This window comes from Macrobrachium rosenbergii, chromosome 41, assembly GCF_040412425.1.
Source record: "Macrobrachium rosenbergii isolate ZJJX-2024 chromosome 41, ASM4041242v1, whole genome shotgun sequence".
Lineage (NCBI taxonomy): Eukaryota > Metazoa > Arthropoda > Malacostraca > Decapoda > Palaemonidae > Macrobrachium > Macrobrachium rosenbergii.
In genome coordinates this window covers 88,495,916-88,568,004 of record NC_089781.1, presented here as the reverse complement: position 1 = coordinate 88,568,004, position 72,089 = coordinate 88,495,916, and the positions used below count along the sequence as shown (strand labels likewise).

At 37.1% G+C, this 72,089-nt stretch overlaps 1 protein-coding gene across 1 annotated transcript; it reads right to left on the bottom strand.

The window, feature by feature from the left end:
• Positions 1–33,949: 33,949 nt before the first annotated feature.
• LOC136826971 (membrane progestin receptor gamma-like) lies at positions 33,950–39,541 on the bottom strand. The gene has a single exon (XM_067084583.1). The coding sequence runs from the start codon at positions 39,403–39,405 to the stop codon at positions 38,263–38,265; it is 1,143 nt and encodes a 380-aa protein (XP_066940684.1). The 5' UTR covers positions 39,406–39,541; the 3' UTR covers positions 33,950–38,262.
• Positions 39,542–72,089: the final 32,548 nt, after the last annotated feature.

Below are 72,089 nucleotides of genomic sequence, written 5' to 3'. Positions count from 1 at the left end.
TAATTGTAATCATTTCTTATCCTCATTCTTACATCACCTCCCACCCAGTCATCTAACCATACTCATCTGTGTCCTAGCACCTTCGATGTCATATATTCAATCTTTGTTCAACATGTCTTCATCCCTCTACTCTCTAGCACATGTCTCTACCTGTCTAGCTTTCTATCCAGCACACAACTCCACCAGTCTAGCTTTCTCTCCAGCTCATATCTCCACCTGTCTAGCTTTCTCTCCATCACATAATTCCACCAGTCTAGCTTTCTCTCCAGCACATATCTCCAACTATCTGGCTTGCTGTTGAGCTCCTTTCTAGTTTCTGCAATCAAAACAATGTCCTTAGCATAGATTATTCACCAGTGGGGCTCCCCCCTTAGGTCTTTGGTGAGTTCATCCAGCATGATATTGAACAAGAATGGGTTCAGCACTTATCAATCCTACAGCACTCTTCATGGATGATGGTTAAATGTCTATACGTTTCATTAATTACTTATATTTTTCTGGTGCTACCTGCTCATTTCAACTCTTCCACACATCCTGTTTGAGTACTCTATTGATAATAAGCCATTTCTGAGCCAGTAAAGTTCATATGATGAGCCTTTGCCTTATCTCTGTACTTCTCCATTACCAGCATATGGAACTTAATCCCTAGTTTCTGTCCAACAGCTCATTTCATTATTTATTTCCCCAAATGGTTTCCCAACAGGTGGCCATACTGAATCCAACCACACCCTAAAATTTTTACTTGGGCTTGAGAGTTGGGCTGGCATGTACCCATGCATTGGCTAGCTGAGTACTGATAGCTGACAGTTTAAGCATAAAGCAAACATCATGGACACCCTCAGTTTTCTGGAAGTCTCAAAGTTTTAGTAGATTTTAGTGTGCTGTAGATATCTTAGAAGAAAATTCAGGGATAAGCTACCATGCCACTGTTATGTGCATTTTGTTATTTCATTTAATCAACAACAATTCTGGATTTTTGTTGATAAGGCTGGTTTCATTAACATGTCAGCGTCACCAACGGCATATCTCTGTCACCCATCTTACATCACACCGCCTTCAATGTAGTGTATCGTTATCCCTCTTTCAAAGGCTGGTTGAGATTATGAAAGTTTCTAAAATGCAGTTTCTTTTATTTATGCTTCATGTAAAAAAGTCAGTTAAAACACAAAAGTGAATGGTTTTTTTTTTATTCATTGGAAGATGTTTTGCAAATCAAATGTTTGTCATTCATTAAAAATAGAAATTGGTGCTGTTCAGTTCAAGTGTTTGCACCATGGATTTATTATCCCAAGAAACATGTAGTTGTATTCTTTACACCAGAACTCATTTCTATTGGGTGAGTATCCTTTTGTAAATATGAATTTATTTTGTAAAAAGTAGCTCTGTAATTCCCTTTAATGAATATTTTTGGTATACATTTCCAGGTTTGCAAGTTTAAATTCCATTTATTTGTTCTCACATCCAATGGCACCCAAGAAAGGAAATAAAACATCCAAAACATCAAGTAGACCAGTGTTGCAGACTAAAAACATCTACAAGAATCCTAGTCAGACAAAAGAAAGAAAAGGTTCTTCAGAAAAGATATTGAAGGAGAATTAAACCCTAAGCCTTTGTAATTCAGTTAGGTATTACGGTATATAGGCGATAGATGGAGAATGCGAAAACATTCTTTTTGGTGGATAAGATTATTTATTCATATTGAATTAGTATTTAGCATACACATACAGTATAATGAAGCCCTTTTGTAAACCTCATTTGTTTGACAAAATATGTGAAGTAATGAAATTCACTTTGCACTATTGCTTGACTACCTCTACCAAAAATCTGTTGAATAAAAAAGCAGTTAAATTTCTTTAAGTCCTTTAAACATACGATCAGAACCTTGACCTCTCATCTTATATTGGACCGGGTAATTGGAATTACTTTATCTCAGTTTTTCTGAATATAAATTTGGTTCTGAATTACTTCATTTGAATAATTTTACTATAGGTTTTGCATGAAGCGATGCAGCAAGAAAGAGTATTGATATTTGGCAGTGTTGTAACACCGTAACTGTGTGTAATTGTATGCCATTTTCATCTATATAGGTATGCTTATGATTATATTCTGTTCAGTTGTTTTAAGTATTCTAAGTTTGTGCTGTACAATATTTATTTTACAGGGTTTGTCAAAAAGGAAAGTTCCTATTGGTAGCATGGCCCTTGAAAAAGGCAATGCTGCTTCATTTCAGAAGAAGAACAAATCAGTCAAGAAGAGATTAAAGAAGGTAAGTTTTGGGAATGCTTACAGTATATCTATACCATTGATAATTCCTCATTGAAAATAGTTTACAAAATGCTTCTGGTTTCCTATTTTTGCTATTTTAATCTTTATTTTTTTGTTATTTGCTGGTGAAATTCATTTACATTCATTCTTTTTAGCGAAAGAAAAGCAGTGTATCAATCAGGACCAGGAATCGTTTGTCTTACCAACTTACCACATGGTTTTTATGAAAAAGAGTTGATGATGTACTTCGGTCAGTTTGGCGACGTCAGTCATTCAAGATTGTTCAAGTAAATTGGTAAGGTTTTCTTTTACTTATTACTGAGACTCTATATGCTATAAACTGTATTCGATATCAGTTTTTTTTTTATCATAATATGTCTTGTGTTATTGACAATTAATTTTACTAACTGTGATCTGCAGAAATCCTGTGTTAGATGATTTGTGTCCCAAATTACATACCTTTTTATCTTCATCATTGCTTTATAAATTTCATTGCTGCACTAACCTCTGTGTCATGTAGACATTGTGGTTACCTCTCTACCTTTCATATCATTTCTACATACCCGAGTTAAGTCAGCATGACTAGGTTTTCTTCTTGACAGTTAGATGTAAACCAGGGATAATTCAGGATACATTTCCATACTTGAGCTTCCATGTAGCTCGTATTGTTATGTACAGCATTAGCTACCTCAACATTACACGCAAAAACTGATCTGTACAATGATTTGGAATGAGGCGTGAAACAAGCTCGTCTAAAATTTAGGTTCTTTATTAGGTAGGTTACAGTATAACAAGGAAAGTACATGAGAACAACCAAACTCAGAAAGGAAATAGCTTTACTGTTGAGTGTGTTCTGTTGCCAATTATCAATATACATACATGAGGCAAGATTATAGTTGCCACTTATCAATATACAATATTATATACATGGGAGTTTAGAGTATGTTATGTAATGAAAAATACCTGTTACATATGGATTATAGTATCTCGAGTGTAGTGCTTTTATGTTTTACAGCATTGAATTATAGATAGTGTGTAGTGCATTGGGAGATGCAATATAGAATATTAATAAATAGTTTAACCAGACTGCTGAGTTAACAGTCGTAACTGTCTCAGAACTGCAGTACCTGTACTGTATATGCTGCTGACCTTTAACCAGACTGCTGAGTTAACAGTCGTAACTGTCTTAGAACTGCAGTACCTGTACTGTATATGCTGCTGAAGATCAAGTACCCCATCATCTTAAAAAATACTCATTGTCAGTTTATATTATGAATTTATGTGTAGAATATTTCGGTCATTATTGAAATGATAAATGATGCATTGTATTCAGAGATACATGCTGAGGTTTTTTCCTTGTTCCTAAGTTTAAGGAATTTATAGTAATTTATAGTTGTCTCATTTTGTTTTACTGTCTGGATCATGCTGGGCATTTACTGTGAGAATTATACATATATATATCTAATTTTTTTTTTTTCCTGTAGACTTTGTTATAGTTACTTGTTTTTAGCCAGGGCAAATCATTAAGTTTGGTAACCAGTAACATAAATAATTTTTTTATCCTTACCAAATTTAAAATGTTAATCTTTTGTGAAATTAGATGTCCCAAATTTTACAAAACAAATCACACTATTGAATATTCTAAACTTGCTTAATAGTTTTCTTTTATTCCTGATTGTATAATGTAGTTATGGTATTATTTTGAAGCTGCATACTTGTACTTCACTGTACTGTAGTGTGTCCCAACTAGTGAGTTGAAGTTAGCTGGAAATGTTGTGGATGATATCATTTTCATTTTAGCTCATCGGCAACTAATATCATCAGAATTGAAAAGGGATAAGATGGAAAATCATCTTGATGTATGTTTTACCCCATCAATTTTCTCTTCTGGGGGTTAAGACATAAAATGAGTGATCCACTCTCTTTTGTCCTCTTCTTTTACTGTTTGAATTCATATAATGTCTAGGTCTTCATCTATCTCCTTTTTCCAATGAGCCTAGGGCTTTACTATGAAACCGTGTCCTTCTACTTCTTTATCTACTGTTTTTCTCATCGACTGTTCATTATCTTTAATTATTAAAATGTCCAAACTATTTGTCAATGAGATCTCTGTCTTTCTCCAATCTCGCCCGTTCCTGATTTGCCAATACAGTCTTCCTAAAGAATCTTAACATTTAACACTTTACAAAGGGATCATAAGTTATTTATCCAGATGAATCTGTCCTGTTTGCAACAAATGGGAGATCTTACTTTCATAGGTGGAGTCCACCCCATTTGCTGCCAACTCTTTCATTAGGTGTCAGTAAAAACTGATTGGAAGTTATTACTTTCTCTCTCAGTTTCCCAAATCATTATCTCATTAACATGTAACCTGTTTTATTTATTTTCTCAATTAAATTATTCCATGCTCCTCTTTTACTTTTACATCCTTTCTGGAAGGCTTCTAAAGCAATGGCTTGTATCTTGGGAACATTAAAATTAAAGAATGTTTATTTATTAAATTGTAGAACTCTTGCATATTTATATTAGTTTTTATTCTTGCCAAAAAATAACACATTAATCTGTAAATTATAGTTTTCTAGGAAGTTTTCACCACAGTACTCATAGTCAGTGGTCTTTTTTACTGATAAAGCAGTAAAATAAAAGCAAGAAAAATGTAAATATTTGATATGATGTAAATTTAGTTTTGAAGGTCAGGATTTTCTATAGCATTTGTATTGTGAAAGAATTTACAGTAAACCCCCCATATTCGCATTCTCATGGTTCGCGGACTCGCTCATTCAGCGGTTTTCTCTGTGAACATATCTAGCCATCATGTACATAGAAAGGTTGCCCATTCACGGTATTTTTCACTGAGAAATATTCAACAATTACTGTATTTTCATATAATTTTCTGAACAAATGCATTTTTGTGATACAACTATTAAAATACTCAGGTTCAGGTATAAGCATTTTACAGGGTTTTCTCGGTTTAAGCTATCAAAATGGGCAGTTCTAAGTGTTTTTATAGGGGTTTAAGCATTCGCAAATTTGACCTAATGGCGGGGGTGCGGGAGCGTATCCTCATGGCGAATACGGGGTTTCACTGTACCTTAGATAATGGATTCAGACATAAATTTATGAGTAACTCATGCGTGATTGCTTTTCAAGGCCTTGTTTCTAGTTTTAGTGCAGTGCTAGTTTTCTGACACTTTTATTCATATTCCAGACTGAAGAAGCTGTGGCTATGCATATGTGGAGTTCAAGGATGGAGTCGTTGCAATTGCAACTGAGACTATGAACAATTACCTAACATATGGGAAGTTAATCAAAGTAAGAGTTTGGCTGTTTTGCAGAAAGTTTATCTTTAAAAGGTAAAACATTTTAGATTATATGAGTTAGACCAGCTGTTCTCTGATACAGAATTGATTTTCAAATCAAATTATCCATCAAAAAATTACCTACCAGCTTTGTTAGATGTGCATGCTCATTCCAGGTTTGCCATTGCATTACAGAAATTATTTGTTAGTATGGAAGTGAATGAATTCACTTACAGTTTTAGGTTCTGTTGTATATGTAGATGTCTGTGAGGGAAGATACAAATGCATTTATGAAGCTCAAGCAAGCAAAGAAATGTTAAGTGTGGAAATGATATAATAAGCCAGGAAAACAAACAGTGCTTCAAATTCATATTCTGTGGCTGGAATGGACACACACACCCAGATAATGGGTTTCTAATATTGATGTAAGCTGGGAGGAGTCTATTAGAAAGGTTTATTCCCCATAGTTGAGCAACATACTAATTGACTACAGTGTGCAATTAATTGTAAATAACTTTTTTGCCAACTCTCACTAATTGTTTTAATATATATCTTTTTGAGAAAATCATAAAGTGGGAAAAGAATATTGACATGGTAATATGTTAAGGGGATGCACTACCAAGTGGAAAGTGCAAAAGGATAATTGTGCAGGGTTTGTCATAGAAGTATTGGAGGTGGTGATGGAGAAAAAATCTTCAAGATCAACAATAGTCAGTTTAGTTAGCATCATGCCTGGAAAACAGCACAACGGCTGGTCTTTATAATAAGGTAACTAAATATGACTGTACTTAGCTTTTTATTGGATTCTGGTAAGTAGGTCGACGAGTTCCTCTGCTGTCCCAGCTTCCCGTCTGGCTAGATACACGTCATCGAAGGGATGTTATTGTGGATGCTGAACTTCTTATGTTGATGAATGTTGATTGCAGGAAACCCTCAGGAACAACGTGGAGTGTTGATGTGCAATGTTGCATGGAGTTGTGTAGGTCTCTCTCTCTCTGCCATGCGTTGGGGTGAATGTGTTGTGAAGATCAGATGTTTTCCTCCTTTTTCGTTTGGCTGTTTCTTTCCGTCTGCTTGTAACCATGTTTGCGAAGATTGGCAGTGTCTGTATGGTTTTTGGGCATCTCGCCGTATCAGGGCTCCCGTTTAATATAGACGCCATGTAGAAGGTGCTGCCAGAAAGCTCCTGTTGTGACCGCTGTTGTGTGTGCCACCTGACGTATGAAGTGCTGCATCCCAGAGAAATTCCTCCAGGTGTTTAGTTATAAGGACTGTGTTTGGAACTCAGTCAGAGTTTGAGTTATGACATCTTAGATGTTGTCATGGCTGTAAATAAGACTGTTTGGAAGATCAGATAATGTTCTGCAGTTTCAGACAACCTATAGTGGTTTTTGCATTTCGTATAAAGACTTATTTACAAAAGAATACAATTGTGATGGAGAAAAAGTAGTGGTACTACAGTATTAAGAGGTAGAATATTTTACCCTGGAAAGCTTGGTTGAAAACGAACAAAAATATCAGCTGTGTCCCAAGAACTGGAAACGTCATGGTCTGCCTGGGTAAAGGAGTAGATCAGTTTGATAGAGTAAACCATGATAGATAATGTCTCTACTTCTCTGTATAAAAGAAATTCACTTACAAAACAAATTGATGATATTTCACTGTCGACCAAACGTTTTGAGAAGGGGAGCCTCATGTAATGATCGATACAGATGATATATGCTGGGAATTATTGTAGAATTACTTAAAAAACGTAGTTTGCTTTGAACGCTGGATAAATGAAATATGACACAACCATGAGCAAAATTGAAGAGGATGATAACTTGTAGACAAATGTCATAAGACCCTTAACCCCTGACTAAAACCTATGGAACAAGTATGAATATATAATGTTTTTGATAAACACAAAGTCTCTCCCAAACATTAATCATCAATAATGAGAAGTTTTGGCCAGTTGTAAATGTTGCAATGATAGGATGCAGCTGCCTTGCCTAACCCATTGTACAGTTTCCATGAACCTCGTACTGTTGCCTCTACTGAAAGATTTGCTGAAAAGATAAGATGGAAAGGGGCCACTAAAATTATGACCAATGGCTTTGTATAATCATTTATTTTAAGTGTACAGACATTGTAATTACAGATTTTTACCTCAGTCACTGATTTCACAAATTTATTGTTTGGCAGGACAAAGCAGATGAGCTGAATGAGGAGAATATACTAGCAAAAGTCCAGTTCAAAAAAAAAACAATTGTGGACTAGACCAAGTTCTCAATAAATAATGGGAGTATTATCGGAAGGTGAATCTTAGAAAGTTAGTTCAGCTATCTATCAGATTCAGTATGTCAATTCAATTCAAATGAATCTTGACAAAAGTGAGGACATGCTCTCCCTCTCTGCAGAAAGTACATTGTTAGTACACAGCCAGAACTTTAGGAATGACATTATGAAGGGTAAAACTTAGCAATCTTTTGCTAATGTCAACAGATGCTCACTCTAGAAAAGCTAAAGGCAAGAGTCCCTTCACAATTGGATGAGCAATGGCAGTTATTACTGTAACAGGAAACTTCAATCAAAATCTGAAATGCTGAAGAGCAAAAGACTCTGCAGGCTCTCTAACTTCCCAAAAGGATGATTAGAAATTACAAGGTTGAGAAGCAGAACATTGCTGATGCAGTGTTGTAGACTTAGGTCCCTGGGACCATTGGAATTACTCAATGCGCCATAATGTATACTCTTATCAGTCCACTATTTTTTAATTTCTTTGTCTTAATAATAAGTTTGCAGCCTCTTCCTTGGGCCTTTCTGTTTTTATGTTAATGGTCATGAAGGTTTTAGGAAAGAGACATTCAACTGTGCCACAGGTTTTTAGACTCCCTTAAGCCCTTAATGGCAGTTGTATGCTTTGCTGTTCTTTCTCTTGTTTTACTTCATTGATAAAAGAAGCCTTAGGGCCAGCCATAACAGTCGAAACATGACTCAGCGATTATAACATATTCATTGTCCCATTTCTGAACTCAATCTTTGAAGATGTCAGTGCATTTCATATGTAATATTTGTAAAGCTTTGTCACTAATGAATTCATTTGAACCAGATTAGTATTCTGTTTAATTAAGTCTAGATACCATTGGAAGGGAAGAATGGTGTCTCTTCTTTTATATAGCTTTTCAAAACATTCAAGGCCTGATTCCTGAATGTAAATGGAGTTCAGCTCTTCTCTCCCCAGATGATTATGAGCTACTAAGTCAGTCTTTGATTGTAAGTCTAACAAACAGAAAATTCCCATCAATGTGCACTCTCATCCGCTGTATCTTATCTTCATAAGCTCTGTAAAACCTTAAGACCATGTGCAATCAGGAGGCCTTAGTTTATTAAGCATAAAGAGAGACATTTTTACCTATTTCCTATTCAAATTTCATCTTATATGACTGACTAAAGGGAGAATTTACAAAATTCTGTATTTGTGCAGTTAGGGTTTTCTTTACATTGCCTGAAAAAGTTGCTGCACTGTTGATATGATTGTTGCCTGTTAAAAGTGCTGCACTGTTGACTATTTGATTTTACAACTCACTTCACAATTGTTCAGCAAATTTCAGGTAGCATTTTTGTATATGTTTATTAGTGTGCACAGGAAAGCTGTCCCTAAATTATGAACCATCCATCTATGTGGCTGAAAAAAATTATGATATAAATGCAGTAAAAACTAGATGGCAAGGTGAAAGCCAGAATAAAATTTCAAGGTATTAAAAATTTAATATTAGCTTAGGTCATTTGAAGTGTTAAGGAAAAACAGAAGTAAGGATAAAAAACACGTAGATGAAAATAGCTAGCTAGCTAAAAAGCACTTTGCTACAAACATTGAAATGTTTGTTTATAACTATGGATTACTATACATTTATGTATTTATGTATTACCTATTCATATGAGATACAAGAGAAATTGTTAGTACAGAATTCGGTAGAAATGGATCATGCTCAGGAAAGACGTAAGCAATCACTTTTCTCTGAATTTTTATTACCTTGAATTAAATTGTGCTTTATTACGTGTATCATTATTTTATTGTTATTGTTATTTATTTTTATTTAGGTAACCAGACAATATTTTTTAGATTCTTTTAGTCAGTCAGATTTTTTTTTTATTATTTTGGAGAAAGATTTCCCTAATTTGTTCTTATTTCTTTAGGTAGACTCCTAACATACACCAAAAAAATTTAGAGAAATCTATTTGGTATTTTTATTTATTTTTTTTTTTACTGCCCAAAAGTTTTAAATAGAGGAAAAGCCATTAAAAGTTGTAAGTATTCTTACTGTATTTAATTTTCCTTTTACACTTTTACTTACTTTTCTTTTATTTTTATTTCATAAGTTTATCAAAATTTTATGTAAGATTTACATGTACAATTGAACATTGAAGACATTAAGGCCTTTATTACACAGTTCATACTTTTAGCTGCAAATAAACATCTTGTTGCAGTATTAGTTTTTACTCATATAATGAAACAATTTTTTTTGCTTGACCCAGTAGTGTTCAGTTGTTTCATTTAAGTCCATCGGTCCTAATTTGCCTGATTAGTTTAGTATTAAATTCCAAAATGATACAGCTTTAAGTCTTGAAAGATATAAGAATAGCTGCAAAACCAGCAGATAGAGTTTTTTTTGTGTAGACAAGTTTTTTTTGTTATCATTTCATTCTGTTTTTCATACACTATGTAGCATTTTTATTTATTTTTACTATTCTGTTATTTAATTCAGCCTTTCCTTTTTTTAATTGTTCTTTTTTTATTTTTTTTTCAGTTTCTTTTTAGCAGGGTTAGCCTTTTTACTTTGTTCTGGACAGTTACCTTTTTTTATCCTTTAACTACCATTAAGTTAAGAGGTTTATTTTTTAATTTTTGTTCAAGGTTATTTCGCTTTTATTTTGTTTGAGTACTGGTGATATGTTTTGTAAAGAAGCTATACTGTGAATTTTTGCTTGTGTATTTTTGTGACTAATAGCTAATTTAGGGCTGATTTATGCCTTAGTATTTAATAATTGTTTTTACCCTTCAAATTAAGTTTATTTATTTGATCAGACCCATTTGTTCCTCATAATTTGTACATTAACTTTAAATATGTTTGATTCTTCATCATTACTGAGCTTCTGCCATATAAAGTCCAATTGTATGTTTAATGTACTAGGTATTTGTTTACCATTGTTGAAAATGAAAGTTTACAAACAGGAGTATCTCAAAAGAAAAGTATCAAAGGAACTGAAAACTATTTAGTTATGAATTAAATTTTTTATACTTAAAAGGCTTTAAGCTATGCCATTAAGTGAATAGAAATGTCATCTCAAAAATGTTCCTATACTTTTCATTATTATTTATTTCATATCAGAATCTGTAGAATGTGAAAGATTTAAAGATGTTTTAATAAATAACTAAGCTTCTGTTATTATACTGAAATCCCAACAAAAAAGTAATTTTTCATTTGCAAAGAGTATGTGACTTATTAATACTTGCTAATTGCTCATAAATCTGTATTTTATAATCATGAAGTTTACTAAATACAAATAAATATGTAATTACAGTAATGATATTTGATTTATTTTTTATTTTTGTTGAATTTTAGGCAACTATGAAACAAGTAAACTTTAAGGGCAGTGAGAGTTATGCAGAATTTCAATTTAAGAAAAGATATCCAGAAACAACAATTTATTTGGACCTTGATTTAGTAAGTGTTTTTTTTTTTTTTTTTTTTTTTTTTTTTTTTTTTTTTTATTTAGTTCCCCATTTATTTTTTAGTGGTGTGAGTTGGTTTTGGTTGTTTTTAAGAACAGTGGCCTTTGCTGTTGTTGTTGAATGACCATCTCATAATGTAGATTAAGTTACTTGGTTCCATCTGTAAATTTGTTCATGATGAACCCATTAATCATAAATACCCTTATTTCCATACAACCTCATCCCAGTCTCATTAACTTGTTAGATTTGAAATAAAAAGACCTATTTATTTAAGGTGTTGCCTTCATTGGTTTTACTTATTTTTATGTTTTTCAGTTTTTATTTTCCAGATTCAAGCTTTCATGGAGCTTTGTGTTTTTAAGTTCCATCTTTTTATTAACTTTATAATCTTATTTTTTGGGATGAATCTCACCTACTGTTAAAGTTAGCTTTTATCTTATTTTATTTATAAAAATTTTTCAAACAAAAGATCGACTGGTTGCCATTTAACTTGTCTGGTGCACCTGTTCTCCACCAGGTATGTTTTAAAATGTTTTATCTTTTATTGGCAGAATTCTTTTTGCCATTGTTAACAGGTGCTTGATGGTATTCCATGGCTGTTTTTGCTGCTATCACAGTACTGTACATTTATTTTCCCTAATGATGCCTCCGCCGGAATCAATAAGATCAATATTTTTATTCTGTCAATACAAAATTTATCGGTGCTAAATTATTTCAGTAGAAGATTTATTTTTCTTTCCTGTGAAGAGACAAACTAGAGACTGACAAGTGCTGTGGACATGCTGAAAGAGTCTGAGTTTAGATTCTTGAAGTTTTATCTGTTATTGAACTTTTGCTCAGTATATTGCCTCTTCTTGTTTACTTAGAGAGGTTTAGGCGCCAGCTTAGTGTGATTTTGCAAAGCTTAGGAGTTTGTAATTTAGCTTTAAGGGTTTTTGGCACCAGCATTTTATTTATCAAGAGTGTTGGTTTTAACTCGTTTTTGAGCTGCAGGCCAATGTTCTCGTGCTTATACTAAGTTGGTTTAGAAGAAGTGAGAACATTTATTTTTATCTGTAGTAAAATTTTTTTGCTTTATTTAAAAGGCGATTTACTAATATATTGGTACAAGTCTTGTTTTATACCTTTTTTAAGTTCAGCCCCTCAGGTTCTGGGAAATACACCATTTTTTTATTTACTTTGGCATTTATGTGTAACGGTCCTTTCCTCCGTTACTAAAAATTAAATAACTTTATCAAACTCTGTTCACAACCACAAGCTAAGTCCACAGTCAGTGGAATAGCTCTCAAATAATATTAATAGTGCAAAAATCAATTCATGGGGGAAAACGAAACACCACAAAAAACACTTAAATTTAATACAAAAAATATGCAGATAGAAGTTATTCCTGAACCTCAGAATACAATTATTAATGAACACCAATCAACCTGAAAGATTTGTAAACCAACACACTTACCCAATTAAGACAGAAAAAAGCAAAGATACATCCACAAAGATAAGGGGGTTCAGATAGGAGAAGGTATTCGGAAAGTAAGAACAACCTATCAATTACAAACTAATTAATCTAATGATAATTTCCCTCCTCCGAAACAGTGGAGCAGTAGCCGTGATCTCCTTAATCATATATTGCTGTCCTCCTCTGTAACACTGGAGTTATAACCGTGATCTTTTAGATACTTATATGTCTCTGCGTCCAGAGACAAAAGTGAGGGGGCGAAGTGGTGAAAGCAAATGAATATAATTAGGTACTCGATAGGACCCATCCAACAGCGATCCTACGTCCACAAGGATGATCCTCCAGGAAACCAGGGACGTCCAAATGAGACCAATCAAAGATTGCCTGACTATTCAAAAAAATATCATTCACTTATACCTTGGCAGCGAGAGCCCCTCGACATTTACTGAGCCGAGGGTGAGGCTGGATGAAGTGTAATCCTTTAAGTAATAGTACATCCAAGCAGGCGTTACGTAGCAAAATCAGCAGTCACCAGGAGTAATAAGGCTCAGAGATCAACTGACTCCTTCAGTCTAAAAATCTCCGACACAGCCATGGTGACAGCACAACTCGCTCACAAATATATGAAAAGACAGAATGGTCATTAGTGACAATTACTAAACAGACAAACCACCGGGAGGAGGAAAACAAACTAAATGGATAATAATACAGTTCATATGCTTTACAAAAACTAGAATAAAATGACTAATTATAAAATAACACAACAAAGTGACACCTCCTCTCCCAAAAAGAAAAAAATAATACATATATATATATATTTTTTTACAGTAAATAACTTGGAATATTTAAAAAAACTAAATAGTCATTGAAAAAGACCGATAAATAAACACAAGGTTTTATGCAACCCTGTAAGGAAAAACAAAGGTATGAATTTGCAAAAAAAAAAAAAACTTACAAAACCCGATATCCAACAGGAGGGGTGGCAAAGGAACAAGGATGCAGCTCACAAAGGTATCTAAGTTAAAATATCATTAATACAATGGAAAATCTATAACACAGAAAACCTCAAAACCATTGCTAAATATATTATTTTAAACCCAAGAGCTTCAAAACTCTCACATAAGTATACGCATAATTAAGAGCTACAATGCTCTAATCCGGATTCCATATAACTGTTCATAGGTCATAATTTACACACTCAACGTTGTTTCACTTTGTTTCACATCGCTCATTGCAACAATGTTCAGCGAACAATCGTCCTTATAACACAGTGACAACACTATATCACTATAAAAGTGTCCCACCGAATACATACACTAACACTGGACAACACAGAAAAAACCAACACAGTTTTCCCCCTGCGCAATCCTAACACACAAAATTTCGTGAAGTGTAATTATGCCTGAAAACCAAGAATGCCCGGATTAGTAGCGGTCCGCTAACAATGTAAATTCTCCGATTAATATCCTAATCACCAAATTAATCACCTCAGCGTATTATACCATGTGCCAAAGACCAACAAGTACCAACATCATTGTATACCAACATCATTATATAATACTTTTCAGTAACAATTTTACGATATTACCCATTTGTGTCTTACAACACTCATTCCATAACGCATTAGAAGTACTTCACCAACCTTCATTACAATAAACATTGTCACAAAATATAAACACCGAGTAGCACCTTCTACCTTTACCTAAGACCTCAATATTAAACTAATCTTAATTTTATAGCCCAAGGCATTTAGAGAACTCCTGTAAAGGGAAAATTATAATTAATACATATTTGTTATACACTCATCTACTCTTACAATACAAACCTAAGCACCTACTTCAACAGTACACACACACCGTAACTAGAACGATACAGATACTACCTTAATATCCGCATAGCCCTCTGCAAGAATCCTTCCCTACTCAACGCTGCGAGAGAGAACATCGGCCACAACGTTGTCTTTTCCCCGACATGAGTGAACTCTAGATTCCACTCCTGTAACATGAGGCTCCAACGCATCAGACGTTGGTTTTTATTTTTGTATCTATTGATGAAGGTCAAGGGGTTATGGTCAGTCATAATCTTTATTGGAGTTCCTGTGGAAGAAAGATAAATGGAAAAATTATTAATAGCCAGAATGAGTGCGAGTGTCTCCTTCTCGACCGTCGAATATTTTCGTTGAGCGGAATTCAATTTCTTTGAGAAGAACGCGACCGGGTGAGAAACGCCTTGCTCGTCGTTCTGTAATAAGACACGCTCCGACACCGACATCACTTGCGTCAGTGGCAAGCGAAAAAGGCAGGTCGAAATCCGGAGCCCTTAAAACGGGGAAACTAAGAAGCACACCTTTTAAACACTCAAATGCCCTTTGCGTTTCAGGAGTCCAATTAAAAGGAACAGTTTTCTTCAACAAATTAGTGAGCGGATCAGCAATGTCAGAAAAATTCCTTACAAATTTGCGATAATAACCAACTAGACCCAGGAATTTTCTGACATCTTTTCGACACTTTGGTATAGATATTTTCTCAATGGCCTCTACATTGGCTTGTTTAGGTGCCACCTTACCGTCACCAACCTCATGCCCTAAATAGATTACCTTCGCTTTGACAAACTCACTTTTTTCAAATTAATTACTAACCCAGCCTTTTTAAAACCTCAAATAAAGCCCTAATACGCTTCAGATGCGTTTCCCAGTCATCGCTATAAATTACGATATCATCAATATACACAACGCAACCTTCTAAACCATACACCAATGTGTTCATTAAACGTTGAAACGTAGCCGCAGCGTTTTCATACCGAACGGCATTACACGGCATTGAAATAACCCTTGTGGAGTCACAAAAGCAGATAAAGCCCTGGCCCGTTTTGATAAAGGAACTTGCCAATACCCTTTTAGCAAGTCAAATTTACTGATAAACTTTGATTTTCCCATGCGATCGATACAATCTTCAATCCGAGGCAAGGGATAACAATCTGTCTGCGTGACTTCGTTAACTTTCCTATAATCGAAGCACAAACGAAAATCACCATCAGGCTTTTTCACCAACACTACCGGAGAGGACCATGGGCTTTTACTGGGCTCTATTAAACCATGCTTTAACATATAGTCAATTTCTTTGGCTACTACCTTAGCTTTAAAGGGTTTAACCTATAAGGGGACTGTTTTATGGGGGTGGCATTCCCAACCTCCACGTCATGTTCCAAAATAGACGTACGACCTGGTACCTCTGAAAACAATTCTTTATAACCCATAACCAGTTTTCTTAAAGACCTTCGTTTCTCGCTACTGAGATGGGAGACTAAACCATCAAAGTTCTCCAAATAATTCTTATTACTAGACAAGCAAATTTCATTATCATAATTATCATTATTAAAACCCTCTGAAAAGGAATAAAGATTATTATTATGTGAAACATCATCCGTAATAGCTGCTATCGGAATAACTTTCTCTCTTTCCTTATATGCTTTTAACATGTTAACATGACACAATTGGAAAGGCTTCCTTCTTTCCGGAGTTTCAACCAAATAATTTACCTCACTAACTTTTTTCAAAATTTTCCATGGTCCAGAGAAAGAAGCTTTCAAAGAATTACCCGGCAACGGCAAAAGTACCAAAACCCTATCGCCTACTGCGAAATTACGCACTTTAGCCTTTCTATCAAAAAAGTATTTCATCCTTCTTTGACTAGACAATAAATTTTCTCTGGCAAATTTCCAAGCCTTCGACAATTTGTCACCCAAGTTTGTCACATAATCTAACAAGCTGATGTCGGGATATCACCTTCCCACGATTCTCTTACCACATCAAGAGGACCACGCACACAATGTCCAAAGACCAAATCAAAAGGTGACAAACCTAAGGACTGACTTGGAGCCGACCGAAAGGCAAATAATAAATAAGGCAATTCCTTGTCCCAATCGGATCCATGAGTTAAACAATATTTCTTTATCATTGACTTCAGGGTCTGATGGAACCTCTCCAGAGCACCCTGACTTTCTGGATGATATGGGGAAGAAGTCACATGTCTAATGCCCAATTCATTCATCTTACCTTTGAAATATTTACTAACAAAATTAGTCCCACAGTCTGACTGGACGACCTTGGGCATCCCAAACCTAGTAAAAAGTTGGTTAGTACTTCTACAATTTTTTCACTCTTAATGGTACGGAGGGGAATAGCTTCAGGATAGCGAGACATTTTATCCATTATAGTGAAAATATATTCATTCCCACTACGAGTCCTCGGTAACGGACCAACTGCATCGATAATGACCTCTTTGAAAGGCTCGGAAACCACAGGGATGGGGCACAAAGGAGCTTTAGGAACAGGTTGATTCGGCTTACCGACTTTCTGACACACATCGCAACTATTAACAAACTTCTTAACGTCTGCTTTCAACTTGGGCCAGAAATAGTTCGCGAAGAGTTTGCTAGTCGTCTTATAAACACCAAAATGTCCAGCCAAACCACTTTCATGAGCCAACGACATCAAACCATTTCTGTAAATATAAGGAACCATTATTTGTCTTAATATTTCATGTTCATGTTCCATCGGCCTACTCACCCTTACAAAATATTCCTAATTCTAAATTTAGGTACAGTCAAGTCTTCTTCGCCCGACCAATGGGTACAAAATATTTCTTAATAATTCTAAATTTAGGTACAGTCAAGTCCGATTCTTCGCCCGACTCAATGGGTAGGTCGCGAAATTCCTTTCTGGGCTTTAACAAGTTCTTCCACAGTCAATTCGGATGATCTCTCAAAATATTAATATCTCCTACAATACTACTACTATTTTCCAAACTACTCAAGTCTACATCAGTTGCAACGTCAACAACTCTAGCACTAGAACGCGTAACTACTGCTACTTCTGGATTGATCAAAATTGGACAAGTCTTATTCTTAAAAGCCACGTCATTCCCAAAACAATATCAACCCTTTGACCGGAAACTTATTTACTACTGCCAACTTCAAAACTCCTGAAAAAGAAGGACATTTCAAATGAAAATTTCCGGTGGGGTAAGACTCGACTGAATCAGGAAAACCAGACAGCAAAACAAACTCTTTATAATCAAAGTCAAAATCTTTAGGTAACGCGTCCCGTAAGATCAAAGACTGGGCCGCCCCAGTATCCCGTAAAATCCTTACTTCCTTTTCAATGGGCGAATTGACCGACGACACTTTCCCAGTAGACAAATACCTCTCAAAACAGCCTGTTAGTCATTGGTCACTGGGTTTGGTCGAACAGGATCGCTGTCTTTTCTGCCGACTCCCATCACCGGTCTTCCTCTAGCCTGCAAGGATTTTTTAAAAGCAAAGCAAGAACTCTTCAAATGCCCTTTCTTATTACAATAAAAACACGTAACCTTCTTTTTCCACTCTGGATCATGGGAACCATAACTTCTTTTATCATTATTAACAGAAAAACGTTTAACATTATTAACAGATTCCTGTACCGTAAAATTATTATTATTATGATTAGGCCGCATAAACGTCTTACTCTTATTATAACCACCTCGACCTGTCCTATCCCATTTCGGTTCTACACTTGTCCCTGATGCTCCTAACTCACTCTTGTGTGACAAATAATATTCATCGCTAGCAATAGCGGCTTCCTGTAAATTGTCGATTTTCAGTTCTTCGAGGTGAACTTTTAACTTATCTGAAACACACCTCTTGAATTCTTCTACATATAACAATTCTTTTAATTTTTCCATGTCATCCACCTCTTTCGATTTAAACCAATCTTCCGCAAATTGTCTTTTTCCCCTAGCGAACTCTACAAAGGTTTGGTCACTACACTTTTGCAGATTTCTGAACCTTTGCCTGTAGGCTTCCGGAACCAACTCGTAAGCTTTCAACACAATAGCCTTAACATTTTCGTAATCTGAGGACAAAGTTTCATCCAAAGTTACATAAACCTTTTGAGCCCTTCCTACAAGTTTACTCTGTATGAGAGTGGTCCAGTATTCCTGGGGCCACTGCAATTTGGCCACAATTCTCTCAAATGAGACGAAAAATTCCAGCAACATTGTTCTCTTGGAAACATGGCACAAACTTAAGGGCCTGCCCCAAATTAATGGCAGGCGTTACCAAACTACCGGGGAGGCAGGAGGAGAAGAGGGAGCTGCATTTCGCATTTCTCTCTCAAACATTCTTTCTCTCTCTCTCTCCTCAGCCCTAAATTTCTCTAAATTAAATTCTAAAGTTTTCAGTTCTATCTGTTTAGTCAATACCTCCACCGACACCTCAGTCTTCGGTGTTATTACCTCACCCTTTTTAACCATACTGACATAATCATAAACCTGGATTAACAATAGGCCTTTCCTAATAGACACATCATACTCCAACTCCAAATTTTGAGCTACTTGCTCCAATTCACTTCTATCAAGCTCCGCAAGCCTTGCTTGCCACCCCTCTCCAGACAGGAGATCTAACACATTAACTGTCGACATTGTGACTAAAACTAAATATCAACAAGCAACAAACTCAACCCGAGGAGGTGTAAAAATGTTGTTCAAAGAAAACTAAGCCCCCAGAATTAATTTTGCACTGAGTGAACAGACAGGAACGTAAGATCCTGACAAGGTCGCCAATTTGTAACGGTCCTTTTCCTCCGTTACTAAAAATTAAATAACTTTATCAAACTCTGTTCACAACCACAAGCTAAGTCCACAGTCAGTGGAATAGCTCTCAAATAATATTAATAGTGCAAAAATCAATTCATGGGGGAAAACGAAACACCACAAAAAACACTTAAATTTAATACAAAAAATATGCAGATAGAAGTTATTCCTGAACCTCAGAATACAATTATTAATGAACACCAATCAACCTGAAAGATTTGTAAACCAACACACTTACCCAATTAAGACAGAAAAAAGCAAAGATACATCCACAAAGATAAGGGGGTTCAGATAGGAGAAGGTATTCGGAAAGTAAGAACAACCTATCAATTACAAACTAATTAATCTAATGATAATTTCCCTCCTCCGAAACAGTGGAGCAGTAGCCGTGATCTCCTTAATCATATATTGCTGTCCTCCGTAACACTGGAGTTATAGCCGTGATCTTTTTAGATACTTATATGTCTCTGCGTCCAGAGACAAAAGTGAGGGGGCGAAGTGGTGAAGGCAAATGAATATAATTAGGGTACTCGATAGGACCCATCCAACAGCGATCCTACGTCCACAAGGATGATCCTCCAGGAAACCCGGGACGTCCAAATGAGACCAATCAAAGATTGCCTGACTATTCCAAAAAATATCATTCACTTATACCTTGGCTAAGCGAGAGCCCCTCGACATTTACTGAGCCGAGGGTGAGGCTGGATGAAGTGTAATCCTTTAAGTAATAGTACATCCAAGCAGGCGTTACGTAGCAAAATCAGCAGTCACCAGGAGTAATAAGGCTCAGAGATCAACTGACTCCTTCAGTCGAAAGAATCTCCGACACAGCCATGGTGACAGCACCACTCGCTCACAAATATATGAAAAGACAGAATGGTCATTAGTGACAATTACTAAACAGACAAACCACCGGGCAGGAGGAAAACAAACTAAATGGATAATAATACAGTTCATATGCTTTACAAAAACTAGAATAAAATGACTAATTATAAAATAACACAACAAAGTGTCTCCAGCAGAAGTCTCTCATTCTTTAGTAGGAGGTTGTAAATTAGAGAGAGTGAAATGGACCAGGCGGTAATTCACTGGGATCTGACCTCAGACTTTTTCTTAGCTCCATGAGCCACTGGAGATTGGCAGCCATTGTTTGACACATTGAGAATGAATAACTTTACGTGTCTGTCCCATGCTTTTTTGGTTTTTCTTGCATGGCTTTAGTGACTTTCCAAAAGAACAATCAGTTATTTTGGTAGATGTGCAGGAGACATTTTTCTCATACCAGTACATCCTCAGTCACGCCAGTTCCTTCGAGATGTATTTACAGGGGAGGTTTTGCAGTTCAAGGCGCTTTGTTTGGGCTCATGTACAGCACCTCAGTATGTATTCACAGGGAATTTGTTGCCCATAGGTGGATGGTGTCGATTTTTAGGAGCAAGAAATTTTATATACTGAGTCACTGGTTCAAGGTAGCCAACTCTGTCGACAGTATTCCAAAGGCCAAGGATCTGTTGCTTCACCTGGCTCAGTCTCTGTGCATTGTGATTTTCAGTCGACTTCCCTAAATCCTCCTCATTCTTCTCTAGTGATGTGGGGATGATACTTGAAATTTGCAGGCTTGTCTGTCAGAAGACGAATAGGCACTTGCTTTTGAAGAATATTAGCCTTGAAGGAAGCTTCCCAAGTGTTAGGAAGTATGGCCTCACTGGGGATTTTGTCAGAATTATCAGGCTCAATTACAGTAGTCTCAGCATAAGGGATTACAACTTACAGCTAATGCTCATTAAACTTGTAAGTAATCCAGGACCATCATTGTCGCCAGGTTCTGTAGGAGGGACTCTGTAACCAAGAATTGACCATTTTATTCTCAAACCTATCTCCAGTTTTTTTCCCCTCTGTCATATAACACGAAACAAAGAATTTTGACTAGTGTCATTACATTTACATACAGCACAGAATGGTCAGTGCTACACCTGGTAAAACAGCACAGAATGGTCAATGCTACACCTGGTAAAACTTACTAGATGGTAGGGCAGTGGAAAGACCATCGAAGATGCCTAGCAGGTTTATCCCTGGTCAGAAACAAAGTCATAGTGGAAAGTTTGCTTCTTTGAGTAAAATGAACAACATGATATTAGTTTGATAATTCATTCTGCAGAAGGACAGTGTTTTTGATGATTGGGAATTAAAAAAAAAAACCTACCCACAGAGTGGCCATTACATCCGCAAGTTCGACAGTTGCTGTTGGATTAGAGGAGCGCTCAAATGTAGACTTATTAGCATGCAGATGAACAGGAACAACCAATCGATTACTACTCCTTTGAGGGCACTCAGGCTTGAGCAGTGGATGTGTTACTTCAAGTTTGGCCTGATTCAGACTCAGGCCTTCCCCCTCTATCTACTCTAAGGAAATATTGAGCAAATGTCAAGTTCAAGAATTGCTCAGTGACTTCTATAGAGCCCTAGTATCCTTAGAGCAAATGATTTTCAAACTTTTAGCTCTCTCAGTAGGTGTCTCTCTTATTCTTCCGTTAAGGGGAAATAGATTAAAAAACTACAGAATTCCATGCACTTCCACTAACTTCTGCATCTCAAACTTAACACTTAACCGCTTGGAGGTGCTCCACTGTCTCCTCCCAATAAGGGGATTTGCAAAGGTAGCAATGTTTCTATCCTTAATCAAGTGAAAAATAACTGTGGCCTTTTTTCAGAAGCAGTGATTTGTGTATTGCTCAGGGTGCCGTTTTAGAGGAATTTTCAGCACTGGGAACCTTGTAGACATCAAAGTTTCTCTGCTTTCTGAGATATAGTAAGACTCTTTCGCTGTCCACTTTCAAGGTTATTGTTTCATACTTTCCTCGGTAGTGTGTCGTGTGGTATTAGACCTGGCTGATGATTACCACCTTAAGGTGTTGAGATCAGTTGAGATTGAAGCCCCTTCAACTCAGCATCAGTCTCTCTCTGGAATTTAGACGCAGATCTAAATTTTATCTGCAGATTCTTTTGAGCCTCTGGAATGAGGTCCATTGAATTATATACTATGAAACCTTCTTTTATTTAGCCCTATTGGCAGTTGAAAAGAGTAAATTTATTGCAAGCACTATCCTTAAGGCTGTTGTAAAGGGAGTGCTTTTTTATCTTTTTGCCTTAGAGCTGAGAATGATGTTAAGGCTAAGTTTTTCAGAGAGCTGTAAGAATTCCAATTTAACCTCTTTGGTGGGGATGAAGAGGAAACGCTTCTCTCTCCTGTTGGGGTAGTTAAAACTAAAACTTACGTAGGTAAAGCCAGGAAGAGGCGGTTATTCTTTTGCTTTGTGATTTTAGAAACCTAGAACATCTTGTCAAAGGTTAAGCCTGGAAGAGGCAAAGTTAACCTTTTGTTTTGTGGTTTTAGAAAGCCTAGTTGTCTTTGTCAATGGTTAAACCTGGAGGAGGCAAAGTTAATTTTTGGAGGTTCTCTGTGACATATTTGACTAGGCTAGTGCATGAGAACTAGCTCCATACCTTTTACCTTTACTGAAGGTAAACATTTGTAATGTGAGAACTGTTGCAACTTCATTTAGTGTTAAGACAGTTTGTTGCTTGAGGATTGGATTAATGCACTACAGTAGAAGTGCAGTTTGGTTTTGCCTACTGACTACCTCAATTATGCAGAATCGTGTTGAAAAACAGTAAAGCCCTTAGTCTGCTACTAGCAGTGGGTAGTCTTTTCCTGAACTGAAGAAAGAGCAATCTTTTAGGCCCTTTGTTTTAAATCCCGGCTTTTAATATTTTGGGGAGCATGAAGGTACTTGTATTGTATAGGAACATACTTTTATATCGTAAAGGTATTTATTTTTAGTGACTTTCATTTAATGGAGCTTTTGGACCCAGGCGCAAGGGTCCCCTCACGCCGCTTGTGTTTCATTCTGGCTGAATTGAAGCGGTTTTCTCCACAAGGCTGCTCTTCTCTGCATGCGTATGAGAGCCTTGCTCCCTGAATGGAATCCAACTTCTGGTGGCAGTAAGATCCAGAAAAGATTCCAGATCAGGTAAGAATGTTCTGGTTTCATGCAAGAAACCTTTAGCTCGATTGGCTGAGTGGATTTTGTCTAGCTGTACTATCCACCATCCTCTTCTCTATGTGGGAATCAGTAGGTAAGATTCATCCAAATTATATAAATTTTCATAATAAAATTTTTCTGGGCTCAACTTGTGTCACCCAGTGAAATGGTTCCAATAGCACACATTTCTAGGTATAAATATTGCTAAATATACCAGAGAAAAAGCTATCCATAATACCAGGGTTACTACCCCTGGATCGAACACCACAATGGTGTCGGTATGCACTAAGGGGCGAGTGGTAGCCACTATCACAGATGCTTTGCCCAATAGATTTCTCCGTTCTCAAAGCCCCCATCATGGGAGAGCTGCTCTACCTACTACCTTCCGCTCGCTACTACTACTACTCGCGCCCGCCATCTTTATTCCAAAAATTTAGCACAACACAAGAGTGCCGTGTCCCTTTCTTTTGGTGTTTTTGAACTAGTTGCAGCTGTAATCATGTCGTCCCGTGAGGATGGCACACCGTCTAAGTTGAGTATTATATCTGTTTGGTTTTAAACGCGAGAGGCACAGTATTTATGAATTGTACGTAATATATGTTTACCACAGGTGCGCAGCCGAACGTAGCGCTATGTTTGCCTCTGTTGCGTTTTCGACCTTCAGTCTCCGCAATTAAAATTAGCAGAACGAAAATCTGCTGGATATTATCCAATTGCTCCATTTCGGTTTTTGGAGCATATTATTGAGAGAAATTACCATGTCGCTGGTGAAGAGGCAAGGGAACCTTTGTATCACGGTTTGAGCCAGGCTTAATTATTTCTGATCATAGAATTTGAGTCTTTTTATTAGTTTCCTTTCCTCCACCAGCGAGTTGGTGCCTTCTCGATGGTGTTGTTATTATCATGATTATAGCTGATGTGTATAGGCATCACCTTGAAGGAATATGCCTGCCTTCCGAGCCTGAACCCCAGAAAGGGGGAGAACTGTCTCGCAACCGGGACGTGATAATAGGCGTCGGAAAGATCTAGAGAGGTGGTTACGGCTCCACGGGCAGTAGGGTCCGAACTTGGGAGACAGTGAGCATCCAAACTTGTCACAACGAATGTAGGAATTCAGACGGGACAAGTCCAGAATTACTCTCCGTTTGTCGGAACCCTTCTTGGGAACACTGAAGAGCCTGCCTTGGAACTTCAGAGTCCTCACTTTCCTTATAGCCTGTTTCTGTAGAAGATCTTCCACAAAGTCCTCGAGATCCTTGGTCGTAGCCTGATAAAACTTGACTGGTGGAGGGGATTGTCGATCCAACTCCAACCTAGGCCCTTGAAACTATACTCTGAGCCCAGGGACAGAAGGTCCACCGAGCCCGAAAATGGTACAGCCTCCCGCCCACAGGATGTATGTCATCGGTCCTGTGTTTGCTTCCCCCTCTGGAGCCTCTACCTCCTCTGTTCCTTGGAGAGGAGCGGGGCTCCTCTTCCCCTAACATAGCCACGGGCTTGTTGCCTCTGGTTGACTGCCTGAGCGAAATTTCCCCTGACTTTCATATGCAGGATTGAAAGCTGGGGAGGAGACATAGGAGGGGTAGCCAAAGACTGATGCGCCGGGTTCACCAGGACATACTGAGGCGGAGGTTGGGAGGAAGAGGTTGAAGGCTGACCTTGTAAAGGAACCTGGACCAGGACTGAGCTGGGAGGCGTTTGAAATGTTTAAATTTCTTGCTGGACTTTGGGAAGTCCCGGCAAGATCAGACTGCTTCCGTTTATAGGGCAGACCCCAACGAGAACGGAGACTCTGATTGACCCTAGCTGCCTCAGATAAGACTGCGTCAGCTTCTTCTTGTGGGAAAAGATTAGCTCCCAGATCGAACTCTTCAGAAGCTTATTTGGTTCATGCCGAACTGTGGCTGCTGAAAAGATATGCTTCCGGCAGGCCAGTCGGGCAGTCATAAAGTCAAACAGGTCTTGTTGAAAAACTTCGCAAGAGAGATTTCGTCAAGACCTGGAACAAAGAATCTTCCTATAAACCAAAGAAGTTGCTTCTGCCAAAGACAAAGAGTTCAAAGACCTGGCGAGCCTATCCTTAGTATCAGCCTCTGCTTTCAGGAGCGACTCCGGGATCTTAGGAGCTGCTCACTGAACAGATCAGAAGCGCAGTCTGGGTCAAGCCGAGTCACTGTAAACGTATTAGGGGCTCCTTTCCAGAATTCGGTGCCCCGGGAAAGAAAGACGGGTCCGAGATGAGGAGGGTTTACCTTCAAAGCAAGCCTGACTAGTCAGAGAGGCCACTTTAAAGTGCAAGGAGGAAGGAGAACATCACTGAGAGTGAACATAGTGAACACTCCCTTGGCTGGTGTAAGCTTAGTGTTCTCTGCTTGCCACTCCGTAAGAGTCCTCATCAAAGAGGACTGGGCTTGGTCCCTAGGGTAGATAACAGTCTCCTTAGGGACTTTATCAGACCTGTTCCAAACTTCTCCCTTCAGTCTGGCGAAACCTGTGTAGGGGATGTCAGGTCCGGAGGATAGAACTCCAACTCTTCCACTCTCCTCGTGCCCAAACCCTCTATGGTAAGAGTACCTTCGTGCTGGGGCATAAAGGGCCAGACGCCAAGGATTCCCCAGATCGAAGGGAGGGGAGAGTGGAAGGGTCAGGAACAGAATGAGACCTAGAACGAGATCCTTGGATGAATTCCTGTTGTGATTCCACCTTCTCCGAAAGAGACTGAAAAGAATTAGCAAGACCAGACAGCTTGCTGTCTACCCTGTGTCGATCTTCTCAAATCGCGTCGAGGGAATTGCTCAAAGAAAGGAATCGTATCCAAAGAAGGAGGAGGGGGAACCACCTGACGCGACTGAGACTCCGCTTGTGACCCGGAGGGGGAGGCTGTACTCGTCGACGGAACGGGGCTCGCCGCCCGTGCCGCCGCCGGAGGGACCCCAGATCGACCTGCCGGAGTAGGTAAGGTTTTCTTCCTGACGGACTTCACCTTCGGGACAGTAGATCCAGATATGCCCGTAAGGTATGAAGATTTAGAGAAGCCTTTAAAAGAAGAAACGGAGGAAGAAGGAGAGCTAAACAGTAAAGAACCTGCCTCACTTACCCCTTACCTGCTTGATGCTCCGGGATAATGCTCGGAGATTCAAGGCCGAGGTCAAGGTCCGCCGCATCTTCCGGCAAACGCCACGCTCAGGGGCGAACCGTCTGGAGAGGGCTGGGTCAACTCCCGAATCCCGGCAATCAACGGAGCAGCAACATCGCCGGTGACTGAAGCTGTGATCAAGCGCCGGGAAAAAGGACATTGCAAATGTCCTTCGAGTATATATAGGGATTGCCAGCTCCTACGTTGCGTCCAAAGCCGCTAACCCAGACTTTAAGGGCCTGAAGCGAAGCATCACGAGACTTGTGGTCAGCCTGCCGGAAGAAAAACATCATTGCGGTTTACTGAAGGCGGGGGAAATCGGTAATACACAAAGAATACAGTTGGCTAAAAAGGAAAGATGCATGACAACCTACCGAATCATCGATAGCCTGCTCGTAAAGAGCGTAGCAAACATCACATCCGTCAGGGTGCCAAACAATTAGATCCCCTACGTGGACCGCACATCCGGAGTGGGACCAACAAACTTCGTGGCCGCTGGCCTGATGGAGGGCTGCGGAGCACCCCTGTTCTTGGCAGCGTACCACCTGTAAAGGTATGAGATTATGAGTACACCGTGTAAGGTGCCGGAGTAGTGTGCCGGAGCAACACAGTAGTATATAAAGCCGTGAAACCAGTCAGAAGGATCCGGGAGGTAACCGGATTAAAATAAAATCTCATACAAAATAAACATAATAAATAAAATAAATTTACCGGAACTAACCGGAGTAACATGCCTTAAAAAGTAAGTGGCGGATACAAAATAAAATGGGAAGGTTAAAACTGTCCGGAGTAAAAAAATTCCCAGCAACGAAGAATGAAATGAAACTAGCGATAACGGAAGACCGTAACGCTAGAACGCGAGCGGGAAGCAAGGAATGCGCCTCGATAGCAGACAGTAGTTAGCTAAAGGCAGGAACGTCAAAGGTCCGGACACGAAGACAGTCAGGTGGAAAGCACTAACTGGCCACGAAATAGGACTAAACCGGAGTGTCGCCAAATTAAACGACACGCCGGAGATGACGTATGGAGGGAAGGGATGAAAAAACCAGGAGGAAGAACCGTAAAGGAGCGACCAGAGAGTGGGAATGCACAATCCGGGCGCTCCGGGTCCTCACGTCCACTCGCTGACTGAGACGCTGCCCAGCAAGCGAGAGAAGCAGGAGAGGGAGAGGAACAACCTCCATGGTCATAAAGGGGGAAATGCAAAGATGGCCAAAGATGGTGGACGGGGAGGGGAAGCTCTCCGGCCACCAGTAGTCCCAGGAGGGGGGTATATGCTGGTAAAGTCAGAGACCGTATTACCAAGGAAAGGCCAAACAATGCAGAGGAAGGGGACACAGGCTATAGGCTAAAAGGAAAGGAATGCTCCCAAGCCTTGATAAGTTAACAAGACTGAAAACGAATCAAGGGAGAGAGAGCACTCAGGAGGAAGGGGAAGGGTGGGTCGACATAACCAATAACTGGAAACTAACCTTAAGAAATTACCAAACTAGGGTAGGCTACGTGATGTCCCTCGCTATCCCAGCTTAACCAAGAGGCTTATTAGCCTAGCGGCTTGAACAGGAGAGGGAAGCTACATGAGATCCTCGCTATTTCAGCTTAAACGAGAGGCTTATTAGCCTACGCCTAAAAGCCAAACAGGGGAAGGGAAAACATAAGATGAAAAGACCTAGTCAAAACTTAAGGAGAGCGCGCATTGGAAAAAACGATTACACAAAACCCTATGAAGGGCATGTGAACGAAATGAATGATCGACCCCCCTTTTTCATGGAAAAAGGGGGGGCAATAATAACGCCCCAAAAAAGGTAATACTAAAGCTAACAACCAACCCATGATAAATGGATAAAATAATCAACAAAACAAAAATAAGAGGAGGACCATACCCAACCCGATGTGGGCGTGAAGGGAAATGGCAGCCTCTAACAAAAAAGAAATATCCATAATAATCATCAAATATCAAATGCATCCGAACACAAGGGTAAAGAAAAAACAAAAAATCTTAACAGTACCAACGTAAATAAAATCCCAGAAGCTAAGAGAAGTGAATGGCAAAAAAAAAGGCATGTTAAGGAAATGATAAGAGGCGAATAGGCCCGAGGGGGTAGCCCGAAGCCTAAACACCAGCCTTCACTCTCGAAGCAAAGGGATTCAAAAGTCAATCAATCAAAATCACTAATTAGACCTCATGAAAAGGAAAATTATCCTAAACATGAAGAGGAACAGTGAGAAAGATCGAAAAACAGGGCGACCCAGTTCACGAACCACGCATGGAGGTCACGTGAGGCCGCGAGAGGAGATCGAGACGGGCGTTATAAATCCCCTTAATTATTAAACTAAAGGGAAATAAGGAGCCTCAAACGCCTCAAATAAAAAACGAAATACTGGTACTCAACTTAGATGAAGAAAGACCTTGTGAGGAAGCCATAATGATGCAAAAAAGCACAAGATAAAAAGCACAACGAAAATACGTGTGACCGTAGGTGCTTGCTGAAATGGAATGAGGCTAGCGGTGGTTTGTGTACTGTCCGCGAGTGGTGCATGGGTTTGTAACGGCACCTCTCTGTGGGACTTTTGACTTTGGGATCTCTATAGGATAAGGTTCCGTGTTTTTATAGTTCACCCTTTTCTATACACGACTCCATCTAATGGAGCTCGCTCTGGGGGTAGTAACTCCAGCATTTCATTTAGCTTTCTCTGGTATCTAGCAACGGAATTACCTAGAAATAAATGCTGAATGGACTTTTTCACCGGCTGACACGGGACCCGATCCAGAAATATATATAAAAAACTTTCCAACTGCTTGGACTTTCAAGTACATGTAGATATTTATTTTAAAACATGCAAACTTGAAAACAGATTTTCTTAAAATACTGGTTTTTATTAGCACACTATTTTTGTTTGCAATTATTTACATTGTAAAACAGGTACCTACTCCGGTAAAAAATAACATCAGTATGGATGACTCTGCCATGTATCACACAGCAGCAAACCTGACATGCCCAACAATGTGGCCATAACTAAAGTTGACCCGATTCTCTTTTTAAGAAAATTAAGGCAGTTAAGTTCTAAGATGTCAGACAGAAAGAAAACTATGAAATCAAAATAAAAGTGAGAGAAAACTTTATACCCATTTATCTAAAATCGAGCTCTTGGGTCTAGCATTTGATACACTTCTAAACTGCTCATGTTGCGTATGTAAAAGTGTAAAAATAATTTAATCAAAAAACACTTTCATACAACCTGGGGAGCAGATAAATCAGGACTTCATATATAAAGCATCCTTATTATTAGTACTAGATTACAAGAGTTTAATATATGTGGTCAGCATCTAACTTGACATTCAAAGAACCTAGGAGTCTATCCTTAATGAAGGACTAAGAATCTCCACTGGTGCTTTTAAGTCGTCTCCAAATGCACCATTACCAGTTGAAAGTGATGAAACCCCTGTCTGTGTAAAATGGCTTATTGACACGCAAGTGATTCTCCCACTGAAAGTTGTGTGAAGAAAAGTTGTCTTCTTGAATAACCATCCATTCTTCCAAGCTAGAGCTATTCATTTTAATGAATCAGTAAATATGAGGAACATATTTCGTCCAGAACTAGAACTGTTTACTCCTTGGACTACCTGTAAGGTCAGAACTTGTACTCACATGTACTATTTGTCCAAAAACTATGCATACACTCCTGAACATCATAAACAAACAACAGTTTATGACATGAAGGTCTGCAACATGCTGTATATACAAATGGTTCCAAATCTTTGATAGGCATAGGATTTGCTGTCTTTTCACCTAATAAAACGAGTCAGTTCTGTTCACCATAAAATGCCTCCATTTTCATAGCAAAAGTGGGTGTAATAAATTCAAAACTTAAGGTTAAAAACTATGCCAACACAGAAATTTTATTTTAAAGGATTCACAAATGCTATACAACACCTTTTTAACTGTTGTCCAAAAAATTCTTTTGTACAGCATTTTAAATTTATATTCCACAAATTATATGAAGCTGGTGTAAATGTTGGATCCTTGTCCATGTCTGCATAAATGGAATTTAAGGGAGCCAATAAAGCAGCCAAGCTGCAATTGCCATGAACGTATCAAACGTAACTGTCCAAGCCAATGATTATTTAACATGTTAAGTAAATTAAAACCCAGATCAAACCAATATGTGAATTATGGCATTCTTCAAATCAGAAAGAATGCTACACAACTCATTTTATTTCATTGAATTAATCACACTCACTCAGTTGACCTCTAGATACTGAATAGTCCACATGCCCCTGTATGCAAAGAATGCAGGTCATTGAGAATTTCCAGACTTCAGCCAACAGCAAATGTCAATATTTGCAAATAAATCATTAATGGAAATTTTGTGTGAATCTTCATTTTCTGCGTATCCAGTTACCAAAGATTTAAAGAGTCAAGTTATTAGATAAAATCTAAATTTTACTATTAAAGAAATTAACATTTCATTATTTTTTTAAAACTGGATCAGTATTTCCCAAAAGTTCCAAGTTAGGTATTTTGTAATAAAAAATAATTTAACTAGAACACTGAGCTCCAAATCTTAGCTTGATTGAGCTGGCCCACAGGGTGACAAAATTTGTTTGACTTGTGTTCAATACATGTCATTCTCTGCTCACTGAATTTTGGCTCTCACAGATGTATTTGAGTGCTGTATTACATTGTCTACAAACAGGAAGTGCTTCATAAAAGTTAAAGGTTGGCCCTTGAGTAATCTTTTGTTGATTGGAAGTATCCTAAGGATGTGCTATGCAACACACAATTGCAGAGACATTCCAGAACAAAAAGTGTTTTTAAGATTTCGTTAATACACTTCTTTTAAAGAATAGATCAATAGCCTACCATAAATATCTTTTTAGATTTTTGTACAACTTGATAGAGACTAATATGTTGGACTAATATGAGAATTAGCTTTAATAAATTACTGTCAATTGTAGACACAGCATCAAGGTAAATATTAAATGGTTAATATGCTCAAATAGTTTTGTTCTTGATAAAAAACAATTATCAAATATGTTACTTCTTTTTCATTTTAGTTCAGCAGAGGTTTATGTAAAACAACCCTGTATTTTTATGTAATTCCCTCCAATTATGTATCAGTTTTTTGTTGGGTGGGAATATATTGGTTAAAGTACAGTGTGCATACAGTAATAGCCAAACAGCATGACTTTGCGTAATTGTAAAATATTTGCCTAAAGGTAATTTATTATCTTGATAACAAATTATCTTACAACAAATCATATTTTTAGATTTGTGGGACTTGCCCAAAGGATTTTTTACAAGATAGATGTTGAGTAGGATGTACGTTAATCTTTTTCTTTTTTAATTATCTCATATTTATGCTTATTTTTCTCAGTATCATTTCTTAATTTCACAGGACACTGGAAATTTAAACATTGTTAAAAAGGAAGTTTCTGCTGCTTTGTCAGGTAATGTAGACATTAGTTCAATAAAGAAAATGACTGATAATAGCAGTTGTGTTGAGGATGATGAAAAGATGATGGATGACTCTGGAAAAATTAAAAAAGAGAAACCTATTCTATCAGATGGTGATGGAAGTAATTCTGCTGGTTGTAAAGGTGAGATAATTTTTGAAGCAGATCAGAGTGATGATGAAATTATTTTGAAAACGCCCCCTTTTGCAAAAAAGAAGCTTGTAAAAATTACCCCTTCATCACCTGCAGTTAGAGTTAGTGGGAGATTAAAAGTAACTGAAGCAACCACTGCAGATAACACTCCAAAGTCCATCAAACCCAAGAAAAGTGTAAAAACACCCAAAATGAATAAAACTAAGAAACAAATGTCAGTGTCTGAAAAGAAAAATTCTGTGAAAAAGAGGAAGGTGTCCCAAGTTGATGTTAAAGGAAATAACAACTTGAAAAAACAGAAGCGGTTGTCCCTGTGAGGAAGAGGTTCAGGTACCGTGTGTATAAAGCAGTAATGTAACTACATTTGGCTACTGTAAAATTTTCTACATTAGTCTGGCACCTTTTAATAAAAAATATAAAATGTGCCACAAGCTTGGATATTATATTTGGCCCTCAAATGAATTGTAACTACCCTGCTGCAGAGTTGCAGGTTAATTTTTGTGTATGGTGATTTTCTTATTCCTTGTGTTTGCATCGTCAAGTTATAATTACAGTGCTTAAAAAAGAAGTTTGGTACTCAAGCTAGTGTATTCTTTATCCACAACTAAGAAATGTTGTGCTTAAGCTATTTGAAACTTGTCTTTTACTGCAATTCTATTTACCGAAGTTATGGGAAAATGTAAGCTGTAAGAAGTAACTATAGTTTCTAGTATAATGTATGTCACCAATGGAAGTATTTCAAATTCAACTATTGAGACACTGAAAATTCATACTTTCAAGAAGCCTTTGGCCATTTGAACATTTATTTCTAATTTCATGGTTATGCTGAAATATATATAATATATCTTGGGTACATTGATAGTTTTTTAATCCTAGTTTTTTATATATATAAAGTGTGATATATAACTATTTTATTAAGCAGCAGGGAAACAAAATGCTTGAATTTTTTGTTAGAAGTGAGAATAAAATTTATGATCCTCCTGTGTTTATGAAGTAAGGTAGATAAGAGTGCATTAGGTGTGGAATAAAGCTGTCTTCTAGGGTGGCCATTTACCTGTCACTGCGATGTAAAGAAAATGATTTGAAAAATTATGATTATTAAATACTCACAGAGACACTGAATATCATTGCATGAGTTATGCTTATACTGTACAAAAATGTTGACATCTAAAAATATGAATAAATTGTATAAACCATTTTTAAAAAGTCTGCAAGGGGTTTAAGTAAAACTTCACCCAAATCTTGGCAAAAGAGATTTAAGGTGAAGACCATACTTTCTCTTCCTGCCCATAAATTGCCAGTTTTTTGCTAATGGAGTAGGTAGGAAAGAGAGAAACTGCAGAGATTCATGTACATGAAGTAAGGGTAGATGAAAGCTTATCTCAAAGATGTCTAAGTGGTTAGGACAGGTGAAAAAATGGGTTAGTGAGTGTTGTAGTTTGAGTGGTAGACAGAAGACTGGTGGAAACAACTCTCTAAATCTTGGAAGATAAGGCTAGAGTGAGACCAAAGTGCTGGGAGTTAAGTGTTTGAAAAACTAATAATAAAAACTTTTGATATTCATGAAATACCATGTCTGGTACTGAGATTCATTGTGGTGCTGATTTTTATAAAACAAACTTTTTCACAGTTAGCTGAACAAAAGAGCAGTTACATCAGATGTTAAAATTATTAAATTAGTTTGTATCAGAGATTACAAACTTTGAAGCCAAAACCTCATTACTGGAGTTTGCTCAACTGGTTTTACAAATTTCATACTTTTGCCTTGTGCTCCAGTAGAAAAAAAAATACAGATCATGTTTTATTTTTATTCAAAAATTTACAAAAATTTATGAAAGAATATTCCTTTGACCACTTCTTTATGTCACAGTAGTTATATAAAAGTATTAAAATTTGCAAAGATTTTCACATGCAGCTGAACATACAATTTACAAATTATAACAAGACTCATGCCACCATAGTCAGCTAGATTGGGCTTTTACCAGTACCTAACTTTATGCTCCTAAGTGTAAACATCAGAGATATGGAGTAACATCCCAAAACAGCTAATCAGAGAATTCACGAGAGAGATTTCTAAGAAAGATACACACGATTCATATACTGTAATTTCATTTGGTTATAATTTTTCAAGTGCTTTGGTAACTAGAAATATCTTTTAGTACTGAAGATCACCGTGACAGTTTGAATTATAGTAAGTAAATCTGAGGGATGAGCAGCAAACTTCTGTTTACACAAGCCTGGTGAGTCGCTCTAAGTTGCAAATTTGCAGATACTGGATAGGGAAAGCCAAGATGATGTATAGCCCCAAAAAGAACTTGGCAACAATAGTTTTTTTTTTTTTTTTTCTCTCTCTCTACAAGATTAACTATTTGAAGTGACTCACGATAGGTTTAGATGACTGTCTTATGAACTTAATTGTTTTCACTACTGTTATGGCAGACTGAGCCTAGTACATTTGATTAACACACTAGCAGTAATATTGTCATACTTGGTATTGTACCACAGGATAGATTTTGTTTTACTGAGGTAATCTACTGTTCATAGTTGTCAAGTTTAAAATCATGAGTGCATGTGGATTTCTGCTTTAGCATATCTATTGCTTTCACGTTTTAAATGACTGGTGGTGTTTTACATGATGCAAAGTTTCAGAAAAATCATGCATCCAAGATACATTTCTAAGTTTTTAAACATACTTTTCTCATTAGTATAAATACATGATTTTCCTATGAAGTGTGGATGCCATTTAGTATTAAATTACACTCTCTTGATGTAAGTAACAAAAAACCACACTCGAAATTAAAAATGTTTGGATATTAACAAAAATGTACACAAAGTGCAAATACAATGGTCTTAGCAAAATATCAAACTGCTATTTAAATGGTATTCACAGAGAAACCACTGGAATGTGTTACGAACAGAGTAATAAATTGTATTAATTTTCCCTTGTTCTGTCTTCAGTCTGCATTATAACTTTGAAAGCCTTGCAAGTCAGTCTGAAATTACATGATAAGACATGGAACTGTCATTCAGCTAACTGCACAAGTAGGCTAGTACAGTGATCAGAATGTTACTTTATTACATGGGAACTCTGCCAATAAAAACACTCCAATAGTTACTGTACACAGAAAAATTGATTACAAATCATCAGTTGTGTCTAGAAAAACAAATATGAATCAGGTTTGACATTTTCCAAATGAAATTTCCAAATTATTATAAAATTACATTTGCAACCCTTGACTGTGTTTTGTTTGAATATGAATAACACAGAGTGAGCACAGAAACTGTCCACAGGAATTGTAAATCTCTCACAGGTACAGTTCACTGCGTGAGAAAATTGGGGAAAAAATAAGGATTCCTTAGATATTGAAATATAAATTCTTATATAAAGATGAAATAGATATAAATATTGATGCATTAAAAAGATTTGAACACTGTCTTGGCCATTATAGAAATGTATTTACTAATTACAGTACAAGAGTTTCGAAAACATCATTGAAGATAAGCTACTGACTTTCCTCAGTTATAAATGGACACAGTAATTTATTTAAATATGCATGCAAACAAGACAAAATTAACTATAAAAGTTTGTTTCAATGTCCTTTTTGGCTTGCACAAGACTGCTGGCTTATTGCAATATGTGGCCCTTGTCTTTTAATTTTCTATCAAGCATGGAAGTAGTTTCAAGTGAAAATGTATCAGCCGTAAAATGTTGATACTTAGTAATTATATGGTTGGATTGGGATACTTAGTAATTATAGGGTTGGATTGCTATTTTTAAATAACTTCTCAGCATGAAAGCAATCATCAGCATATTGGGTGAGTAGATATCTAAGTAAACATAGGTTAAGGTATAAAAGGTCTTCAATAGTACTGGTTTCTTCAAGGGCACAAAAAAAAAAAGCTTATAATTCCTTAATGTATCTCCATTATTCCTTTAACTTTAATTGCTTTGTGTATGAAAGGTACTTGAAGGGATATTGAACTTAGTCCACCTCATCTCTCACAAGGAAAGTTGGTTCAATAATGTCTCAATTTAAATTCATCTGCCAAATCCTTTTTATGCATGACTAGTTTTCAAGCAGTTTTTTATTGTAAGATTTGCTTCAGTAGTTTTCAAGCAGTTTTTTATTATAAGACTTGTTTCAGCAAATCCTACCTCTAATTCCTTGTCTTATATAATATAATTTTTAGTTTTAATAATCCTAAGTTTCTTATGTTGCACAGCCTTGGAAAAATAATCCTCTCCAGAATTTTCTGTTACCAACTCAAAATATAAAAATATCCATTATGCCAAACTAATATTTACAGGAAAGTTAGTCTACAGAGGTTATTCATATATTTGGATCAACTACCAACCCATCACTGATTTTTCACTTAAATGCATATATTACAGTACCACCTATACATTCCCCACAGAAAAAGAAACGATTATTTCTGTTTGATCCTTGAAAACTAGGTGACCAAGTCAATTCAGTTATAAAGATATCCATTTGCCAACCTTAAAGTCATGGAAACATAAGTCAGGTTGCACCTACAAGACTGAACTACCAACCCATAATTCATTTTTCATCTGTTCAATAATGTACGTTACAATCATAGCCACCTGCATTCCCAACAGGCAATGAAAATATTTTTGGTTTAATCCTAAGAGGCTAATAAACACTCATTATTTTCTATTCCTTAATCTAACATTTACCAACATCAAAGACAACCCGACCTGATCCTTTTTAACTATTGCACTTTTCATACAAGGAATGAATCTTGCAAAGATATGAAAATTAGTCTCCTTTGTAGTTTCCATTTTGCTGAATTGTTAACTGGTTGAAATCAACAAAGTAGGGATTGTAAATAAGCATTTTTAGAGAATGGATTATCTCCTAACAGTTACAATACAGATTATTAACGCTCAACATTTAAGGTATCAATTAAATAAATCAGTGGCATGGTGATGAGAAAACTAAACATTACCTCACATTTATAAATTATTCCCCAAGAGGCAAGCAATAAAAGTTTTTGTGTGATCTTCAAACTCTACAGACTGTCACTTTTATACACACACTGTATTTTTGGGAGGGAAAACAAATACAGTAACTGCTAATGTATAAAGTCACACTGATTCCAAACTGCTTATACCCTTGTGAAATAGTCTTTCCCTAATTTCTAACACCAACTTATATGGAAATTTCAAATGTCAAGGAAAAAAAAATGATATAACTTTCATATACAGCACTTAAAAACAGGTACTTGACATAATTTTCTCTCCAGTGATAAACTGCTATTTATTTTTCTTTCAAAATCTTTATAAAAACAATCTATTCCACTGCATAAAAATGTAAAAATTGCCTACATATATGAAGATGTACAATTTCTTCCCCATCATTCACTAGTATACAACACTAAGTTGCAGATCTGGAAAATTCCATATTTAAATTATATAAAATATCCCAAGGAAGCTAGGACTCAGCCTTGGGACTTGTGTGTATGTAACTTAAAAAGACTAGACTAACTCTCTTATCCTAAAGATAATTGATCCCAGAGGTGAGAAATTAACGCATTTATCTCACATACCCATCCAATGCCTGTTTACAATGAAGTAACAAGGAATGGTTAATGGTGAAAGTGGAGATTAAATTATATATTAATTACAGAAACAAGTGTTGTACTTTTACTGTATAATTTCCTTGCATAAAGAAGAAAATTCTATATTATGAAAAGTACCACGTGCAAGAACAATAAGCAGATATTTACACAAGAAAAAATGCCCTTGTAAAATTACGTTACCCAGAACCAAATGGACCTTGTGCCAGAAACTGAACAAAAAAAATGAAAATGATTACAAAACACATTCATCAAACAGCATGATCATGCCAACGATCATTTATAATTGTAAGGCACTATTTATATTGATTATGGGCTATTAAAGTAGAGGAACAGAAAGTCCTCAAAGGAACCTGTAACAGTGGAATTCATCTGGCAGCACCAGAAAGTTAGATAAAATACTGTATAGTAAGAACTTTACTTGTGCTTGCTGTTCCTATCTTACTGTAAATGTAAGACAAGTAGTAGTAGGTATGAAGATCACAAAGTGACATATATTTGGGACCTTGTCATTTGCTTTTCTTCCCTTCAACATTGTCTGTCGTTACTTGCACAGTAGATTTTTGTATAACTGACTGAGAGACACAGTTGATACTGGGCTGTTTACAACAGTGTCTGTGATTGAATAAAGAGTAAGCTAGAATTAATACAAGGAGAATGTTCAAGAGGAACACTAATGGTGAAGCTATAGTAGACCATGTACTTGTAGGAATCCAGTTCAGGTTTTCTAGTTTGTCTTGCTGTAGTTGCAGGTCAATGATAATGGCACGCATTTGTTCATTGGTAGCTAGAATACTGAAGACATGAAGTAAGTTATGAGAATGTCCAACATAGTCAAAGCAACCAGGAGCAAGACGTTCTGGAAGGTGTGACCCATAGAAAAAGAAAGCAACCCCCACACATAAAAACTGATGAATGTGATAAATACCGGATTCGGCACAGGAATCATTTTCGTAATCACAGTTGTATAACCTGATTATCAGAGGGGCTGAATCCCACACAAAAGGTACAACAAATGCAACAATTCTTAAAACCTTTTGAATTCCAGGTGTTTTAAAGAAACGGGAAGAAGATGCACAGAAAGTTGCAAGAAGAGAGTTCAGTACAGCTACTGGGAGGAAGACCTGTGAATACCAAGAGTTCATCAAATGCACTGGAAAAGAGTAGAAAAAGTATATAACAGCAACAGACCATGTATACATTGATATGGCAGCATAATCAATAAAGTAGCAGATATGCAAGGCAGTCAGGGACAGACAAGAAAAGGCATGAGCCAAACAACTCATAAGTGGATAAGCACATGAAGCAAACAAATAACACGTCAGAGGATAATAATACTGGTCCTCAAAAAGAGGCATAATTGTGGCAAGGGATACAAGTAACCACAAGAAATACAAAAACGCCAGAAAGTGAGTCCAGAAATTAACAGTTTCATTGGTGTAATTGAAAAGGGAAACCATGGCTTGCAACACAGAACAATTCTCATTTCTATACCCAGTGATAATACCAGGTTCTCGTAATGTTTCAGATACTTCATCCACTCTCTTCACTGGCAGGTGACTCATCTCCATCAGACGTCCAGCTTCCTTAAGCCTACCTTCCGTCAGCTTCTTAGCCTCTCTCAGGCGGCCAGTTATATATCCAGAGAACATTTTGATTTATTTGCTTTAGCAATTACAGCAGTAATGAATATATCCTTAGTGCATTTAAAGTACAGTGATCACGCAACAATGGTGACTTGATGATGACTGGCAGATGTTAGATAAATTACCAAATTCTATAAAAATCCTCATGTAGAAGGGTCTCGTAAGGTTTGTGTGATGACTGGTAGCATAGGTCACAGGTTTTCTTCACATCTGAAAAAGAAAAAAATATCAATACCTGTCCATAATAAAAATGTCATTAATTTGTATTTTTTACGATCAGCTTTATTAAAAATAATGAAACTATTTAGCGTACTGAATATCTGCTGACTTCTGAAGGGAAAACATTTAGATCTAGCTACACTTACTATGAACAAAACTCTCACAATAAAATATACTCAAAATGACATCTTGAGCATTTAGCCAAAGGATCTCTTTAGAAGATTACCTAAAACACATCAAAACAGATAGTGGCTGATAAGCACATGTTCTGTGGGGGAATCCATAGGAACTACTGACCCTGGCACTCTTCAGAAATATTTTGTTACTTAGGCATCATCTGTAGTTTACATGAAAGTAGATGCAGGTTTGTGTGACTAAGATCTAGGAAACAGGGCAATGAGCCCTCCTCCAAGGCTGAATGACAAGATGTGTCAAATGCATTATTGAGAGGGCATTTGTTCCATCTGAAACCAGAACACCTGAAGGTCAAAATAAAAGCTTATGAAAGTTTCAATTTACAATAGTACAAAAACAATAAATCAACAGTACACTGAAGCTGAGAAGTATTAAGGGCTCAAAATGAATAGTAAGGATCAGGGAGCACAGGATCCATGATTCAATGGCCTCCCTGAATGACAAGATGTGTCAAATGCATTATTGAGAGGTTCATTTGTTCCATCTGAAAAAAAACACCTAATGATGCTCAAAATAAAAGCAAAAAAGTTTCAACTTACAATTGCCCAAAAACAATAAATCAATGTCAGATGTAAATGAGGAATTACCACCTGGGAGGATTTTGGCCTCCCAGAGTACAGGTTCAGTTGTACACAGTAAAAAATGCACCTAATGATGCTCTCAGCAAAAGGAATTGCCCTGCAATGTCAGATGTAAATGATAAAAATTTTTGTAACGGAAATGTTCTGATAAAATGAAAAATTATTTCCCTCTCACACTGTCAGATAAAAATTTTTTGAAATGGAGCGCATGAAAAAGTACTAATAACAGATTTCTTCTGAACACATCTTCAATTTTTACATTTCTTACAATATTCCACTCATCATGATACCGACCTTTCACTATGAGTGGAAATTCATCAGAATACACCCTCATGCATATAGTGCAAGTATTGATTTCCTGTTCGAGACTACCAAATGTTTTGGTCATTTCGGTTGCCAATTCCAAACATTTTCTTGAGAACTGAAATGGCAACTAGGGCTCAACCATTTAATGCAAATTTAACAAGCTGTAGACCTAGCTAAACCAGGTATGGTCAGAATGGAATGCCCAAATAGAATGTGGAAGATCTACGCTTCAGTTGCTTGTCATGACAGCTCATGGCTTTGGATGTCCAAAAAGTCTACTGCTACCCATAAAAAAAAGGCCTATGTCGCTTCCCAAAGACACTGCGCTATACTTTGTATTTGGAAGAAATGGAGCAAGGAAGGAGTGCTGAAGCAATACAAACTGGGGTAGGGGTATATAGAAGAAATAAAAACTGTGGGGAGGGGAAAAATATGGAAATAATGTTTTTTATAAATCCAAAGAGGGTAAAATTGATTGTTCAGAGGGTTTATCAGACTTCGAGGGAAAGATGGCTCTGAATTTAAAAAAATTATGAATAACCGATGCTCATGAACATGAGTAGGATATTTTAGAATGTGACTATTGACAGCGAATTAAGGAATTTATTCTAACAAAATAACAACTTTGCAGTGAGGCTGAGATGACTGCATTGTAGTTTTGCATAATAAAGCAACAGCATAAACAAGAGCCAACGCAGGAATAGGAATTTCAAGCTACATAGCAGACGACTGAACTCATATATTCAAGAATTTAAATAACAGATGAGGCAACGATGCAAAACCACAATTCTCACTTTTTGAAATAGAAACTGAAACAGATTTAGTCATATAAATTGAGAAACCGTTCCATGAACAGGATATTGTATTTATTTGTGGTTTGGTTTTACAAGGAAAATCTTATGACCTGGCTTGGTTATCTGTTTGCCATTGTTTACTTTATTTGTTTCACTGACAAGTCAATTCAGTAAGTTCCTACAAGCTGGAGACGTAAGTAACAACCGTCGTTGTTGACGGTGTGAATTAATAATGAGCATCGTCAACGAATTGGATGACAGTATTCAGCACAATTTCCCGATACCATCATTTCCCGGAGACTCCCTAAACTCGCGACGCTCGTATGGTGTTCTTTTTGCTGAAGCATATTTGATCAATAACTTTAACCAACCAGGCGATTCATTTTTCAGCCATTTACTTGGAAGCACTAAGTGGTATCATTAATGTTAAAAAAATTAAATCAACAATTTTATATATATATACACGTGTATATTTATACATTATTATATATATGTATGTATATATATATATTATATATATATATATATATATATATATATATATATATATATATACATATATATATATATAAACATATATATATATATATATATATATATAAACATATATATATATATATATATATATAAATATATATATATATATATATATATATATATATATACACACACAGTGTGTGTGTATGTAACCCAGGACCCACTGGTGTAACCGAAAAGATAAATGCATGCGTCTGTGTCGATAAGCGCGTGCGCGGAGAGAGAGAGAGAGGGGGAGACCGTATGATTAGTATAGCATGACTTTTACTTTTGTGGACTGTTATTCTAAAAACCATGAATTCCTCAATAAATGAGTGTCTGAGCACTACTCGCTTATAAACAGTTTTTTCCTCCACTTCGATAAATCACAAACTGACTCATTAATTATTTAAATACCTGTGAGTGCATATCCCTGCCCACTTTAAGTTAATATCAACCCACCTCAACAAGTTGGGTTGCAAATCACCAATGCAACAGGTGACACTTACGTAACAGCTGAACAGGCAAGGGTCACCGAGGCATTGACTGACAGTAACATAAAATTGTTGCTCAAACCGTGAAACGAACGAGGACGTAGCTAAGTTCGTATCTAGGTGTAACATTCCGTACTTACATACACACACACTCACACACAGCACTTGCGAACACGCACACCAATAACAAAGGGATTGGTTTAAGGTATGATGACCAACAAGTGTTGATCTAAATTTTAATCCCAAACAAGTGTGTTTTTTTCCCAATGATAATGCATACTGTCATGTACGAATAACACACTGATTTACACAATCACCTAACCTTCGTTTAGTATGAAGATACTGCATTGTTAAGCAGACACACCATGGTGCAATTCACCTATATGCAGTAGTAAATTTTGAGTAATTGTTCCTTCAAAATTATTTTAAAATGGGAATTAACCAAAAAATTAGCACAACAGAAACTTTAACTTGGCAAAAACAGAAAGATTTACTAGTCGTAAAAAACAAGAAAAAGTGAAAAACACAGAAGCAATGTCATGAAACGCTTAGAGAGAAAGTGTAGCTACCTTGAAAGGTCTAGAACACACTATCATACCTACGCTTGCGTGCCTTAGCAAAGGCATGCAATATTTATGTGCTACATGCTTCGCTATTAACGGAAAAATCGGCTAAGGATGGCTGGCTGCCATTCATAAGAAGTTTCCAGCACATTATCGTCAGTTTGCTTCCCTGATTTACAGTTTCAAGAAAAGAAAGGTAGTGTGTATACACAAAATATATATATATATATATATATATATATATATATATATATATAGATATATAGATATATAATATAGAGAGAGAGAGAGAGAGAGAGAGAGAGAGAGAGAGAAAACCAGAAAACACACGCACCTATTTTCCATAATTAACAGTAAAAATACGAAAACAAATACCACGACCACTGTCTTGAGCCTTTTTCTTCACTTTCTGGAATCAAACCCCTTTCTTTCGAACGGCTCTCTCTGTATTGATCAGAGTACGTCTCGGCCCCAACATCACATTTATCAATATCTTCTATAATGGTACTGGTCAGTTTCTTCCACGCCTGAACCTTATCTCTCTTTCTCTCTCTCTCATACTCACACGCACGAGAATTATAATTTATTCAATGTATTTTTTGGATGAGAGAAAATTGTTCCCATGATGAAAATTCACAGCAACAAGTACTTATGCATCACACGAGTTTGCACACATTTTCTGTTAGACTGGTGATTCTTTTGTTTACAAGAGAAAATTTTTTATTTACTAGAGAGAAAATCTTTTATTTACAAGAGAAAATCTTATATTTACATGAAAAAATCTTTCTTACATGACAAAATCTTTTATTTACGAAAGAAAATCTTTTATTTACATTTACGAAAGAATATCTTACATTTACGAAAGAATATCTTACATTTACGAAAGAATATCTTGTATTTACACGAGAAAAACTTTTATTTACAAAAACCCTTTTACTTAGAAGAGAAAATCTTTCATCTATTCCAAATTAAAAAGAGAAAATCTTTCATTCTAAATTAAAACTACTATTACACGGTATTATTTGGTTAGTATCTGGCGGTTTGCCTGAGTAATAACAAACTGCAACATACTAATAAAAATGTGAAATTATATAACGGCAAAATGTTAGACCCTTTCTGTTAGAAGTCGTAATCTTTAAGCATAGCTTATCTTTGGCAACGCGCTCCCCTCCAGCGCTGTCTCGCTGATAATGATTTCAGGAGCCAGTGTCTGATACTGCCTGCTATACACGTGTTTCGAGCAGCCAGAGAGAGAGAGAGAGAGAGAGAGAGAGAGAGAGAGAGAGAGAGAGAGAGAGAGAGAGAGAGACTCTGTAACCAATAAGGCAAAATGGATCCACCCCAAGGACAAATGAAAGGTGATATCAAGAAGAGAACGCAACTGCAATGGTTCAGTGACAGAAGAAAGCCACCGAACTGTACAAGCATGAGATTAGTGAACTCGACAGTGAACTGAATGTATGCAAGGGGAGGAGGCAGTCTAACCTACGGAATCACAGAAATCTCCTTGCTCTAGAACAACCGTAAGTTGTTCGTGTAACTGTTCTAAACTCCAAGATATATGAGAGGAAGAGAGAGAGAGAATTGAAAACGTTTTTATACCTAAAAATATTCATGACCAGATCGAATCTTCTTACGCCTTGATCGAATATCAACGCGTTCACGTCAATCTTGATTTTCACGTATGACCCCTCTCATTTTCTTTCTCCCGATATCAATGTCTAATCCAAAGCCTGACAGTTAATCTGAATAGTGCGCTTTAGCCCGTTATACTGTGACATTTCTATCTAGAATCACTTGAGGCGTTCCGGCAAAAGGCAATAAAGCAGTTAATGAAACTATTCAACGCCCCCAAATCAAACTCGGTCTAAAACCAAAAGGATCCCACTTGAGTACTAGATTTTTAGACGCCTTACAATGGCAATGGGACTATGAGACATGAGGAATTTGGCCAACCTCTACACGGGGAGAGGTGGGGGGGGGGTTGTCATTGATTCTGGAGTGTAACAAATTTCAGAACAAAACCTTTGACAACAGTGCATGAAGCACTTCCCTTTTGTTTGAGAATAAATCCACTCAAGTTCAAGGGCAGGAGTCTACTGTATAATGGAACTACCCTGCAAAATCACTAATCACCCCATAGGTAGGTGCACCTCATTCCTTTTACTGTACTTCTGTTCATATTCTTTTTCTTCCATTTTGCTTGCCAACCTCTCATAAAAATGATTCACAGTGCAACTGCAAGGTTTTCCTCCTGTTACACCTTTCAAACCTTTTTACTATCAGCGCTGAATGACCTCAGAGGTCCCTGCGCTTGTTATTTGGGCTAAATTCTATATTCTCTATTCTACTCTAATCACTATTGTGTGTGAAAGAGCACGAGTATATTATACTTGATGTTTACACTCCCCACTCTTCCAAGTTATTCAATATTCCTTGCTCTGATTTGCATTTCATATTTCAAAACTGCTTAAAAATTCCGCCTACTGTGTTAACTCGGGCATCTTTAAATCATACTCGGCATTATTCAAGCTCACGGTGGCAAATAACAGAGGGGATGTTGTCGAAGGTGATTTACCTGACGGTTCCTAAACACAATTTAAAACCGAATGCACAAACACACCCTCACATACTCCAAAATAACTCCTCGAACGAAATCACGTGGGCTGGTCTGAAGGACCATCATAGGGGTCCCCCTTCAATATCTGTCTCTGTCATCGATTGTGGAGGCACGGAATCCTAGGCCTGGTCACCAAAAAATAAGAAATTTTGAGAGAGAGAATGAGAAAGAAAGAGAGAGAGGGAGGGAGGGAGACCACGCGCCCTCTAGTGATCTCTATCAGAGCCAATAGGAAAGGGACTGACTCGCGCCAGAGAACCATTACTCTCGAACTCACTTCAATTTATTAATAATAAAAGGAGGAAGAAGAATACAATGCTTCTCGCAAGTGGGAAGAAAGGACACGACGTAACTGCCACTCTCTCTCTCTCTCTCTCTCTCTCTCTCTCTCTCTCTCTCTCTCTCTCTCTCTCTCTCTCTCCCTAGGAGGGACCCCTTCACTCACACCTCTTCGGATAAGTACCTTTTATAAATGGAGGGAATAGCAATGAGGGTATAGAAAAACAAAGATAAAATGCTGAGATAACGATGTTGCTGACAATTAAAATAAGTACGATTTAATCTTTAGAGATGCCTCTCGTATGTGCGTTTGTAAAATAATAACAAAAAAAGATACCAATCAATTTCCACATACATATCCAAGAATGTGACAGCATTTTTAGCCCATATACTTCTAGTTAACAATGTATCCATATGACTTTGCATAGGTGTGGTAATTATTATTTACCAGATTATGCACTCAAATGCATGCGGTACGTAGTTATGAAGTACGAGTGGATTTTTACTTTTTTTTCAGTGTGGACGTCCACAAGATAAATAAATAAACACCTTCCAATTAGCTCAAAGTACTTTACCTTTTGTAGCAAGTGTTCTACATACGTATATCCAAAGACAGAACTAAGATTACCATTACAACCCTAGACAGCTTAAAATTAATAACACACAAGAACCTTCACTAGGATCAAGAGATAACGGCAGCATCGGGATCCCGAGAATGTCACCGCTAACGATGAATTACATGCAGAACAACAAGTGAGGAGATCAAGGAGGATAGCCACGCGGAATATAAGAAAAGAAGTTGGACAGTTGACCGTCCTGCTTGTCGCCTCGTTAGTTGGAAAAACACATCGTCGAGGTCGCCCATTGGTTCCACCCTTAAAACTGGAGCTTACATATTTACTTTTTGCATCTATGATTTTAGTTAGACTGAAGATGAACCTAGGACAGGGTTCGAGAGCTCTTGTAACGTTTTTATAAAATCGACATTAATTCAGCACTGAATATTATTGTGGACCTCATATACAATAATAATAATAAAAAAATCACGCTTCGCCGGGAGACTGGTTTAGAGAAACAAAAATACGGGAAAAATCAACACCTTTCTGGAAGTAAGATCGATCTCACGCTTTAGATAAAATAAATATTTCTTCTTGATGACTCCTCATCAGCGTGGAAGAGGGGACACGATGTCTCGAAACTGCATAAGTAAATATATACTGTAAAACTGAAAGTTGTTTGTTTTTATTATATTCTTAAAACATTGAGGTTCTAACATCACTTCTCTCTCTGAGATTGCAACCTCACGAATTGGCTAAAACACTGTCGTTTAGAGAAAGGTCACGGCAGGCACTGAAATCGACAGTCACATGTACGGGGAGAGAGAGAGAGAGAGAGAGAGAGAGAGAGAGAGAGAGAGAGAGAGAGAGAGAGAGAGAGAGAGAGAGAGAGAGGACAAATCGATCTTAAAATCACAGGTATAAAGAGAGAGAGAGAGAGGGCAAATCGATCTTTAAACTAATCAATCCGCGCAGACAAAGTTGCAAATGAACTATGTCAGCAGACTGTTTACAACTTATCAAAGTGAATCGCGGGATGGTCCCAGCAACTTGATGATAAATAAACTACATGCAACGCTGCTGTTCAAACAAACAATTTACTGCTAAGAATGAAATAAAGAAGAGACCATGATCACAAGAGCATAATATAGTACAAATTTGATTTTGCCTTACTGGTAGACTTAACGTCACATTCCTGTGGTTCACATCAATCAATTTTGATGTAGTGACTGCGATAATAATAATAATAATAATAATAATAATAATAATAATAATAATAATAATAATAATAATAATAATAATAATAATAAATTATTTCAGCAGTAAGCCATATGGGGGTTACATAAAATCCCGCGTTACCCAGTGATTACTGTAGGAACTAAAAGTTCATTACAGTTTCGTCTTTTACTTTCAGAGGCCGAAGGAACGGAAAACCTAATGCCCCTCTCTACCCATGCCAGACTGAAACACGAATAATTTGCCATATACCCACTGACCGGTGATAGGCTACCATGCCCCTCTATAGATCACCTGGATTATCAAAAGTTCTGTCAAACACTGAAGGATACGCCCGAGACCCCATTACCTAAATTTACTTCAATCTACGTTATCAATTTTGACATGGTTGGACAAGTTTGAACTGAATCAAGGGTTGGAAAGTGCATTGAGGGCATGTCACTGTCCTGCTACATTAAAAAAGAGGAATTGTGGATTTCATCTCCGTAAGTGAACCATGCATACAGGCTGCAACCGAACTCTTCCTAGGTTTGCCTTTGCCTTTAACCGGTGTTCTCTACCTCAAAATCCTGATCAATTTGCCACTCCTCCTACCCTTACTCCGCCCCCTACAATCCTATGACCGTAGGTCACTTTCGTCGAATGAATGAAAGAATAGCATTAGTTATTAAGCATCATACCTGCAACGTTGCCCTCGTCGACGTATAGGAGAACGAAAATTTAGGAGAACGAAAATTTTGAAAAACAAAAATTTAAGAATCACCATCAGACCCAAACGTGTTCAATTTCCTGTCTGTATCTAAAATGTTTGACGGAATTTACTCAATCTTAAAAGCTTGTTTTTTTCCCTTTACAATTAAGGATTTAACGTCCAAAAATGACTTAGTTCATGTCTACCATCAAGGCCTTTTTTCATAAAATTTTTATAAACAAAATATCAAGATTCCATTGCTAAAAATGAGAATAGGGCGAATCACCCGTTAAGCTGTGGTGAAAGCATTTTATACTTAAAAAAACAAATCATATTCATCCTTCAAACAAATCAGAACAAAGATCAAAAGTGTCAGTCTCTTCATGACTCAAAGAAATGACTTCCCACATGCGTAGGAAATATTTTGTACTACCTTGAACATATGTAGCTCTAAATTTGAACGTTCCGTAAACTGTTATTCATATTAAACCGACAGTCATTCTTATACAAAATTACAAAACCTGAGCGTCATTCAATGCCTGGCAAATTCTTTACCTACAATTCAAGTTTAGAGCCATTTTATTCTGAGGGTTGGTTGATTGATTGATTTAATGTTCTCCGGCATCGGGACAACTAAGGTCATTGACGCCTATATCATTTGTGATGAAGAATGAAAAAACCTATGTAAAACCTATGGAAAATGACTAGTTTATATACATAAAAAGATAAAAAATAAATAAAAAGAAAATAAATCTACAGTTTTTGCTGGCACAAAATAATAATAATAATAATAACAATAATAATAATAATAATAATAATAATAATAATAATAATAATAATAATAATAATAATAAAACACCCATAAAGGGCATAAGTCTGCAACCGGTACGAAAATGTAATCTTATCCACCAAATCTAGTTACTTGTTTAAAATCGTATGAAGTCTTAAAACAACCTCCACCGCACTTGCTTGGCGTTGATAATGATTTCCTCATGGTCTAGTTGTCACAATATTGGCCTCACCAGCGACAAGGCTCTGGTTGGATTCCGATCCCAGGGCGAGGTGAACTGACTTATAAATAGTCAAGTTCTGTTAACCTTACTGTGCATCTGCTCATCCGAGAAGTGAATAAGGTACCGATTCTTAGTAGATTTGTGAAGTGTTGCCAGTCAGGGTCGAGAGACCATAGGCTCCTCTCCCATTCATGAATCGTTTCTCCCTGTCAACGACCTCTGCTTAAGCGCTCTTCTGTCTCCAGGTACATTATTTCTGCTTCTCTTGCAGGTTTCCCAAGAGCTATCTAGATTAAACCTTTGCTGGCACGGGCTCACACTTTTCAGCAGCCTTTTGCTCCCAGGAGCAAGAGCCCGTGCGAGCAAAGGCTGGTTTAATCTAAAACGAAAATTATTTGTTTCTCAAACCACTGACTTCCAGCTTGTTACCGCATGCTACCACTATGATGGAAATTGCCAGTAAACTTGACTTGACAAGTAGTTGCCATTGGGCTTAAGGAAGAAGCTTATATACAATTTAGAAGGCATCTACAGTACTCTCCCAAAGGGTTCACAACTCTTTGCTAGGTGCTCATCTTAGCAGCAGTCAGATTTTAATCCTCAGGTTGAATGTGACAGCTTTGGCTGTCCTGATTTTAAGACATTACGTGCATAATTTTTTTTTTTTATCAAAAATACAAGTTGCTGATCTTAGCAGCAGTCAAATTTTAATCCTCAGGTTGAATGTGACAGCTTTGGCTGTCCTGATTTTGAGACACTACGTGCATAATTTTTTTTTTTATCAAAAATACAAGTTGCTGAATCTCAGTTTCTGTCTTCTATAACAGTGAATTTTGCATACTTCATACAAAACTATCAAGTATACGTGATTCTAGCAACCAAAGAAACAGACAGCCATCCTCCAGAGTCCATTTTTCAACGGGTTGCCACATTTTCATGTGGCAACTGGCAACTCAACAGCAATAGCCAGAAACCTAGAGCATCGTTTTCTTTCTCTCTTCATTATCCATACACAAATATTATATATATATATATATATATATATATATATATATATATATATATATATATATATATATATATATATATATATATGTGTGTCCCTCAAGAATTCACATAATCAAACTTATTGCCGTTCGCCGTAAACTGCCAATACAGTCAAGTAGGGCCTGCTTGCTTCAATGCTTTCCTCAAACGAATATAGCTACGTGTTCCCGCACTGCTATGTCAAATATGAATCTTACATTTATATCTTTATCCAAACATGGGGACCGGGAGGCTTAGACCTATGAGGGATCAATTTTAACTTGTTCAAATGGGATAGCAGTCCACCGGCAAACAACGTTTTCACTCCAGCGGGATCGTCACTTTGCACAAAGTCCAACTCACTCACTCACATTCCCGGCGGCGTTGTCAAGCGGAACCAAAACAAGCGAGTACGCACACAGGACCTTGGTACGCACAGCAAGCTTTACGTAACCTTCACGGGGAGGTTTATCACCGGAGGCGAAGAAGGGGGTTACGTCACTCGACAACTGTAAACAAACAACGGACACCTACCCATAGGAGATATTAATTCGCTCTCTCTCTCTCTCTCTCTCTCTCTCTCTCTCTCTCTCTCTCTCTCTCTCTCTCTCGTAGTACACATGGTAGTACGGTAAACTCATAGACCCACTGTCTAGACATACGCGTACCTAGACCGTTCATAGACCGAATGACCATTATTGCCCAACCGGCTGCGTTCAACCGCAAAAAAGTTCCCAAAAAACCAGCATGCCTCAGCAGAACTAAACCAAGGTCTAAGAAATGGATTATGTACCTTGTTATTAGTAAATTGTTGTTGGTCGAAGATGGGCTGGGGAGTATGTGAGTAGGGGATGGGTGGATGGGGGGGAGAGAGAAAGAAATACCAGACGTCGAGTGTTCACTGCTCCATCGAAATGCATACCGTCAAAACAGGACGGCTTCGTCGAGGTAGTCTTTTGACACCACCGGATTGAAAGCGTTCCTGAGATATTAATAACATACATACCCCTCCCCCCTTCTCTCTCTCTCTCTCTCTCTCTCTCTCTCTCTCTCTCTCTCTCTCTCTCAGTAGAGTTACGACAAAGCACTTATTAATTCAGAACCATTTACTTTAACACTCAGTATAATTTCTCATGTTTTTATAAAATTCTCTCTCTCTCTCAAGTAGAGTTACGACAAGTAGAGTTAAAACATTCCATTCATTAATTGTTTAATTATTTCATTTATTTTAACAAAGTATTTCTTATTTTTTTTAAATTCTCTCTCTCTCTCTCTCTCTCTCTCTCTCTCTCTCTCTCTCTCTCTCTAAGTAGAGTTACGACAATGCACTTATTCAGGTTTATCTAATTTACTCTAACATTCAGCATAATTTCTCTCTCTCTCTCTCTCTCTCTCTCTCTCTCTCTCTCTCTCTCTCTCTCTCTCTCTCTCTCTCTCTCTCTCTCTCTCAAGCAGAATTACGACACTGCACTTATTCAGTTTTATCTAATTTCCTCTAACATTCAGCATAATTTCTTCTCTCTCTCTCTCTCTCTCTCTCTCTCTCTCTCTCTCTCTCTCTCTCTCTAATTTACTCTAACATTCAGCATAATTTCTTTTCTCTCTCTCTCTCTCAAGTAGAGTTACGACATTGCACTTATTCAGCTTTATCTAATTTACTCTAACATTCAGCATAACTTCTTATCTCTCTCTCTCTCTCTCTCTCTCTCTCTCTCTCTCTCTCTCTCTCTCTCTCTCTCTCTCTCTCTCTCTTACAGAGGGTGGCTATAAAAGACGATAGCCTCCCTGTTCGTCAAAAGTATTCTGAGCTAACGCTATTACCTACCTACCACATACAACCAACTACCCGGTACATAACTCAACTCTGAGGCACAAGGGGATTTAGTTGAACTTGCCCGATGTGTTTAGACTCGCTCTGGAATCGAATCCATAATTTCTGGCTGCTGAAAGATCGTCCTAATCTATGCATTCGTACGGACAGCCGTGCACACATATTACAATGAAGTCATCTTGAGAGAGAGAGAGAGAGAGAGAGAGAGAGAGAGAGAGAGAGAGAGAGAGAGAGAGAGAGAGAGAGAGAGAGAGAGACGATTCCAGCTTTCCTTAAAATATCCTACTAGAGATCAGCCGAGTTAGTGAATGCCACTGTGTCAAGGGCATTACTGTATTAATATTAAGAAATAAAAAATTCCTACCCAAAATAATAATAATAATAATAATAATAATAATAAACGGATAAATGAAACCCGCTGAAATACCCTAAACAAAACAGAATCTTGCATTTAGAATGTTTCCACTATCTACGCAACCCATAGCCTATTTTTCTCTAAAGAATGTTATATCCTCCATAATCAAGAATACAGTACCACGGCTTACGGAATTAGGAAATGACGTCACGCGCCTACTAAGCAAATTTACTGAAACGGCAAAGCAGCCTTCAATCAAAACAAAAATAAGAATAAGGAAAAACACGGCCAGATCAAACACACCCTATGACGCCATACACGCTTCCGTCCGGTCACAGAAGGAAGGAAGTCGAATGCTTCCAGCCAGCCAGACAGTCTCCTTGACAGGCTGGTGTAATGGCAAAATATGGCGCCAGTTTCGGAGGGAGCCGAAGATCTATAGCGCCTTATCTTTTCACGCGGACGTAAGACGAATAACAATCACTCTCAAAAGTTCTTCGCCGTTAACGTTTCTACTGTATTAGATGGTTCGACTAGATCGCCGTCCAAGTAGCAACTGAGAAAGACGAAGTAGGCTACACCATGGAAAACTGGTCGATGTCTGTTGGCAAATTATTACGTCGCGTTCTGTTGAACACTTGACCCGTAGCTGATACACTGAACACTTGGCAGGATCCCACAGCAATCCTAAACGATGCCAACGGAAATGTAAACAAAAAGAAAACCCGCTTGCAAGTCGTCATGCCAGATTAGGAATCACGTGATATCCACGGCGAAGTCTTCTGGCCTACGTATTACCAGGATACAGAAGTCAAAAGAAGACACGGCAATTTTCAGCAATTCTAAGGAACGATTGGGCAGGATGCGCCTTTTTGCTTTGACTGTTTTTCTCTGAAGACGTTTCTAAAATAATCGACACAAGTTTTAAGGCAAATCCGCATTACTTGAAAAAAAGCACAATGAATATTCGAAGAATTACATACTTTACAAATTAATCTGGAATACTAAAAATAGTGATAAACATGAAGAAACAATAATGCATATATCAAAACAGCGAATTTACACTAAAGTGCGTTCTTCTGAATTATCTTTTAGCACTGATAAAACTTCCACTTCAGCAGCATTTTTTTAAAATTCTGAAACGGAGATAATACCGACAACTATTCAAATATACTAAATTTATCCTTTTAATCGCATTAGAACACCACATTAATACAGAACACTGAATCTCAGACATATGTACTACCCCTACTATCTACAAGCATGTAACAGAAATGGGCGTGGCGCATTTGTGTGCGGCAAACGTAACATAATTAACCCAAAATTATTCTCTCAAACAGCGGGAAATCATCTGAACAGTACCTACTACAATGGTTATCATATTACGTTATAGGTACCGTGACAACGTGGGAGGAAAAATTGAAATCTTTTTAGCTACTGAGATACAGAACAAGATATTACTCCGTCGGACTATCGGGCCTTGGAATCGGACCTTCCGGACCTTCGGACAGTCACTGACTTTAACAGTTTCTGGACTAGTTCTGAAGTCTAACCACCGTGTTGGGAAGGAAAATTACGTAATTTTTTAGCTAAGATACAGCAGAATTCGTAATCGACGAGAGACCTTTCACTCTTTGCGAATGACTTAGGAAGGACATCCCGATGAAACCAGTTCGACAATATGCAGCCTAACAGAACAGAGAGAGAGAGAGAGAGAGAGAGAGAGAGAGAGAGAGAGAGAGAATTAGCCTTTAAAAAGGCAGTTACTCGCTTCTTACAGCCTGCTTTCTCTCTCAACTTACTTTCGAAGCATTATAAAAAATAACGCGTACAAGTTACGTTCAACAGAATATTTAAGCGATGCGATAAAAAAGTCTAAAATGGCAAATTTGCAAATAAAACCATAAAGCAAATCTATAACAACGGCAATGTGTCCTCGAAATAAAAAAAAAAAATGCTTCACGGTACGTAGTACTAAAAGACCAGGCACTATGGCTCTTGGTTGCATTAAGAGAGTCTACCGACCATACACACCAGTTCACTTGAAAAAACAGCATTACGTCATCATCAAAGCATGAAAACTGCGCTGATCTTGACGAAAATCGTCTGGAAAAAGACAAAACGACAATAAAACCAATAAGCAATAACTGCTAGTGAACAATGGTGCATTTTTACTGTCTCCTGAATACGACTTTTTACTTACGTTCAAATTAATAAAAGAACCTACAGGCCAAGCTGCAAATACTCTTAAAACTTGAAAAAATAAAACGGACAATACTTTACTTAGTTTTAATGAGGAAAATAACCTACAGGCCAATCATCAATACCCTTGGAGCTTCCTGAACAAATACAACACAATTCGTATTTCGTATAACTGGAAGCTACAACAGCATTCACTTATCTTAATTCTGTTTATAAAGTTTGTATGCCGGAGCGCAACACACAATCACTGAGACGTGGAGATTCGGCATTCAATGGAACGTTCCTCTTAAAAAGGCGCTGGCAGATAAGACCATTTTACGATCAATTACGAATTAGACTTACCAGGATCAAGGTGAACATTTATCAAAAATATTTTAGTCAGTCATACAAACCAAGAAATGCAATCCGGACTGTTGTCTTAATTCTAAATTTAAAGTTGGTTTTTTTTGGGGGGGAGGGGGCTTTTACATAAAATAATATTTTAAAAACTCGGATGCCATGGTATTACAGTCATCATTATCAGTATTGCAATCATTTTAAAATTGTTTAAGTGGTCCACATGAAGTCCTTGGTGTATATTTGCTGGTACTATTAAATAATTTCCTGGGAAACAAAATATGCTGCTGAAATCATTATTATTATTATTATTATTATTATTATTATTATTATTATTATTATTATTATTATTATTATTATTAATTGGCAATAAAATATGCTGTTGAAATCATTATCAGACATCTATTATTATCATCACCATTATTCATTTCTGGACACATTCATAGACATACAAATCAAAAGGACTGTTGCTTTGACAAGCAATCTTCCCCCGCAACAGATAAAGAAATGTGACAAAAAGATAAAACGAATCATCAAGCGAAAAAACAAACCACCGCATCTTATTGTAAGTCAGCGATACACAAGTAATCCATTTTTTAAGTGTCCTTATCAGGTCAATACTTTCACAATGCGGCAACTCCATTATCGTCCTTATCGGTCACGAATACATCATAATCTAACGACTGACCTTGACTCTCTTCCATTTCGAACAATGCATGAAAAGCCAGCTGTCAGTGGACGATAACCCTTATCGCTACCCATATGTCTTATCAGAGGGCCTCAAGTCCGCATATCCTATCAGGAAGAAGGCGTTAAGTCACCTATAGAACATTTCATTAAGGGAAGTAGCCAAGCCTTATCTAAATCTACAGAAAATACATTGCAGTTATCACTGCTCCCACAAAATCCCGAAAAACTGCTGCAAATTACGGACGAAGGACGAAAGTTCTTCCAGATAAAATGGTAAATTTCACATTGCATAAGATACCAACTCTCACCCTTTGTCCTTACAAGCAAGTTTTCAAGTGAATTCCAGATATCAAGGAAATGCCTGCTGTCAAGAAGACCGAGTAATCTAAAAATTCTTCATAAATTGTATTTCCCAATACAAAACCCAACACAACCAAAAGACCAGTACATCCACAGGAGCACACGGACAAAGAGGGTTTCATGTTTTGTGTAATAGTTAAACGTTATTCCAAGGTTGAGAGAGAGAGAGAGAGAGAGAGAGAGAGAGAGAGAGAGAGAGAGAGAGAGAATGGTTTCACGAAACGAACTGGGTCAACCAGTATCCTTTGTTAATAGGATAAGACTGACCAGAAACCAGTGTTAGGAATGGGATTAGACTCACCAGTATCCTGTGTTCAGAATGGGATTAGACTCACCAGTATCCTGTGTTAAGAATGGGATCAGACTGACCAGTATCCTGTGTTAAGAATGGGATCAGACTGACCAGTATCCTGTGTTATGAATGGAATTAGACTGACTAGTATCCTATGTTATGAATGGGATTAGACTGACCACTATCCTGGGTTTAAAATACACGATTAAGCCCATCTTTCTTAACCTGAATATCAATGGACTGACTCAATTATTCCTGAGGAGATGAATTCCACGTCTGAGAATGCGAGAGCAATTAATGAACTACAAACAGCCCCCAACTGGTTATCCTAAGGAGTAGGTGATGGCAGGAAGGTCAAAGAACGTCTTGAAATTGAAAGGATGTGATGGTAAGGCATGTGACCATGCAAACTCGACTTTGTAAAGGGGCATCTCTTGGGTACACATTACAGCATTCATAAATAAACAGGATGCCAGAGTTTCAAGGAAATTAATTCTGAAGATGTTTGAAAAGTCATGTGAAACTGCGCAGCTTTCTCTGAGGAGGAGTTTACCTGCTGTCTGCATTAAGGAGATTCCAACTGGATGTCTACAATGGACGCACAGTAATACTGCGAGAACAGAAGAAGAATATAGAATTTAGGCCCAAAGGCCAAGCGCTGGGACCTGTGAGGTCTTTCAGCGCTGACGCGAAACTGACAGTAAAAAAGTTTGAAAGATGTAACAGGAGGAAAACCTAGTAGTTACACTATGAAACAATTGTTAGGAAAGGGTGTAGAGTAAGGTGGAAGAGAATATTAATGGAGGTACATAAAAGGACTGAAAGAAGTTGCAGCTGGGGGCCGAAAGGACGCTGCAACTGCATGAGGTGCACTGACGGCACTAACCCCGCCACCACCGGCCCCCTTACGGAGCACAGTAATATTTCCTCTTTAAATTATTCCTAACAGTCAACATATATGTTTATGACAGTTGGATAAAAATCGGTCAAATGATCTCACCATTTAAGAAGCGCTTTGATTTGATTTGGGACATAAGCCTAAGGATGATATTTCCGCCCGTACACGTTCACGTCCATTGGAGAGAGAGAGAGAGAGAGAGAGAGAGAGAGAGAGAGAGAGAGAGAGAGAGAGAGAGAGAGAGAGAGAGAGAGAGAATTTCTCAATGAGACCAATCCTGAATGAAAGATGAATACTGTGCTGGCGTAACAAAAACACATAATCATACCGTACGTATTGTGTTCCATGGAATTCTGAAGGCCAAACTGACTCGCATACTAAGTATATCTCTACATATGAAATACGAGAGCTACAAGATAAAAAATACATTTTTAACACTAAAAACAACACAGGTTTTAAACATGAAAGTTTAACAAATCGCCATTACCCCCAAATGAATGTATGGATATACAGCTACAATTCGCTTAACATCATTGTTCATAATATGGGAGCTGAATTTCCATAGATATTAAGACATAGAGTTGGGAGTTCACTGTGTGGCGGTTGTCTTTCCAGGAACATGGTGAATGTGGTCAGTTTAATGTTTGTTTACAACTACCCATAAACAATACCTGACAAGCAGCCCATGTAATTATATTATATTAAAGATGTTCAACAGTTGAATCGCACAAGCACGCAACTCCTTCATAAGTTCGATAGATAGATGGATACATAGATAGACTACAGAATTTGGGCCAAAGGCCAAAAGCTGAGACCTATGGGGTCATTCAACAATGAAACGGAAACTGAGAGTAAAGGAGGTTTGACAGGTGTAACAGGAGGAAACCCTCGCAGTTGCACTATGAATCAATTGTTAAGAGAGGGTGGAAAGTGAGATGGAAGAAAGAGAACATGAACGGAGGTACAGTAAAAGGAATGAAAGGGGTTGCAGCTAGGGGCCGAAGGGGCGCTGCAAAGAACCTCAAGTAATGCCTACAGTGTACCGCATGAGTTCATAAGTTCCAGGTCCAAATTTTAAACACAGACCAAGACTTAAAATATCATGAAACAGGATGAGATCATTTATCTAGAGACAAGTTTCGAGTATCAGACCGAAGGAGGCTTCTCCGCTAATCATTCCACCGTCATAACTTGACATCTTGAAGTGAGAGGAAGGAACGAGAGGGAGGAAAGTTTTCCACAATATCCTCTTGTACCACGAAAAGGTTAGCAATACACAATGCCGACGGTAGCGACTGATATCTTTAAAAAAAATAAAAAATATAGAAAGTTTGTTGATCATGGACTCCAATCGAGAATATTTGTTCGAAAACAATTCATTTGTCAGAAAGGTCATTAACCTTACTAGATTCACCAAGTCTACGAATACTACCATAGTTCGGCAGTGAAGATCCAGTGTTTGGCAATAAACGCTGAAAAAAGGGAACTGGCAAGCCAAAAATTTTAAGACCTGTTACTAGCTTCCTCTTTGAACAAAAAATTGTTTATCCAACGTACGCACATACACACGCACACACACACACACCGGCAGAGGAGTTCGCGCAGTTCGTTTTCGAAGAAGCAAAACAATTCCTGATAATATTTATCAACACGTTCATAGTCAAAGACAATACTGATCTAGATTTTACCGGATATACTTTCCAATTCATTTTCGTCGTTATTGCAGTGACCGGGCTTGACCGAACTGGCAGTGGCACTTTGTTTGTCATAAAAATACGTAGCTGAAAGGAAGGAAATCTAGGTAAGACTAGAAGAACTAAAAGCTAGGAATGGGATGGTTATTCTTACCACATCCCTTCCTCACCTAAAAATAAGACGCCCCAGCTGAAAAAAAAAAAATCCAGTCGTGACTAGGATCATTTATGAGTTCTTTAATACAGTCAATCTTTATCCATTCATATCTGGATAGAGAGAGAGAGAGAGAGAGAGAGAGAGAGAGAGAGAGAGAGAGAGAGAGAGCGCACGTGACATCGTCAGTATAGTGGAAAAACACGTGGAGAGCACAAAACGTTAACAATGACACATGTGTTGATCATGTATCACAGCTCGACCTCGTGCACCAAAAATGGCCAGAAGTCTTCCCTTGAAAACCAGTTGATATCTGAGCCAAGACAATTCCACCTCGGTCGTCGACGTCTCTCTCTCTCTCTCTCTCTCTCTCTCTCTCTCTCTCTCTCTCTCTCTCTCCCCTAACTGGTTTAGGCCGAGGCACCCACATTAACTTCCTCTTGACAACCAAAATTGACCTAGCGAAACAAGGGAGCGTGAAGCGTGATATGGTCCCCCTCGATCTCGCCATCTACACTTCGAGGAGCAACCTGGCACGTTAGCAGAGAGATGGACAGAATGTGTCTTTTCGAGTTGAAATGGGAGAAATGTGGCTTTTGATCCTATGCACCCTTGCTTTGTACCAATCGCTACCAATAACTTCTTTTTTCCTAAATTCACACCTTCAGTTACATTTTGTTGCGTATATCTCGTAAAACCTTTACTACTGCGGCCATTGTAACTCGATGTATTTTATATTCTTTCGTGAATTCTATCCTTTTTCTCTCTTCCTTTATAAGAACTGGATTGAAAGTGAAATAATAAAACTAAGTACACTATACGCTACGAAACTGACAGGCTTAAAATCCCAGCAGACATTTAAAATTCCAAAAGTAATTTGTAGCATTACTAGATAATGAATCAGGACTGAAGGTTAAAAATAAAAGCAAATTAATATATAAACGCCAAGGGCAAGTCAGAAGAAAGACAGCATCAAATTATCAGAAAAGATAGAAAGAGCAATAAAGAGAATTACGTTCAAGACATCAAAGCAGCAAATGACACAAGAGACACTGACAAACATAAAAAAAAAATTATATTGGGAAATTGCAGCGTTACCAGCAATACTGTATGGGACGCCAGTAATAAAAGCTACAGGAACCGAGGTAAAAATATTGCCACAGATATAAAACGCCGTGGGAATGAGATATTTTAGGGGGCCAACCTATGCGGCAGTAGCTAGACTTCGAGGCGCAATAACAATGTCAAAAATAGGACTAGCAGGAGTTCGTTGGTCTTGAATTAAGCCTGACTTGTGATGGCACGGGCTCTTTTGCTCTAGGGCTGCCCGTAAATAGCAGGCAGAAGACTCATGTTAGTGAAAGGAGAAATTAACTATTACAGATTTTAGACGTAAAAGCTTGATGGAAGCAACAAAGAGATGTAAGAAAGAGTTAAATGACTTTAACCAGACCACTGAGCTGATTAACAGCTCTCCTAGGGCTGGCCCGAAGGATTAGATTTATTTTACGTGGCTAAGAACCAACTGGTTACCTAGCAACGGGACCTACAGCTTATGGTGGAATCCGAACCACATTATGACGAGAAATGAATTTCTGTCACCAGAAATAAACTCCTCTAATTCTTCACTGGCCGGTCGGAGAGTCGAACGCTGGGCCAACAGCGTGCTAGCCGAGAGCTCTACCCACCCTCCAATGAAGAACTAAATGACCGATGGTAAGAGATGGAGTTAAGAGAGAAAAGGTAAAAATAAATTCAGAAAAATATGGACAAGAGAAGGGAAAGTGATAAGCGAATGAAAAATGAACTGTTGAAGGTCTTAGAAGTAAAAGATGACACTAAGGTGGATGGAAGCAACAAAGAGATGAAAGAAAAATAAGAGTTAAATGACAGACAGTAAAAGATGGAAGCAAAGAGATAAGAGGTGAAAGTACTTTTAAAGAATATATGAAGATGTGAAGGGCCAGTTGAAAGAAGCCATTTTGCGAAAATCCGACCAGCTCCAGCAATAAGGTTGGGGGAGAGATCAAGTTGCCAAAGATGGAATGACAGAAATAAGACACCAAATGGGAAACGAAAGATATACGTTGCGTGGTGCTGATATTTCCTATTTTACTGTTGTGAATCAAGTTCAGAAAAAAAAAATTACCCAATGTTTTACTAAAGAAAGAAAAAAGGAAAAATAAAGGAATATACCAACTACGGAAGAAGAGAGAGAGAGAGAGAGAGAGAGAGAGAGAGAGAGAGAGAGAGAGAGAGAGAGAGAGAGAGAGAGAGAGAGAGAGAAGTGGTAAGGCAAAACCTCCGGATATCAATTTTGAACTGAACAGCGTCGACATGGACAAGGAACTTGAAAAATAGATTTGATCCCGGCAATCTCGTCGATCCCACAAAATGTTATGCATAAAATGTATAAGGATGTTTTTACACGTTTTATGACAAGTTAAGCAACTGTGACTTCTTTCAAATGAACACCGTATTCTTTGGTAGCTTGAATTTCGAGTCATTGGTGTAGGCTTGTTCCATATGAATAGGGGTTTATCTTCTATATAATAATAATAATAATAATAATAATAATAAATAATAATAATAATAATAATAATAATAATAATAATAATAATAATAATAACAGTATTTACAAGTATTTCTTCGATTGGGTTACTGCTTAACCCAATACGACGTTGGCCCATCGTTCTAAATATTCCCAGACTATATTTCTATGGTTCACATACAGTATATTTTCATAATTTACTTCCATTTTTATTTATATATTTATTGATCTGTTCATTTAGTTTTTCTTTTACATTAACTGATCTCTTCTTTCTGTACCTCCAATTGACTTCTGTTACTCCATATTCTTTGGAAGCTTGAATTCCAAGTGAATGGTCCCTGCGGGCTTTTTCCATGCGAACAGGGTTCATGTTCTGAATAATAATAATAATAATAAAAATAATAATAATAATAATAATAATAATAATAATAATAATAATAATAATAATAATAATAATAATAATAATATAATAATAATAATAACGTTACGGCTTTCATTTCATCCGTTACTGAAACGAGCTATTATTTTATTCTTCAAAACAGTCATACAGAGGAAAAACCATTAACTTTCTGAGCAATCTTTCACATTCTATAACTGCAGAATGCAAATACGAATCTTTATACTCACACAATTTTTTTCTCTTTACGACTGGCTTTGTGGCCCTTATCATCTCGGGAGGGGTACATGGTTCCTCTCACCGGAATTCATAATGAAGCTTTTGGTGCCACTTCTGAAGGAGGCTATCTCGAGCCTTATCTCACGACCGATAGCGGCATTTCTTATCGCACACAACTGTTCTCTTGTGAAAGTGTTGGAACTATTATACGGTCTTTTTTATATATCTAAACATATCGACTTCTTTGTGAAAAGTGTTGGAATTATTATATCTTTTAAAAATATCAACTGATCTGGGAACTGAATCCGAAGTTTTATTGTTCTGACAGTGCCAGTAACACGACAGAATATCACTTTCTTTTATAATGTTAATAAAATGCTCTGAGTATCATATGCACTGTTGATGTTATCAATATTCCAACAAAATGTTCTGACTATAAATAGCTTTGTTGATTATATCAATAATTCAGCTGCTATTAATAGAAATGAAACGGTATATTTCGACCGCGATGGAAACATTTTACCAGCAGTGTCACTCTTTACCCACTTTCAGATCAAATGCATAAATAAGTCAAACATCTACTTGAACCCTGATGACATTCTATCTTGACCAAGGGCGTACCAGAAACCGACAAGCAGCAATCTTTCAATGCAACAACACACACTTCAGGAACTTGATACAGCAGATCATTTTAATGCTCGCAGCAGCTGGTTTACCTTCGGCCGCAACTGATTCAAGAGCTGGGACAGAACAGAGCAGAATACTGAATTTTGACCAAAGGCCAAGGGCTGGCACCTATGAGGTCATTCAGCGCTGAAAAAGGAAATTGCTAGTAGAAAGGTTTGAAAGGTGTAACAGGAGGAAAACCTCGCAGTTGCCAATGAAACAACTGTTAGAAGAAGGTGGATAGCAAGATGGAAGAAAGAGAATATGAATGGAGGTACTATAAAAGGAATGAAAGGGGTTGCAGCTAGGGGTCGAAGGGACGCTGCAAAGAACTTGAAGTGACGCCTACAGTGCACCGCATGTGGTGCACTGACGGTACTAAACCCACCCACCCCCCTCCTCACCTCCCCAGGGGAAGAGCTGAGACAAACTTTGTTAAAATTGGTTTTTAACTACAATAAAAGGTAAAGACTAAACTCGAACGAAACGACGGATGCGCCTTTTGTCAATATAGGAGGTTTTGAGGCAGGAGAATTATTGAGGAAGGGACACAGTTCCAAAGCTTGACAACGATTGATTGACAGATTTATGGTTACTAAAACTGGCGTTACATCATCTAGGTTATTGCCGCCGTCATGATTTTAAATAGTAAACTAAATAAAAATAATTTCAAGGAGTTTCATATAAGATATATCTAAACACAAATTGTGTATTTATATATATATATATTGTATATTTATATATATATATATATATATATATATATATATATATATATATATATATATATATATATATATATATATATATATATATATATATATATATATATATATATATATATATATATCTTAGAGGGCAGCAGCAGTCACCATAGTGAATTTCACGGATTGTCTATTAAAACATATATACACAGTAAATGTTTCAAATATGGCAAAACGATTGCAACTTAACCCCCAATTCATATAAGCTCCCTGCAGACTCAAGTTTGGCACGCTGTAAGCATGAGAGGTTTCTTTTTAATAGTGCGTCCGTATTGTTGTTTAATGCAATACAATATACAATTTAGGCCAAAGGCCAAGCGCTAGGACTTATGAGGTCACTCAGCGCTGAAAGGGGAACGGTGAGTCAACAGTTTTTAAAGGTGTAACAGAAAGAAAGCCCAGCAGTTGCATTATTTAATAATTGTACGGAGAGCGTGGAAAGTAAGGTGGAGGAAAAAGAATATGATTGGAGGTGCAGTAAAAGGAATGAAAAGGGTTGCAGCTAGGGACCGAAGGGACGCTGCGAAGAACCTTAAGTAATGCCTACAGAGCACCACGTGTTGTGCACTGACGGTACTAACCCCCTACAGGAGTACTGTTGTGTACAGCGTACACAGAGTACATATATATTTAAGAAATCATGCAAAAGTTACCGGTGAACGATGTCCTTTCTCATATGAGCTGCGTCAGATGACATTCGGGAGAAGAAGACATTTCACCAACAAGCCAGAGCAACGTGAATGTCTTACGAAGAACTGACACTACAACATTCATGAGAATTCCTGGGAGAAGCGCAAGATGCGCACAGTCTTTTGTTATGAATATAAGTTGATAAAAACAAATGATCTTGGAAGATGAAGAGTCTAACTCAAGTCTTTTTCCTCTGCCAGACTACAAACATAAACGTCTTTCTTCTTGAATGAAACCAAATGGGGTCGAGTTGCGAAAATGGGACGGAGCCTCATGCATCTAAATAACAGACAATGAAAGGAGAATATGCCATTGTTAATGCTCATGTGCCCAACTGTAACCAGACGGAACCTGACCGAAATGACCGAACTGATTATAACCGAAACCACTCAGGCTCCTGTCACCAGCGCCTACGTCAACACCAACATTGCAATAGCAAACAGCACAGAAAACAGCAACCTTGCTTATTACAGAGTTATGAAGTAAATCAAAAGACGAGACAGTTTAGGAAAGACAACTACAGTATTAATCTGTATTCCTACCTTAATCTCAACTTAGATTTCATCAATCAATGGGACAATACAAAAATGATCAATGCTGGCTCATACTTGAGGAAACAATTTTAGAAGTGATCAGAGAGAGAGAGAGAGAGAGAGAGAGAGAGAGAGAGAGAGAGAGAGAGAGAGAGAGAGAGAGAGAGAGCTGCGAAAAGGTATTGCGCAGGTTGACTCATCACCGAAAATTTTAAGTATGATGATGATTTACTTGGAATAATTCGAGGAAATAGCCTGGGAAGGGGAATGTGTTTAACTATTTACCAATGTCTTTGTAATCTTTTGCACTTTACTGTTGGCAATGAATTTACAAAGGGAAGATTGAGTCACGCGTAATTTTTTTTTTAAATTATGGTTTCTACCAAATAAACAGCTTTTATTTCCCTATTCCATTTTATCCAAGAATCCCTTAAATATTTTTTTATTATCATTGTTAAAATAAAATGGCTTTGCGCATGCAAGGGTTTTTGCTTCGCGACCAGATTGACGGATCACTTGCCGGAATAATGGCATTTCAATCAATACTTTCTCGATTGATAGTGCTTTAAAGCTTTAAGTCATGCATTTTATATTCTGCTTAATGGATCACTGCTGTATTTTTTCAGGTGGTAACTAGGACAGAACATTCGTGGTTTAGCAATACAGTAAATTTTGGGTCATATATATCTAAGTATATACAAACAGCTGACCTTTGCAAACTTGGCTATAATTTTTCCTTTTTCATTTTTCATACCAAAACCACATTTAGATAATTTTTACCACAATAAATGATTTTAATAAATAAACTAATGTAATCCTCAAAATCAACATTTACATAATATTTACCACAAGGAATTAATTATTTAGATAAACTAATGTAATGGTGGTTTGTAAACTGTCCAAGCATTTGACTAATATTGACAAAATCTGACTTATATTTTATTGCTGACATAATATTCATATACAGTATTTGTACATACCTCATCCATGATAAGACAATCTGGCATTCGCAACAACGAGCTGAAATCAAATAACTACAATCAAACCCGTTTGTCATTTCCCACAATTACCACAGTTAAGTAACAGCGCCAGCTGCTATTTTTTTTTTTTTTTTATAAAAATTCACTTTTGTTCAGTTGATGACCACAAGTGACAGGCATGTGACAGTTATCCAAGGTTGTTTTTTTCACTTCAAATATATATATCTAATTATATATTTATATATATATATATATATATATATATATATATATATATATATATATATATATATATATATATATATATATATATATATATTGCGTAATGGGAAAAAAACAACATATGTAATAGGGTTGTATGTGCTTGTTCATTCACATAACGGAAACACCTATTTATTTGCATTAAGGTTCATCATCCTATTGAAAGGCAATATGGTTTACGTGCTTATTCAGCGGCAAAAAGATGCATGTTCCTATGCAGAGGCAAAGGAGTATATCTCCTTGTCCATTAATCATTTATTTTCTCCCCAGTTTATCAAATGTGAATAGCTAAGATATTAGAACAAAATTAGGTTTGTCTTTATAGCTTCTACCTCCTCGAACTGAACAGAACAATCGCTCTAACAATAAACAAAAAATTACAATAAAATTCATTTCTAACGCAACTCAAGAGCAATAGTCCTTGGTACGACTTTTTCGTGATAAATCATTTCTAAATTCACAAAGACAGGCGATACAGCACAGTGGCTTGTTCTTTTACGGAGCAATTTCCTATACATTTACTATACATTTTCTATAAATTTACTGAGACACTGATCAATCAGAAGGAACTATTTTACTGCCGTTTCATTCTAGCGCCTTATGTTATCCCAACCGAGCACTTTCCAGGCCTTGCTCTCTTCCTTCCTCCGTGAACTTTCATTCGTAAATCATTCATTTTCAAACAGTTAGCATTCTCTTTACATGAATAACCCACCTCAAAACTATTATTCGGCTTTTAACCTACATTTGCCGTTAGTACCTAACTCCACTTTTCACTTTCAATCTTCCACATACAAAAATAAATGTATATAAATTTTTCGTTTGTTCTTTCATTCTAATTCAGTCAGTACGTTACTCTCAAATATATTCAAAACGACTCGTGCATTCATATCTGTCGACGTATCCTACAGATAATCAATATTTACAGCAAGAATTCCCGTAATACCACTTACTTCTTAATCAATTTCATCAAAGTCTACGAGATTCTGACGCCTCCACCCTATTAAAAATCATACCATAACCACCACTCCATCTTCTGGCTTCCATAATTTCACAAGAGCTGCTTCTAACCAGAATTCACCTTCTATTTCTCCTCTCCGTAAGTGTCAAAACTCTTTCATCTGTTTATATGCTAACTTTCACTTCAATATTTAACCTCTCTCTACATTTTAAAATTCTTTCGACAGTCTAAGCAAGTCTTCTCTGCATCACCAATCAATATTGCTACATCTGATAACATCATATTTACTTTTTTCAAAGCCTTGTCTTGTAATAAAATATTTAACCTGATTTTTATGCCATTTCCCACTTATCCCTTCTCATTTCAGAACAATTTCAAGATATTCATCTCACTGATTAAACTTACGGTCAGTTTGCTCCGCGTGAAGACTTGAATGAAAGGGGACCTGTAAAGGAAAAAATTACTGTTAAAAATATTGGATTGCTGCTGTTCTTATAATTATAAATAAACAAAAATATAGGGACTAAAATGAGTGAACGACTCAGTCTTCATGACATAAAATGTTGAACCTCTGCTTTCACGAGGAATCGACATTTACACTTACAAGACTCTATACAACATACATTAACATTTACATGAATTACAAGCACTGCGAGCCTACCTAAACTCTACAGACTGTGCAGCCTTATATATTTATAAACACGTTAAAAGCCCACTACCCACACTCGAGTGCTGGAAGAAAGAGGAACCCTTAGAATTAGAATTCTCTTCCAGGTTTCCGGTTAATCTCAACCCTTTCTCCTTCTCCCCTGTCCCTCCGGCCTCTAAATTAGAAATAATGATGCAAGCTACCGAATGACACGTTACGTAAACCGCTAGGAAAAACCAAACCACTATTGCTGACAGAACAAACTCGAGGGGCTCGTAACATTGGAATGTCCATGAGAGCAACTAGAAGAATTAGCCTCCTACAGCAGAATATATTTAGGCTTACATCATGTAAACAAGATTTGGCTTCCCGTCAGAGACTAAAGAGTCAAGTCTCCTGCCAACAGTAACGTCTCGAGCTCCTGTCAGAAGCGATTTTAAAAGAGTTCTTATCGGCAGCAAGCCTTTCCTCGGGAGATCAGCTGGCTAAATAGTCTTATCCGTTCAATAGCGTCAAAATTACAATTAGGCATGACAATTCAAAAGCTCTGAAAAAAATCAGCTGTAAAAAAAAATCTGATTGCTCAGAACAGGTAAACCTTTATTACGAAGCCTAGCAACTAACCTCGAAAAAGTTGCATGGAAAAGAAACTAAAAAAAAATTGTTAGATGATATCGAGTAAGAAATCATTAGCGTGACAAGAAAAATAAAAGTGACACCTAACAAAAACTGCCGATTATATAGTATACAGCAATAAACTTTTTTTTTCTAATTGCGATTCATAACCACGGGTCACACAATAACAGATTTTGACATCTGCATCTTAATCATCTAAAATTCAAGCCTCATACGCCCTCTCGTTGTAAATCCAAGCTTCATACGCCCTCTCGTTGTAAATCCAAGTTTCATATGCCCTCTCGTTGCCAATCCTTTGCTGACTACAGAATCTATACATCAGTTACTACCACCTTACATAACTCAAAGCACAGGTGCCCTCTTTAACTAACTCTACGTCCTAAACACTTCACTGTCCAGAGGGGCATTCTTTAATTATCTTATCTACACACATACGGTCACATTAGAGCATAGTTGTTTGTACTGTACGTTTTTGTATAGTACGTTTTGCCCTTCCTATCAAATCCAGTTCTATTTGTTTATATAACACTTAGTCTCATTTGTTTACAAATATAGTATATTCTTTTAAAAATGCTTGTTTATAGGTACTGGATATCCTTCAAACTATGTCTGGTAAAAGAAGCATATTTCAAATCTCTAAAGGTACCCCCAAAACATACTGGGCATTCCGCCGTGTTGCGTTTTCACAGACTTGCTTACGGTAACGGTCGTATGATCTAATCAACTCCTATTACGAATGCTTTTCACATCTGCATAGTTCTCTCTCTCTCTCTCTCTCTCTCCCTCTCTCTCTCTCTCTCTCTCTCTCTCTCTCTCTCTCTCTCTCTCTCTGGTGGACTGAAATCCAAAGTTACTGCTCAAGTCAAGTGATCTTTGAATAATCTTCAGTAGTATTTTGTATTATTTTGAATACTGTTCCAGCACAGAGGCTGTTTTCCGCCTCTTAGTTAACTCTCTATGTACATCCAGGTCACAGTCATTAACTCATTCCATTAATTCTGAAGACAGAGTTATGGTAGTTCTTTTATCCAAGTTAAATCAGGTTGGCACGAAAAAGCAATAGTCATACTACACGCCGGCCCTTCTTCGACAGCCAGGGGAACGTGATTAAGAAACCGCACGGATTTCTTAAGTATTTCCCAGAGGAAAACTTAAAAGAAAAGCTTTAGGCATAACAATTCACAGTTACCTGAAGGCAAGGTCAGTAAAAAATTAAGTCTTCGAAGGCAAAGGTCATTAACGTATATCCAGGTCACAAACCACAAGGAAAATCAAAACAAAAACGAGAAGCGCTGCGATATTTCTCTTTACTATTTATATGTTGATCTGGACATGACTAGTTTTCAACGTAGTGAAAAGAGATCTTAATTTTATTCGGTCTGTAACCTGAGATTAAACAACAGGCGGCGAGGGACATCATTGCAAGATAATATAAGTTTGTGGTTTGAGATCAATATTTTTTTGTGAAAGTTCTCCTTGCAATGTAGGAATTAATCTAGGACGCTGGAAAAATAATCAGCCATCTCTCGGCTTTAGTTACCAAAAGTATCACAAATTTCATCAACTCTGAGGAACAAGGAAAAATACCCTGTTAATTACTAAAGGATGTGATTGACAACAATGCGACTGACATATTATTCTTACAGTTTTTCCTCAAAAGACTATAGAAATCAAAACCGCCTTAAGCATCCACTATCACTAGTTTATGTATCTGGGATTTCTTCTCTATTTTCTCGTAACTTTTTTCGGTCAGCTGCTAAAAATGGCAGGAAATTTATATATACTAAATAAAAGGTCTAAAATCAATTGATTTTTAAATTTGCAACAGATGCATAATTAACCAAAGTAAAACCAAAAATAACAATTGCCATTCAAACAGCATACTAAAATTAACTCGCAGACAAAGCTACATGGTATTTTCAACCTAACACGAAACAAAACTGAGCATATCATATATAAATTAAAATCTGAACGTAACAAACTACACAATTTTACATAACCGAAATTCATCGCTTAAGTCGATACTACCGTATAAACATATTTTAAAGAGGAATCCATCTTAATGAAGACGTCGACATATTGATCCACTAACCAATTTGGTGAGGTGCCCTACCGGTATTCGAGTCATTTTCATGACGAAATGTGTAACGTCAAGAATATTAAGACATTTTGGTCCTTTGAAAAATAAAACGTCAAGCATTTTGGAAGTTTTGGCCCACTAGGAAAATGAGCCCTTCAAAAAATGAATGGAGAGCAGCTCCAATATTCTGGGAAGGACACAGTTTACAGGGGGAACGATGAATGACAGCCGAGGAAGAGAATAATCACTGTTTATTGTATGGTGTCAGTTCGCTAAAATCCCAGAATTTCCTGCCATAAAAGAAACTGTGCCTACGGATGACGACATTCTGTGGCTGTAAGCTTACGGGTTACTGAAAAGCACGCAAGCATTAAAGTTATTTTTGTTATTCTTATCGTTAATGGCTGTCCCTTTCCTAATGTATACAAATGTAAATATTAATTCAATTTGCCATGTATCTAATGTGTGTATATATATATATATATATATATATATATATATATATATATATATATATATATATATATATATAGATATATATATAAGAGAGAGAGAGAGAGAGAGAGAGAGAGAGGAGGAGGAGGAGGAGGAGGAGGAGGAGGAGGAGGAGGAGGAGGAGGAGGAGGAGGAGGAGGAGGAGCTCTCATAAGCCCAAACTAATTCCACGTTGAAAGGCAACGAATAAAAACGAGGGTAAATGCTGTATTGTGCAACACATTCAACTACGTATACCCTTCGTCAAACTTACTCTAAATACAAAGAAAGCACATCAAACCAAATATGCACTGCCCGGCTCCTGGGGCAGTGACACCGGTCGGGCGATAACACGAGTGCCAAGTGAACAGTAAACAGTTAGGAGAAAACACTATTAAGATGAGCACATAATGCACCCGGCTATCGTTCTTGACGTCAACTGCCGAATAGCTTGGACTGGACCACCAAACTCACGGGTATCGCCATCTGTATATTCAATTCACACCATTATAATAGCACCATTAAGCACTTGGCATGGATCAAAATGACAGCTCTCAAATACTTATCGGGGACAGACAGTGTGGTTTTTTCATAGATAAATGAGAGGGGATGTGCCAAAGAGACCTTGAATGTCAGGACCCAACACGTTAAAAAGGATATATACAGTAAAATATATAACACGGCCTTAATAAAAATAATATATATATATATATACATATATAATGGATATATACAGTAAAATGTATATATATATATATAATATATATATATATGTATATATATATATTATATAATATATATATATATATATATATATAATATATATATATATTATATATATATATATATATATATATATATATATATATATATATATATATATATATATATATATATATATATATATATATATATATATATATATAT

Excerpts from the sequence above, each read along its gene's own strand:
- LOC136826971 (XM_067084583.1), bottom strand. The coding sequence starts at position 39,405 with ATGTTCTCTGGATATATAACTGGCCGCCTGAGAGAGGCTAAGAAGCTG.